At 37.2% G+C, this 72,089-nt stretch overlaps 2 protein-coding genes across 3 annotated transcripts; both read right to left on the reverse strand.

Annotated features, from left to right (window-relative positions):
• Nucleotides 1-887: 887 nt before the first annotated feature.
• BIRC2 (baculoviral IAP repeat containing 2) lies at nucleotides 888-20,999 on the reverse strand. 2 transcript variants are annotated; one of them, XM_059930511.1, is made up of 9 exons: nucleotides 20,511-20,999; nucleotides 17,107-19,269; nucleotides 16,912-17,011; nucleotides 12,004-12,082; nucleotides 11,378-11,426; nucleotides 5,510-5,752; nucleotides 2,469-2,723; nucleotides 1,681-1,722; nucleotides 888-1,600 (listed from the first exon to the last, which is right to left on the reverse strand). In XM_059930511.1, exons 2-9 carry the CDS (start codon nucleotides 18,005-18,007, stop codon nucleotides 1,407-1,409), a joined length of 1,863 nt encoding a protein of 620 aa, XP_059786494.1. In that variant the 5' UTR covers nucleotides 18,008-19,269; nucleotides 20,511-20,999; the 3' UTR covers nucleotides 888-1,406. The 2 variants fall into 2 exon arrangements, with proteins under 2 accessions (XP_059786494.1, XP_059786495.1); XM_059930512.1 differs by lacking the exon at nucleotides 5,510-5,752.
• An 18,627-nt stretch (nucleotides 21,000-39,626) lies between these two features.
• Nucleotides 39,627-56,221, reverse strand: BIRC3 (baculoviral IAP repeat containing 3). Its single transcript, XM_059930513.1, has 9 exons — nucleotides 56,102-56,221; nucleotides 48,713-51,858; nucleotides 48,506-48,605; nucleotides 46,763-46,841; nucleotides 45,924-45,972; nucleotides 44,095-44,337; nucleotides 40,723-40,977; nucleotides 40,413-40,454; nucleotides 39,627-40,296 (listed from the first exon to the last, which is right to left on the reverse strand). The coding sequence occupies exons 2-9, from the start codon at nucleotides 49,563-49,565 to the stop codon at nucleotides 40,103-40,105; spliced, it is 1,815 nt and encodes a 604-aa protein (XP_059786496.1). The 5' UTR covers nucleotides 49,566-51,858; nucleotides 56,102-56,221; the 3' UTR covers nucleotides 39,627-40,102.
• Between the last annotated feature and the right edge of the window lie 15,868 nt (nucleotides 56,222-72,089).

Consider the following 72,089-nt stretch of genomic DNA (forward strand, 5'->3'; position numbering starts at 1 on the left):
CCCTGACAGACACAGAGCCTCAGACTTCTTATAGGGCCAGGCCTGGGCCCATGGAAGTTTCGTGGAGCCTGCAGGGCAGCTCTCTGCCCAGCAGAGGGCTCAGGCTTTCTGGGGACCCAGGCCCAGGCCAAAAGTGGTGAGCGTCCCACAAGTCACCGAAGAAAGGGGCCATGCTGCGGCCAGGGTGGCACAGGACCCACCCCCATGGCCCTCGGGATGCACGCCAGGGCCTTGTAGACACTGTTTTCTACAGAACTCCTGCCTATTTTTATTTAACCATCATTAAAGAGCACCTACGCTCTGCGGCAAAAAAAAAAAAAAAGGATAGAGAAATTTTCCTTCTTCCTACTATATTCTCTATTTAAAGGGATCTAAAGTAGTTTTGGGATAAGAAGAGTTTTTAATATTAGACCTCCTTTCCACCTGGCCTCAGAAGTCTGCCATAGACCCAGACCTGGGAAAGGTCAAATATGACTGGACCCAAAAAAAGATACTTACCATTGCCTATATTCTACCTCCTCATCCCACCAACACCTATTCAACGACAAAATGATTCAACTATTTTTTAAAATTCCAATGGAGATTTACATAATTCTATTTGTTAATAATTTTTGATATGGATTTTTAATTCAAATAATATCTATAATATACAAAGCAACTAGACAGATATTACCATCTAAAGGAAATTCTCATAAATCTCATTACTATTAAAAAAAACACTTCTTGGTAATTTGTTTCATGAATTCAATTTTTTAATTTAATAACTAGCATCTGAAGTGCTTACAATATGACAGATACTATGCTTACGTACATTATCTCATCCTTATATAACCCTGTGAAGGCTTACGGAAATTACTTTTTAAATCAGAAGAAAAAAATCGATGATGTAGTCTTTTCAAAGACCTTTATTAAGATGTTTCTCACAAATTAGGGAAAAGCTTTTTTACCTGTAAGAGAAAAATCCTTATTTTACAACACAACTGAAAAAACACCAATGAGAATTTGGCAATATAACTATGATAAACTCCAGAGCTCCTGGTTTCCATTTCTTTCAACTACACTCTAAAGTAGTACTCAAAGCTTTCAGAAAGAATACCAAACCTAGTCACTCCTAAAATGATACATAATAGCATTAACATTGCTCCTTTAATTCCTCCTGTGTTCATACATGTACACTAATATAGCTCAAACATAAATCTTACCTTTCATATAAACAGAGGTTGAGATTAAATATTATAAATGATATTCTTTTGGAAACAAGATTACTAGTACCAAAGAAAGCAGAGTAGAACAAAAATGTTACTAATTAAAGAATCAATAATTCCTTTTTTACTTCAGATAGCTTCAAATGTTCAAATAATATTTTAAAATTTTTATATATAGGCAACATATAGACTATTTTTCTTTTATGAGAGAAATGTACGAACAGTACCCTTAATTATACCCCTGCAAATAGGGCATTTTCTTAAAGAAGGGGCACATTCCTGGCATACTACCAGGTGACCACAAGGAATGAATACAATAGAAACTTCTTTGTCCATACACACTTTACAAGTTCTTTCTTCTTGCAACCTTCTCAGTTGTTCTTCCAGTGACAGACCTAGTAACAACAGAAACTTCCATTAAAAAAAATGAAAGGGTAATATTTCATGTTGGTCCTAAGTCTTAATTTTGTTTTACCTGAAACATCTTCTGTTGGAATATACTTCATATTCTTTTCCACTGAGGAAAGAAAAACATACAAAAAACATCACTCTAATAACTCATTTAAAAAAAATTTTTTTTTCATAAAAAAATGAAATTTTGTCATGTGCAACAACACGGATGGACCTGGAGTGTATTGTGTTTAGTGAAATAAGTCAGAGAAAGACACATACTCTATTTTATCATTGTATGTGGAATCTAAAAAATAAAACTAGTGAATATAACAAAAAAGATAAAGACAAAGATATAAAGAACAAACTAGTGGTTACAAGTGGGGAGAGGGAAGTTGAGGGGAAGACAAGGATAGGGGGACTAAGGAGTACAAACTACTATGTATAAAATAAACAAGCTACAAGGATTTATGGTACAGCACAGGGAATATAGCCAATATTTTATAATGACTACAAACAGAGTAAAATCTACAAAAATTTTGAATCATTGTGCTGTACACCTGGAACTAATATAATATTGTAAATCAACTACACCTCAATTAAAAAAAAAAATTTTTAAGGCATCACTCTACCAAATACAAGACTGCTTCGTCTACTACCTATTATTTTTCATGTACTATATCCTGAACAACACAGATTCTAGCTATATATCATCAGAAATTATTTAGCCATGCTACTTGGGTAATAAAAGACTTCACTTTTTTAGAACAAGCTAAATGTATATAGTTTGCTAATTGGATTCGTTTTGTTTGTCAAACACAAAGATGAACATAATCCCAAGAATTTCTAAAATAACTTTACCAACAAACTCACCAAATAAGTTCTTATATAATGTAGAGTCAATTTCTTTAAGACAGTTCTTGAAGATGTTGGCAGCACCATTTCCTTTAACTAAAACGGTATCAATCAGTTCTCTTGCTTGCAAAGGTATCTGTGTTTTTTGTTTAATAATATCATGTTCTTGTTTATTAATTACATTGGCCTTTAAAAGATTGTCCAGGATAGGAAGCACACACGTCAACTGTTGAAAGAGAGCCATTCTATTCCTCCGAATCAAGGACAAATCATCTTCATGTTAAAAAAAAGAAAGAAAGAAAGAAATCCATTAGATTATAAACTGTTCCAACTACACTCATATACTAACAACCAACCCTATGAACAATTCAGACGCTAATAGGAGCTGGAAAAAGAAGAACAAAATTACTCCTTTGCAGTTTAATGTCTGTCACTTGGAAAACTTTCAGAAGATTTAGCTAAGGCATATTATATATAAGTACACACGTGGTCTCTGTTTTTTGTAACTTATTAAAGTCTATATATTTACCTGTCTTAGAACCCTGCTTTATCCTGATGAAAGTAAGCAGAGAATTTTAGAGGGCAGTATAAATTTGCCACCTCTGTACTTTGCCCCCATGGAATTAATACTGACTTCTCTTTGCATTATATCACTTTACTTTTATAAGCATTTTCATATGAATTGTCTCCTTTGATAAAAAGATCCTATCAATTAAACAAGGCAGGTATGACTGCTTCTCATTTTCAGATAGGGAGAGAAAGACTCACAATATCATTAACTGTGACCTATCCAAGGTCACAGAAAGAATCAGTTATAGAATCAGGTCTCCTAGATTAGTGTCTTCAACTCCATGCTTAAGAAGCAGTAAAAGCAGTGTTGAAGAGTTTGAGCTGTAGAGTTAGGACAGACCTAGAGCCCCACACTGGCTTAGCCACTTACTAGCTATGTGCCCTTACCTCCATACACCTCAGTTTCCTCATCTGTAAAATGTAGATCAAAGAGTTGTAAGGATTAAATGAGATACATGTGAAGTATTTATCACAATATCTGGCACATAATTAGCTACCAATATTGTCTTACAAAGGTCTAGGTTTATAGCAATTTAAAAAGACTGCATATGAATCAAGCCTAATCTTTTTTAAAAAGCACAAAATCCATTGTTAAATTTCCTACATTTATGGAATATGGGCATAAATTCCTAAAGTATTTTTCAAAAAGTTCCTCTTCCAATGCCCGCAATCACCATAATATTTAATTGCCTGCTTTCAACCTTAAAAAAAAAAAAAAGTACATTTCTATATTTACAAGTTTAATGAGAAATAAAAAAGAAGTCTATTGTAGAGTTGTGGGGGAAAAAAAGACCATTTCCTTCCCCTTTTACTTCTTTCTAGAAGTCAAATGCTCTATTCATCTCAAAATTATGAAATTCCCTTCTCTGACCACAACTTAGATCCTTCTACCTTAATAATTCACCTCACTACTAACATTTGTTCTTCAATCTCCATGTCATTCCCAACTACTAACACAAGAGTTGTCTCCTGGCTTTGCTTACTTCCCATTCTAGTCTAGATGTAGTCAGGTGTCTCAATGATCTTCTCTTATTAGCATCCTAAATTCGTCCTCCCTATTCCTTTTCTGACTTGTTTGCTTATTAAGAAACAATTTCAAATCCGTAATTCAAGGGACTTCGCTGGCAGTCCAGTGGTTAAGATTCTGCAGTCCCACTGCAGGGTGAGTGGTTCGATCCCTGGTCAGGAAACTAAGATCCCACATGCCACTCGGCCAAAAACAAAACAAAGCAAACAACGACAAAAAATCCATAATTCAAGACTATTCACTGAACCTTACAAAGAACAAGAAAGTCACAAAACTATGGTGACCAGTTTTATTAGAGTGATTTCATTTAACCCGTGTTTTATTACTGGTTAACAATGTTTAAATCTTTTCACTCTCCTCAGGCCCTTTCTTTCACGAAGCCCTTCCCATTTCCCAAATAAATCTACTTAAAAATTTTTTTTGATGTCCTAGGCATTGTGCTAAACTGTTTTACTTGTAACATCTCATTTAATTCCTACAGCTGCCCCATGCAATTTGTACTGTTATCATCCCCATTTTACAGAGGAGAAAAACTGAGGTCTGGTTAAATTAATTGCCAACCTGGTAACTGACAGAGCCAGGGTTTAAACACAAACCTGTCTCAACTAGAAATCAGACTTCAAACACTGTGCTACATGACCAAACAATGAGGTTCTCAAACTATTCCTATCATTACTTAAAAGCTTAAACCGAGAAAGTGTCTTCCAACCCAAATGCCCCAATTTACACTATAAATGCAACCTTCACCTCTGCTGGCCCTTTAACCCTATCTTCTGCAAACTAGTTTCCACAGCTAGTCTATAAGCTCCTTGAAAGTAAGCACCACGAATAGCACAGTATTTGGCACAGGTGCTCATCCTCAATTAACATTTATTAAAGGAATGATTACTCAAAAGATTTGTTTTGGGAGTCTGAGGCTTAACATAATCTGGATGAATACCAAAATCAGTTCTCTACTATCTTTGGACTGGGCAGGTGCTTCTCATCAAAGCCTAGGATTTCATCATGGGTTCTATTTTTTGTATAAGGATCACTAAGCAAGGATTAGACAGTCAAATACCACGTTAAGGATATGATTTGAAGGAACATAAAAAAAAAAAAAAGTAGAAATAAGACAGGTACCCAACTATAAAATCTTGCTTTTTCAAAATAGTTTGAATTTGTTAATGTATGAGGAAGAAATACAATATAGCTCAAGAAAGGAATTATGCTAAAATCCTCTGATTAGCATAAATCGCAATCTTCTTGGAAAATAAACATTCAAAAAAAAAACTGTAGTCAGTGCTTCTCGACTAGGGTGATACATTGCCCACAGTGGAGAAGGGGATGTGAGGTTGGAAATGACTGGTGGCTGCCACCAGCAGTTAGTGGACACAGGGGGATGCTCACTGTCCTGCAACATGTGAGACAGTCCTATGAGCCCTCAAAGGAAGTAATGCAGGTGACTAACATTCCCAAATACCTGATGCTGTTTCTTCAGTTTGTCTTTCCTTCTCTTCTTCTCTATTTTCATCTTCAGCATTAAGAAGTGCTGACACAATATCATTAACTGTTCTGTAATTCTCTCCAGTTGTTAGGATTTTACTCTGAATTGTCTGCTTTACCAGGCTTCTACTAAAGCCCATTTCCAAGGCAGCTTTAACCACAGGTGTATTCATCATGACTGCATCATCTGAATAACTTTCTCCAGGTCCAAAATGAACAACTAGTTTAAAAGACATGTATTTGTATAAATTCCATAAATATAAAAATACAGAGAACAATAGTGACTATGATACAGTCTTTAGTGCGGATTATATCCTGGTAAGGGAGATGAGCTATATGCACCAATTACCTATAACTCCAACAAACGTTTGAACCTGATAAGCATCAAATGAGAGTGTAGTAATAGGCTGTACTTTTAAAAAATACCACTTCCCACATCCTAGACCTACTTAATTAGAGACTCTCAGGGATGGGGCATAGGAATATTCTAAATATTCCTCAAATGATTCTGATGTACAGTCAATTTTGGAAACTGAGATGCTACACAAATTTAAAAGTGAAAAATTATCTCAACTCAGCTAGAAAAGTGGGGGAAATCAACAAAAACTTCATGGAAAAGATGGCATTAGAGTTTGAACTTACAGGATGGACAAGACCTAGAGAGGTGGATAGATGAAACAGAGAATAAAATAAACAAAGATGGGAAGAACAGTAAAGCGGAAGACTAAATTCACACAAAATACGTCTAAAAATGGGTAACAAATGTGATTAAAGAAGTAATATGATTTCAGATAGTGACAGATGTTCTGAAAAAAATAAAGCAGTATAAGGTGATTAAAACAAACTAGGAAGCAGAAGGACAATTAGGATAGGGTGATGAGAGAAGCATTTTCTGAGAACAGGGTCAATGCTAGCCAATATGGCACTTCAGTGAAAATTACAAAATGACATCATTCTTCAAGACACTTTACTGCCATCTGCTGGAAAACTGTTTTATAATAAAAATAAATACACAATGTGTATGTGCTCCCTTGCTTGAACATATGTGGAAACACTGTCTGAAAAGAGAACACGCCAGAACAAACACCTGAAAGATAAGGAGCTATGGGAATATCTGAAAGAAGTCTTTCAGGCAAAGAGAACAGCAAGTATAAAAGCCTCAAGTCAAGAGAAAAGCTTGATATATTCAAGAAACAGAAAGGTGGTGCAAAGTCAGAGACGAGGGTGATACCTAGATCATGTAGAGCCTTTTGAGGAGTTTATATTTTATTCTAAGTTTGCTACAATATTCTAGGAGGGTTTTAAGTAGGGTACTGATAAAACCTGATTTGTTTTTTCAAAAGATGATTCTGGCAGCTCTGTGATAAACTTTAATGAGGTAAAATGGAATCAGGAAGACCTGTTAGGATTTTATGACAAAAAGTCATAAAATGACTTTATGGCATTCATGGCAGCTTGAATCGGGTTAATAGTGGTAGAGATGGAGAGAAGTGATAAGATTTGGGACATATTATAAAGGCAGAGATGAAATGACTTCTAACAGATTAAATATACAAAGTAAAAGGAGGAATCAGGGATGATGTCTAACTTAAGTCGACTTTTGACCTTAGGAAGTGAGTGCCATTAACTGAGTTGGGAAGACCAGAGAAAGAGCAAATTTGAGGGATGAAGGATGGGGAGAAAATGTTTGCTTTGGTTATATTAACTCTGAAATACCCAGTATAACCAAGTAGAAATTTAAACAGGTAGTTGAACATGCTAGTCTGCAGCTCAGGAAATGGAGAAATACACTTGGGTTGAATGTTGAGAGGTACTCCATCATTTAGAGGTTTGAAAAAGGAGTAACCACCAAAGGAAATTGTTCATGATCAACCAGGGAAATAGGGGAAAACCAAGAATGTGGTGTCCAGGAAGCCAAGTGAGGAACATACCTTAAGAAGGATGCAGGAAACTAATGATAGCAAGATTGCCGGTTAAGATGCCCCCAACTTGTATCCCCACTCAACAACATTTTGGAATCCATCCAAGGACAGAAGTGCCTTTGTGGGAGGCTCTGGGATTTAGGTATAAGATTATGAAACCCCAGTGTATTCCAAGACCAAGGAGAGCCATTTTGAGAAGACTGGCCTGTACCAGGCACCTGAATCCCTGACCATGGTCCCAGCTACAAACCCAAAAACAGCTCCGTATCCATCAAGACTGAAAGGAGAAGGTCTTTACCTGCCAAAACCAGTCAATAAAGACTGCAAGCAGTGTTTGCTCCCTCAAATGCACAGACACCAAGGCAAGGCTACATAAGAATATCACACAAATCAGGCACATGTGACACCATCACAAGAAACCAATAAAGATCCAGAACTGACCCCAAAGAAATGGAGATCTATGATTTGCCTGACAATGAGTCACCTTAAAAAAACTCAACAAAACTCAAGAGAACAAAGATAAACAACTAAATGAAATAAAGATAACAATGCATGAACAAAATCAGAAGTTTAATCAACAAATAGAAACCACAAAAAAGAATCAAACAGAAAACCTGGAGCTGAAGAATACAAGGACAGAACTGAAAAAAATCAATAGAGAACTTCAACAACAGACTTGCTCATGCAGAAGAAAGAATCAGAGAACTCAAATGGAGATGATTTGAAATTAGCCAGTTATAGGAACAAAAAGAAAAGAGAATGAAAGAGTGAAGGAAGCCTACATGAATTATAGAACACCACCAAACGAATGAACAGTCAAATCATGGGAATCCCAGAAGACAGAAAAAAGGGAAGAAAGCTTAAAGAAATAATAGCTGAAAACTTCAGCTCCCAAATCTTGGGAGAGATATGGATATCCACAAACAGTAAGCTCAAAGAACCTCAAGCAAGATCAGCCCAAAGATTACTCCAAGACACATTATAGTCAAAATATTAAAAGCGAAAAGACAAAGAAAGCATTTTGAAAGCAGCAAGAAAAAAATGACTCCTCACATACAAAGGAACCCCCTAAGGCTATCAGCACATTTCTCTGCAGAAACCTTGAAGGCCAGCAGACAATGACTTAATATATCAAAGTGTTAAGAGAAAAAAAAAAAATGCCAACCAAGAACACTGGCAAAACTGTCCTTCAGAAACGAAGGAGAGATAAAAACATTCCAGACAAACAAAAGTTGAGGGAGTTCATCAACACTAAACCTGCCTTACAAGAAATGCTAAAGTGATTTCTTCAAGTTAAAATGAAGAGACGCTAAGTAACAACATGAAATAAAACTTACTGGTAAAGGTAAATATGTAGTCAAATTCATAACACCCTATACTGTATCTCTAGCATAAGTTAAAAAACAACAATATATTTTGCACAGCAAAAGAAACCATAAACTAAATGAAAAGACAACCCACAGAATGGGAGAAAATATTTGCAAATGATGCGACCGATAAGAGCTTAATCCCCAAAATATACAAACAGCACATGCAGCTCTATGTCAAAAAAAAACAAACAACTCAATCAAAAAATGTGCAGAAGATCTAAATAGACATTTCTCCAAAGACGACATACAGATGGCCAAAAAGCACATAAAAAGATGCTCATCATCACTAATTATCAGAGAAATGTAAATAAAAACTACAGTGAGGTATCACCTCACACCAGTCAGAATGGCCATTATCAAAGTCTACAAACAATAAACGCTGGAGAGGGTGCAGAGAAAAGGGGACCCTCCTACACTGTTGGTGGGAATGTACATTGGTATAACCACTATGGAGAACAGTATGGAGGTTCCTTAAAAAATTAGAAAACAAAAAAAACAAAAAACAAAACAAAAAAAAAACTAGAAAACAGAACTACCATATGATCCAGCAATCCCACTCCCGGGCATATATCTGGAGAAAAGCATAATTTGAAGAGAAACATGCACCCCAATGTTCACTGCAGCGCTGTTTACAATAGCCAAGACATGGAAGCAACCCAAACGTCCACTGATAGAGGAATGGATAAAGAAGATGTGGTACATATATACAATGAAATATTAGTCATAAAAAAGGATGAAATAATGCCATTTGCAGCAACATGGATAGACCTAGAGATTATCATACTAAGAGAAGTCAGAGAAAGACAAATATCATATGATATCACTCATATATGGAATCTAATTTTTTTAAAAATGATTTAATGAACTTATTTACAAAATGGAAACAGACTCACAGATTTCAGAAACAAACATGGTTATTACCAAAAGGGAAATGTGGGGGGGGGGGGGAGGGGTAAATTATGAACTTGGGATTAACATACACACATTACTATATATAAAATAGATAACCAACAAGGACTTACAGAGGGAACTCTACTCAATATTCTACAATAAACTATATGGGAAAAGAATCTGAAAAAGAATGAATATATGTATATGTATAACTAAATCACTATGCTGTACACCTGAAACTAACACAACATTGTAAACCAACTATACTCCAATAAAAGTTAAAAGAAAAAAGAAATATTTATAGAAGAAAACATAAAAATACAAAATATAAAACAATATTATTAACTATAATAACTTGTTACTGGCTGCAGAATATAAAAAGATAAAAAGTATGACATCAATAGTGTAAAACATGGGGTGAGGAGAAGTAAAACTGTAGAGTTTTTGTAAATGATTGAAGGTAAGTTGTGATCAGCTTAAAACAGACTACTGTATCTAAGATATTTTACATAAGCTTCATGGTAAACACAAAGAAAAAACCTATAGTGCATACAGAAAATACAATAGAGAAATTAAAGCACACTACTACAGGAAATAAGTCAGAAAGGAAGAGAGCAGAAGAGGAAGAAATGAATGAAGGAACTAAAAAAACAGTCAGAAAACAATCAATTAAATCATAATAAAAAGTCCTTATATATCAATAATTACAATACCAATAATTATTTTAAATGTAAATGGACTAAATTCTCTAATCAAAAGACACAGAATGGCTGAATGGATTAAAAAACCCCCACAAGATCCAACAGTATGCTGCCTACAAAAGAATCACTTCAGCTTTAAGGACACAGAAAGGTTGAAAATAAAAAGATATAAAAGGTGTTCTTTGCAAATGGTAATCAAAAGTAATGAGGAGTGGTTATACTTACATAAAATAAAATAGACTTTCAGTCAAAATCAGTGACAAGAGACAAAGAAGATCACTGTATGTAGTGATGAAGGGGTCAACTCATTAAGAGTACATAAAACAATTATAAATTTATATGCAACAAACACTGAAGCATCTAAATATTTAAAGCAAATATTAACATAACTAAAGGAAGAAATAGAGAGCAATACAATAATAGTAGGGGACTTCAATATCCCACTTTCAACACTGGCTAGATCATCCAGACAGAAAGTTAATAAGGAAAAAGGAGACCTGAATAACAGTATACGCTAAATGCCAGATGTGGCTAAAATTAAATTATAACCAGAAGATATATTTCCTATCCTTGCACTAAACTACTACATACCTGGCAAATACCTAATATCTAGCCCAATTTTCAAATCATGTGAACTGGGCCTTTCCAAACATGCTAGCTTATACAAACATCTCCTCTTTGGAGGGCTTATTATTTGCTCTTCTCATTTGGTATTCCTTGAAGTTGTTTTTCTTTTGCACTTGTCTTGTCTCTCCAGTGAGAATGTCAGCACTTTAGGAACAAAAACTAGAATACTTCCAAGAATCCTCTAAAAATGTCATGAATCTTAGTAGATACATAATATTTATTAACTTTCTAGCACTTTTTTCTATGATGTCAGAAATCCTTTGTTTACATACTTTCATTCTTAATATTCTTACAAAAAAATCCTATTCTATATTTGGAATATTTTCATACATACTTGGTGGATCAGCATTTTCATCTCCAGGAGTATCTGAAGTTGACAATAGCTATGAAACAGGAGAAAAAAATAATAGGTAAAATCAGAAATCTCAAACAACCTGAACATAGCAACATTAAGATAAGTTTATCTTAAGCACTGTACACACACTTTTGAAAACATACTTCAATTTGCTATGTTTTACTTTAATCATCATAAAACATTTCCTTAAACATCACCCAATTCCAAATTAGAATTCAAGTATTTCTCTAGTTTCAAGAAAACAGGAAAAAGTATTAATGGTTTCTCATTCCACTTAAAAAGTCATATTTCAGCTGAATCACTCTCAGAGATTCCAAACTGCTAACAAGTTATTTTGTTTGTTTTTCTCAAAAAGATGGAGGAGACACTAAAGACTCTTCTCCAACTCCACCACAAATTTGTACAGTGGCAGGTTGAGTGATTTTTCAAATAAAAGGAAAAAACATTCTTTTTTTAAAAGCCCCTGAACAAACATGTCCATTAAGATGGACACAAAACATGTAACTATAATTAATGAGAAAACAGATGTAATTGTCACTTCTAATCATACTTTGTAATTATTATTTAGGAGAATTCAATGTTGCCAATTATAAAAACATATTTACCTGTTCAAGAAGATGAGGATACCTAGCTTGAATCTCATCAACAAACTCCTGCCCTTTCATGCGTATCAAGAACTCACACCTAAAACATAAGAGGAAAACTTTTAAAATTCTTTTATACCAAAAATATAATCTGATTATTCTAGAAAAGTGGCTTTCAAATTCTTTGATTGTACCCCAGAGTACAAACATTTTACATCACAACCTAGTACACATACACATCTAACAGGAACAAAAATTCTCATACAATATTACAAATTCTTACTATGCACTGATGCACTGTGATATTTTGTTTGATTACATTAATATAATCACAACAATAAAAAGGTCTGGACCTCAAAGGAGCACAAGCTAAGGCTTGAAAAATGCTATTCTAGACAATTTACTTTGGGGACTTAACATAGTTTCAGAAACTGTAATTTGCTATTCCTAAAATGTGATCTTTCACAAAATATCTGCTAATCTTTCTCCATTGTCCACTCTACCATTATACTTAAAGCACAAACCCTCCCTCCAAAAAAAAGAGAATCAAGTATTTTCATCTATACATAATGTGACAGTGTTTCCCAAATACCTGTTTTCAAACTACTAGAATTTCTCAATGGTGTTCCAGGAAGTTCATATAACGTTTCTGTTTCTTCCCTTTTGTTTTTTCAACAAACGGTGCTAGACAACTCGATATAATATGCAAAAAACAAGCCTTGATCTATGTCCATAGTATACACAAAAACAAACTAAAAATGAATCATATGCCTAAATACAAAACCTGTCAATGTAACTTCTAGAAGGAGACACAGGAGAAAATCTTTTTTTTTTAATTTTTTAAATTTTTATTTATTTTTCGCTGTGCTGGGTCTTCGCTGCTGCACACGGGCTTTCTCTAGTTGCAGTGAGCAGGGGCTCCTCTTCATTGCGGTGCACGAGCTTCTCATTGCGGTGGCTTCTCTTGTTGCGGAGCACGGGCTCTAGGCACAAGGCTTCAGTAGTTGTGGCTCACGGGCTCTAGAGCACAGGCTCAGTAGTTGTGGCGCACGGGCTTAGCTGCTCGTGCATGTGGGATCTTCCCGGACCAGGGATTGAACCTATGTTCCCTGCACTGGCAGGCAGATTCTTATCCACTGCACCACCAGGGAAACCCTAGGAGAAAATCTTTTTGTCCTTAGCTTAGGTAAAGATTTCTTAGCTATGAGACCAACAGCACAATCAATAAAAGATAAAATTGATAAACTGACATCATCAAAATTAAAAACTTCTGCTCATCAAATACACTAATAAAAAAAAGGAAAGACAAGCCATAGACTGAAATGCTGCAAAACACATCTAATACAGGACTTGTATCCAGAACCTATTGAGAAGTCTCGGAACTTAGTAATCAAAAAAAAAAAAATTTAAAACAGACACTTCATCAAAGAAAATACAGTTCCGAGGATGAAGAACCCACAGATACAGAGGGCTGACTGTACTATGTCATATGAGGGACTTGAGCATCCATGAATTTTGGTTTCTTTTTTTTTTTTTTTAATTTCTGCTTATTTTTATAGTAATCTTTTATTTATTTATTTATTTATATATTTTATTTTTGGCTGTGTTGGGTCTTCGTTTCTGTGCGAGGGCTTTCTCCAGTTGCGGCAAGCGGGGGCCACTCTTCATCGCGGTGCGCGGGCCTCTTCACTATCGCAGCCTCTCTTGCTGCGGAGCACAGGCTCCAGACGTGCAGGCTCAGTAGTTGCGGCTCATGGGACTCGTTGCTCCACGGCATGTGGGATCTTCCCAGACCAGGGCTCAAACCTGTGTCCCCTGCATTGGCAGGCAGATTCTCAACCACTGCGCCACCAGGGAAGCCCGAATTTTGGCTTCTTGAGGGGAATCCCTGGGAGTGTCCTAGAACCAATCCCCCACTGATACTGAGGGACAACTGTATACAGATGGCAAATAAGAAGCTCACCATCATTAATCATTAAGGAAATGCTAATTAAAATCACAGTGAAATACCACTACACATCTATTAGAAAGGTTCAAATCAAAAAGACTGACAATACCATGTGTCATTAAGAATCTGGAACTCTTAGAGGTATCATACATTCCTGGTGGGAATTTAAAATGGTACAGCCACTTCAGAAAACGATTTGGCAGCTTCTTCTGAAGTCACAATAGTAAACAAAACTTGCCATCCAACCCACTAATCCCACTCCTAAGTATAACATTTACCTAAGCAAAACAAAAACATATGTTCACAAAGGTTTATTAATGTTTAGAGTGGCTTTATTCATTATTGCTCCAAACTGGAAACAACCCAAATGTCCTTCAACTGGTAAATGGGTAGATTTAGTAGAGATCATGTAAGCATGCTCAAGACTCACATTCATCATGCAGAGAACACAGCTTGTCATTGTTCATGATCTTAATATAGTTCTAAATTATTTTTATTCTGGGACTAACTTATATTCATAACGACTAAAGACAGGAGGTATAATGAACATTGGCTGCCCCATATTTCCCCCTTCTCCAATAAATTCTATGAGGACAGATAAATAAAATAGTTATCAGGGGGATATAGGGAAATAGGTGAAAGGGATTAACAGGTACACACTTGAGTTATAAAATAAATAAGCCATGGGGATGTAATATACAGCATAAAGAATATGGTCATAACATTGCAATAACTCTGTATGGGGACAGATGGTTACTAGGCTTATCATGGTAACAATTTCATAATGTATGCAAATATCAAATCACCATGTAGTACACCTGAAACTAACATAATATTGTATGTCACATATTTCAATTAAAAAAAAAGATATTAGAAGGGAAAAAAAGATCCTCATGATGATGTTTGATTTCCCATCACTACTTACAACTACTTATTTCTAGGACTCTTGCCTTCAGACAATGCTGTTACTGTCATGAATTATCATGCTCAATCGAAATGAATCCCAGTATTCTTCCTGGTGTGCTGCAAAATCTGCATTTGTCTGCCTATTAATTTCATTTTCAACCTCAGACGTAATGGTACCACAATTTTTGCCTTTCACTTTAATTTGGTTCTTCTTTCTTTTGCTTTGGCTTGATTTTTTATTTGATTCCACACTGTCATGTAAATACCAATACTGATGAAAATAGGAAATTCCTTTTGTATATAGAAATGTAAACCCTATTATCTCTTCTTTTGAATGATTATTACTAAAAATGTTAAGAGGGAAAAAATAAAATAAAACAGTATCCAGTAGGCATACAAATATTTAATAAATGAATAAATAAACTGTGTTAAAATACAGTGATACTAAAAAAAAAAAATACAGTGATAATGATTATCCACTTTGGTTTTTCATTTTCTGAGATTAAAGATTATCCACAATTGAAATTTGTTGCTTACAAAAAGCACCGCTGGCCTTTTCCCTTACTTAACCATCGAAAACAAAACATAAATTACAGAAGTAAACCAAGATTTTGTTTGGTTTTGTTTTTATAAAGGACAAAATGCAGCAACTGAAACACTGTAATTGGAAAACCGTTTCTGTCTTTTTAATACAGTATTAAATTTCAAATTATATGTACATACTCTCAGAGAGCCAAGCACAATCAAATCATTTAAAATTCTGAAAATCAGGAATTCCCTGGTGGTCCAATGGTTAGGACTCGGCCCTTTCACTGCTGTGGCCTGGGTTCCAACCCTGGTCGGGGAACTAAGATCCCGCAAGCCGTGTGGTGTATTTTATAAAATAAAATACAATTCTGACAATGGAACATGCTTTTTTCCTACAAAAATAATTTAAAGTAAACAAAATATGTATCACTTTTGAGAATTAAAAAGTAACAATTTATCTTGATACATTATGAATATTAAAGAGGTTCAAGAGATTCCTCATTATTGTGAAAGGCACTCACCAGTCAAAACATTACCTACATGATATGATTACACTTTTATATAAAGTACCTAGAATAGTCGAATTCATAGAGACAGAAAGCAGAATGGTGGTTGCTAGGGGCTGCGGGGAGGGAGGGATGAGGAATTAATGAAATGAGTACAAGATTCAGTCTGGGAAGATTAAAAAAAAATTCTGGAAATGGATGGTGGTAATGAATGAGGAATAATGTGAATGTACTTAATGTCACAGAACTGTATACTTAAAAATGGTTAAAATGGCAAATTTTATGTTAGGTACATTTTACAATTTTTTTAAAAGACCATATTATCTATTTCAACTCCCTCATTTTACAGATGAGGAAAGGCTCAAATGTGTCACATGACTTGTCCAAGTTCACACAGCTACTCAGTAACAAAGACAGAATTAATTTCTAATTCTATTTCCATCAATAGCACTGCCTCTAAATTCTTTCTAGGCTATAGTAAAAAACAGGACATAGTGGTAGAAACAGTGACTAAAGGGAGATATTTGACATATCATGACAAGATAAAATTGTACAGAGAAAAAATAATTTACAATTATAATCAGACTTAATACTGATTGTACGATCAGCTTTTATTATATGAATTTTTGTATTTGTCCTATTCCTAGATCATTTCACGTCCCTTCTTATTTTCCTTTTTCCTTTTTATCTTTTTCTTACTTATCTCCTTTTTGTTCTATTTTACATATTTTTATAATACTTAAGTTTTCTTTAAAGCAAAGTGGAAAACATAAATGAAACATATGGCCATAATTGTAAGTGAGTCATCAAGAATAAGTTAAATTACATCCTGAACACATGGCTTACAAAAGAAGAAATCATACAACATTCTACAACATTTTGTACCAAAACAATTAATGTTACAATTTGGTGTTTTTAAAAGGCTAATTCCCTAATGGTATAAAGAAGCTTTGTTATATTGAAATGTAAACTTAATCATGCAAGCATGCCTACTTCTTTTAAGCACAGAATTTGTGTAGAAATACCTTTCAAAACAATTACCTTGGAAACCACTTGGCGTGTTCAACCCATGGGTCATCTCCAGATTCCCAACACCTTAAGCCACCATCACAACAAAAGCATTTGACATCATCACTGCGACCTAAAGTAAACACAGTAATAAAACTGAATACATACGTGTCCTAATATATAAATCAAAATGAACTAGATAAAATGTATAGCTATACATTTTCTTACCCACATAATAGAAACCAGCACTTGCAAGCTGCTCAGGCTGAACTGGTACAGTTGAAGGCCAGTACATAAATGTTCTCAGTCGAGCTGCATGTGTCTGCATGCTCAAATTTGAAATGTTAAACCTCAGCGTTTCCAGAGAATTTTCCAAAAATGGACAGTTGGGGAAATGTCTCCGGTGTTCTGACATAGCATCATCCTTTGGTTCCCAGTTACTTAGAGTCCCACCACAGGCAAAGCAGGCTACTCTATCTCCAGGTCCTATATAATAAAAGCCAGCTCTTGCCAATTCTGATGGTGACAAAAAGGTTAATGGCCACATCTGGTAAGTAAGAAATCTCGCTTCTTCAGTACTCATGGCATAACTGTAGGGGTTAGTCCTCATTGGGGAAAAGTCTTCAACTGCTCTAGAATTAACAGGGTTTGGTGAAAGGTTGTAATAAGAACCACTGAATGAGCTACTATGTTCCAAAGTAGGTAATAATGAATGTGTAAAACTGTTTCTCACTGGAGAAGAAACATTCTTAGAGGTGGATTCCAGACTAGTAACAGAAACTAGATTCTGAATAAAGCTACAGCTAGGATATAGTTGTTTATGCTTTTCAATAGGATTGTCTCCTTGTTTCCAGTTATCCAGCATCAGGCCACAACAAAAGCATTTGACCTTGTCATTCACACCAGTGTAATAAAAACCAGCACGAGCAAGACTCCTTTCTGAGACAGGAACACCAACGGGGAAAGTTGAATATGTAGACATTCTGTAGAGTTCACATGAAAAGTCATATTTCATTTTTTGTTTGTTGACGATTGTCCAATTTGACAAGATCGTGCTATCTTCCATCGTACTCTTAATTTTTTGATACGAGAGATCTGGGAAAAGTCTTTGGGAGGTAGTTTTGTGCATGAGTCATTTTACTTTTTGACTCTAAAATCCTTCACAAGGCAATTCTCTTCCTTTCACATTAGATTTTTGCCATAAAAAAGAATCAAATGATAGGCCCCTACTTATGTAAAATTCACTACACCTTCTTTACTGGATTTATACCTGAGTTGATACTCAGGTAGGATGAATATCTCTCCTAAATTACCAAGATACTATTTAATACTCTCTGGGATTATATTAACTCAAATGCTATTTGTTCGTTATTTGGTGTAATACTGACCTAATAGCCTGGAAGAAGTTGACACACTTCCAAAAATATGCTAAGACTCCTTGACTTTTCAAGGAGGTTTATATTCCAAAAATTCTAAACAAGGATAGAATACCTAAATTATGCCTTTAATTTGCTTTCAGTTACAAGCTACAAAGCCGGGATATCAAGCCAATTAACGACTATGCTACAAGGGGAAAAAACTATATGCAGGCTTCTTTCCCTATGAGCACTTTAACATATTTTTTAAAAATCTTCTTTTATTCTAGTAAACAAAAAGAATTAAAGTCTTCATATGGTCACATTATCTAAAGGCCAATTTCACAAAGTTTATCATCATAGTATTTACTTAAGAAGGTTAAACTAGCTTCAGCTAACAACTTTTGGAGATGTCAACACCTACAAGCGTTGTTGAACCTAAACCTGTTATACTGTGTACAATGTCAAATGAAATGAATTTTGCTTAAAACTCACAAACTGCTAACTCTTCTGCCTTTGTTAAATATTGTCTGTATTTGTTTCCATTTCCTGCAGCATCATTATTATGTTGTCCTTCTTCCTAACTTTGTATACCACTTTAGTATACTTGATCAAATGAAGGTATTTTCTTCATAAACTAGTTAACCATAAAATTTCCACGGCTGAAACTTCTTACAAAAATATTAAATAACTTGTCTTTCATTTAAGAATCATGCATCTATAATATCATTCATTTTGTAATTAAAGGTAAATCAATTTATCAAGATACAGCTTGTCCTTTCTAGTGTTATCACAAATGCCTAAGGTACTGTATTACCAACAAAATTACTACTCATGCACAATAAACCAGTAATTAACTCTACTAGTCTTCTTTCTGAAAACCCTTCATATCTTAAAAGTATAATTCATACACAAAGTTACACTCCACAGAATTCAAACTATATCCCTTTATAAAGTTTCTGAGTCTCCATAATGGGATTTATTACTGCAGGGGGAAAAATGAGGGGGAAAAAGTAGACTCTTCAGGGCTGTAAATCTGAAAAGAAAAAACAAACGCTATTTTAGAAAACTGTATTTTCACGATGAATACAATTTATATTCTTTTCAATTTATTCAGTAAATTCTAAAAGTGATTTACTCTTTAGATAATACATCTTCATTCCAGCTATTTGTCAACAAAACTAATTAGAAAAGCTTTTAATCAAAATAAATACAATATACTCCCCGTAGCACTAAGAATACTTTTTTTAATGCACAACTTTGAAGACAGATGGACATAGAAACATATGTTGGCCTTGGTCTCCTCCCCTCTTCTGGTGACAACTTTTAATAGTTTAAGGATAATATCTCTGGCAGTTTGCTGGAGGCAAAGGGGGACTAGTGGTGAAAAAGAGACTGCACCCATCAGCAACAGTGCAGCAGTTATTTAGATGGCATAATAGACTGTAACGTTATTTTTTAATGTCAAGTCTCTCCAGGACTAGGCAAACTGACCAGTGAGAGTAAATGCATCAGGAACCCACCAAAAAAACCCTACAACTCTACAATGCCCTCACAATTCCAAAGCGACAACCACAGAAAGCAACTTTAAAACAATATACAGTACAATGGCTTGTGAAACACTGGCCTTGGGAATGTGACGACTTGCATGAATACTTTCGTTACACCAGAACTTGGTGTCCTATCTTTACAGATTTTTACCTACAAGCACCGTACGGTGGATTTGCCCTCTTTAGGCAAACTGTGGCTTTGGGGGTTGAAGGCGGGAGACAGACTGCAAGGGAAGATAAGAGAAACTATGGAATTTACCCATTAATTTCCCGGAGCTATTTCTCACAATACACAACAGACCACTAAAGTGGCAGAGCGCGGTTGGAACTATCTGATATAGGAAATCTCGCCGCCACACAACTGTCTCTGTTTGAACATACTAAACAAAGGAACACCGAGGGTTAAGTTTAAAACCCTGCAAGAACTTGACCAACATCTTGGTCAGAGTCCAAGGGCCGGAGAAGTGGGCGGCGCCCAAAGATGACTTGCAAACAGATCAATTGAAAAAAAATTATTTTCGACCCCAAGTCTTGGAGCTGGAGCTTCCGAATTAAACAGCCTCGGCGAGAGTGAAGAGTAGAGAGCAGAGAGCTCACTGCGACCCCCAGCCTCGGCCCGCGGCCCTGTCTTCCCTCACCCAGCTTCAGCCTCAGGGAAGCGGGCCCCCGCGGCCCGCGCGCCCCTACCCGCCTCGCGCGGCCGGGGCCCGGAAGGAGCTGCACTCACCGCTGGGCCGGTGGAGCAAACGCGGAAACGGCGCGGCAGTCTGGATCCTCCACAGCCCCGAGAGCTGCTACGCCGACAGAATAGGGAGCCGGGCGGCTCGGCTCCTGTGCTCCCAAACCCCCCGCCCGCGCAGGGCCCACGCCGACGCACAGTGACGACAGCGCGCCGGCCGGGATCACGTCATGCCGCGCGAGGGCGCCGGGGAGTCTGCAGGCGGAGAGCGGCCCGAAGCGCGCGCTAGGCCGTGCGCAGTCGGTCAGCCCGCGGGGGCGGCGGGGCTGGGCGTCCCCTCGGCGTTCCAACCTTTAATTTCGCCGCGTGAGCACTTTTGACGTTTCCTTCCCTCGCCGTCCCTGACATTCTCCTGAGGGGGACGTGGCGAAGCGTGAGCCGTAGATTTTGAATCGCGGGAAGCCCTGCGGAAACGCCCCAGCGCGGGCGGTGAGCGTCTCCCCCGCGTCACCCGGCTGGGGTCTAGCCCCAGCCGGATTTCTCTAGTGGGGCCTCCCCTCGCCGTGGGTGACCGCGTCCGGGGGTGGAGTCAATCCGGCGGCGTTTCGGCTTCGATTAAGTGTACAGTTGTAACCGTTTTCCTCAGCAGCTCTGTGATGTCAACCTTCAACAGCTGGCCGTGTAAATGAAAAAAGACGAGTGTTGGAAAGCAGAACAGCATCAGAGGATTAATTTTGAAGCTTTGATTTTATAGTCTTTTGGGGAGTATATCTATTTTATAATCAACCACTGTATCTTTTGTTTTTAAACTTTTGTTTTTCTGTTCTGGAGGCGAATGCACTGACGAAAGTGTCCTAATTTCAGAAGCCCATCACTAGCAACGGGAACGGTGCTTCAGGCCAGGCTTCACTCCCCGTTTTTTTCCCTGAATGTGACTAGGATGGAGTGTATACATTCATATACGTGTGTATATATAAATCATACGTGAACCACAGAGGAGCCCTGTATCAATTACATGTTTAAATAGTTAACTGATAGAAAAATTGTAAATACAAAATCTTGGTTTTCCTAGTCAGGGACGTTTTTCTCCCCCCTCTCTAGCAGTGCGGTGAACACAGTAAATATTTGCTGCATTGCAGCGAGAGAATTTTTTTAGTTTATGTTCTGTGAAGACACTCTTCGTCAATGAAATCAGATTTTCTTCTTTCAGGGGAACTCCAGGGGGCAAATATTTCAAAAACTTCCAAATAACAAGCCACTTAATTAGGCAGCCGGGGGAATTCCAAGACCCTGAACCATTTCCCATTTCCTGTCCCTGTCATTTCTGCTTGCCAATCAGTCACAGAATAGGAGGGCTTCTGTTCCAGTGTTAATAGTAAAAAGAAAGTATTTGTAACAGTTTGTGATACAGAGAAACGAAATGCCATGGCTCCCAATGACTAAAAACTTCCAAATATGCACATGAATTTTGATAGTAGTTCAGTATGTAGTTCAAGTTACAATTTCTGGGAAAGTTACAGGACTTTCTTTTTATGTGCGGGAAAATATACATTAGCAAGAATTGTTCATTCTGGATTCAAGATTATTCAAGATTATTTCTCTTTTTCAGTTCTTGTCCTGACCAAAAAAGTATAGGGGAAAATTCATATTTCAAAAACTCAAAGTCCGGGGCTTCCCTGGTGGCGCAGTGGTTGAGAATCTGCCTGCCAATGCAGGGGACGCGGGTTCGAGCCCTGGTCTGGGAAGATCCCACATGCCGCGGAGCAACTAGGCCCGTGAGCCACAACTACTGAGCCTGCGCGTCTGGAGCCTGTGCTCCTCAGCAAGAGAGGCCGCGACAGTGAGAGGCCCGCGCACCGCGATGAAGAGTGGCCCTCACTTGCCACAACTAGAGAAAGCCCTCGCACAGAAACGAAGACTCAACACAGCCAAAAATAAGTAAAATAAATAAATGAATTTAAAAACAAAAAACAAAAAACTCGAAGTCCTTATATATTTTCCCCAAGAACCCACGTAATAACATTCAGGTGTAATAAATACTACTTTGTAACTTTTAATCCTATATAACCTTGTAGTTGAGTGTTAAATTTATTCAGTTACCCACTTATTCAGTTAATCTTTTTCATATTTCCAGTGTAGAATTGCTGGTGATTTTTAAAAATAAGTTGTGTTTTTCTGCTGAGGTTGCTATACTAATATTTTTCACATTTATGTAGAAAAATATTTACAGGATCCAAGACAATTTGAGGAGGAATATAAGACTGAAGGGGCTTGTCCACTGGATAATGAGTTATATAGTAAAGTCATAGTAATTCAGATAGTATTGTATTAACACAAGGATGGACAAATAAAGGAACAAGATAAATAGCCCAGAAAAGATATATATGTATATGTGAATTTGATACATGACATTGGTATTACATATCAGTGAGAAAAGGATTAACTGGTCAATAAGTAATACTGAATGAATGGTTATTCTAATGAAAAATAAAATTAGATAATCACCTAACTGTTAAAAAAAATGCCTGATGGATAAAAACCCTAAAAGTGAACAGCTATGATTGAGAATCCAGGGTTTTAAACATTTTTTGAGTTATAATCCATTGCAGTTATTGTCAGTAGGCCAATGGGAGCTTATTCACGTTGGCTCCTGAGTCCTTTTGACATGGCCATAGTAGTCTTTGATTGCTTTGGAGTCTGGCTTTGTACATTTCTTACCCAATACCTATAATTAGCCATTTATTCAAAGTGCTCTGGTTCCTTTAGTGGGAAATGGTATTTAAAGACCATAATCTGAATGTTTGTGGTACTAATTGTTATTAAGTTGTATTGTTTTTATAACCTGTTCTGTGGACACAGTTGGGTAAATACGGCCTTCTGGTTTTTTTAATAAAAAGCATCATGAACTCTAACTTCCAATTCAAATTCAGGAATTCAAGGTTTTATTTATCCTCATTGATTGTACAACTCCCTTTCTTCACACTGAAAAATCCTTATTGTCACCTGTACTCCCTTCCTGCCCTGTAGGCAATGATTTAAACATTTTGTTAATTTTTTTTATTCTAAAAATATAGTTTATGTACATTTATCCATATCTCCCTTTTTCTTAGATAACTGGTAGCATACTTTTTTCCATCTTTTTTTTACTTACTAATAAATTATGGAGATCACTCAATACTAGTATATATAGAGAGAGATTCCTCATTTCTGCACAGTACTCCAGTGTAGCACAGTGCTACTCTGCACAGTGTAGATGTAGCACAATATATTCAACTAGTCCCTGTTGATGAAAAGATCAGTTGATGGAAGAAAGAAATGGAAATTTTACTTGAGCCAAATTTTTTTTTAATAAATTTATTTATTTATTTTTGGCTGCACTGGGTCTACATTGCTGCGTGCAGGCTTTCTCTGGTTGTGGTGAGTGGTGGGGGGGCTACTCTTCGTTGCGGTGCACGGGCTTCTCATTGCGGTGGCTTCTCGTTGCGGAGCACGGGCTCTGGGCACGCGGGCTTCAGTAGTTTTGGCACGTGGACACTAGAGCACAGGCTCAGTAGTTGCGGCGCACGGGCTTAGTTGCTCCGTGGAATGTGGGATCTTCCCAGACTAGGGCTCGAACCCGTGTCCCCTGCATTGGCAGGCAGACTCTTAACCACTGCGCCACCAGGGAAGCCCACTTGTGCCAAATTGAGGGTTATAACCCAGGAACAGTCTCTCAGAAAGCTCCAAGAACGGTTCTGCCTTTTACAGGTCAAAGCACAGTTATATGTTTTTGAGGCAGAGGGCTGTATGTTAAATGATGTATTATTGACAGTTAATGTAATCTAGCGTGTAGTGGGTCATGGGTCATTGTGGCCCCATACAAGATTAAGAAGGACTGTTATCTTGTAAGGAGTTGGCTTGGTGCTAGGAGAATGTTGCTCTTTATTGTTGAGCAGGTATTCCTGCCAATGGAGAGGTTTGGTCGATGCATAATGCAGATACACAATGCACAGTAGAGGTGGGAAGAGGGGACAAAAGAGCAGAGAAAATTTTTTTATGTTTAAATTTTTCTTGTCTTGCCATAAAATGTAATTTTATTTCATATACCATAATGTATTCAACTACTTCCCTATTGATGGACATCTGGGTGGTTTCCAATCTTTTGCTATTACAAATAATGCTGTAATGAATAGTTATGGGTATCTTGTTTTAGGATATGTTCCAGAAGTTGGGTTCTTAGGTCAAATAGCAAATTCATACGTAATTTTGCTAAGTATGATCAAATACCCCTCCCCCTCCATTGAACTGTTGGCATTTTGCAACCCAGTCAGCAATGTATGTAAATTCCTTTTTTCTACACAGCTTCATCAGGGGAATATGTTGTCAAACTTTTGGATTTTTGCCAGTCTGTTAAATAGAATCTCAGTGTGGTTTTAATTTCATTGCTGTGTTATGAATAAGATCGATAATCTTTTTAGTGTATCAATTGCATATGTAATGGTTTATCTTTTTAAAAGTATAAAGGAATGTTAGGATTGATTATGTGGTATTATTAAAGAAAAATTATTCTGACACTTGTTAAAACATTAACAAGTAAGGAACTACAAGTAAGGAAGACTTTATTCAAGACTATTGCAATAAGAGCATTGCAATGGGGGAGAGAGATCAGGCTCAACTCTGAATACAGCAAAGATAGCTGAGGATTTGTAGCCAAACAATGGAATGAAGGGGTCAGTGGAAGAAAAATTACTTAGTGGAGACATCAGGGCAGGTGGATTCTTGCTGAAGATTGGCCAAGGGCTGATACATCAAAAGTGGAAGATAAAGAATTTAGTCAGATATCAAGGGTGGGAGCATTCTCACTAACCTGACTTAGCAGGATTCTTGCTAAGACTGGGCTAGACAGGCCAAAGATGGGGTGGGGGGTGACAAATGGAGAAGGCACTGACTTAAATCTACATAACAAACTTTACCCTGGTTTACCATGCCTTTCCTGGTAACTTCCGCATAACTGGCTTCCTCACACCCTTCTTTCTCTCTTTTGTCTTGAGCTGAAAATGGTATTTAAGCCTGTGGCTTAGTCCACCTCAGGGAGTTACTCATTTTTCCCTGGGTATCTCCCATGTATACATGAGGTATATACATCAAACTTCTGTTTGTCTCTCTTGTTAATCAGTCTTTTATTACAGGGGTGTCAGCCAAGAACTCAGAAAGGTAGAAGGAAAATTATTTTTTTCTCCCCTACATTAGTATATACCGTAGGAAAGGAAAAATCTCTTCCTATGCCCAACTTAGGTTCTCCAGCTGGGGTCCTGTAAACTAGACTGGCCAAAAATAGATTAGCAAGAGAAAAACAAGCTAATTAACATGTGCATTGCACATGTATGAATAAGAACCCTCAGTGATGAGTAACCTTAAAGAGAGGGTTAGAACTTGGGTTTTAATACCAACAAAGGAAAAGAGGTTTGGAGCTTCTGGGTGAGCGAAGCAAGTTACAGGAAGGTGACCAAGAAAAGCATGGTAAAGGAGCTGTTTAGTAAGGTTTGTTATGCAGATTTGAGTCCTTGCCTTCTCCTTTGATAAGAGTTTTAATAGTACTTCTCTTCCAGATACTGAAGAGGGAGACACCTCTACAAATGAAAATTTACTTTAGAGCTTTTCATGATAGATCTCAATACCCTTTAGCTCAAAATAATCCATTTGCCAAAAGTACATTTTGGGGTGGCATACTCTGTTACCCCTCAGTACATGAATGAAATGTATACTTTCCTGAATTTTTGAAGTATTTTATTTAAAAAATTCAATAAACAAAACCCAACACATAAAGAACTTGGAAATTTTGGCCACATCACAATTTTCTTCCCCATCGTCTAGTTACTTAAAACATCCCAAGCATTACCTTTCTATCTGTTGAAAAAAAATCACTATATATCTGTCTTAATCATGACAGCTTTAAAATTTTGTTGTCTGTAGCAAAAGTCAAAATTTTTAAATATCAGAAATATTTAAAAGCTTAATTAGTGAACTTTATTTAATATAAAGTAGAATCTCAGCAGCTCTAATTGCAAAAAATCAATGAGTTAAAAGTTAGGATGATAAAGGTTTACATAAATGGATTAAAAATGGCCCCTGCACATTGGCCCTATATTGTTTACTTCATAGCAGATTGGGACCACTAGCTCAAAAGCTTGCCTCTGCCAAACTCAAATTTTTACACATCGAATTGCTTTGACTATATCCTAAATAACCATATTTTAAGCCATTTAGAGCCTGCCTGTTTTGCATGCCCAGCATCCGCAAGACAAACCTCAGCCTAAGAACCCAAGTCACTGCTACCCTTCCGAGATCCATGACTAAGCTGTCTGCAACATCACCTAGCTATGTAAGCCTCCTCTCTGGTTCCCCTCTTGCCTGGGAGTTCCCTTGTCCTCTTCCCCTTCTGGTGGTGGGCCCCCACCTGACTCTGGAAGGTCGCCTGCTGTGAGGGATTTCCCCTTGCCTGAACCTGCCAAGCACACCAAAATAAAGCTTGTTGTGTGCTACTGCCACCTGGTGGTCTTTTCTTTAATTAAAGTCCCGAAATCCTCGAACTCATAACAAAAGGAAAAGCCTTAACGATTGGAGAAAAAATAGTCACAAGAAGTCATGTTGGCAAACACAAGGCATAGAGGACCTTGTTCTTTCTATGCGTATTTCCTGTCAAGGGAGGAGAAGATAAAAGACTTCTAAGATCCAGAAAGCTGATGCAGATCTAGGGAAAGTTTTTCCTGTGGTTTTCCTGAAAATAATCATGTGAGAGAAACTGAGAAGGTGAATCTGTAGTAGAATTATTTGAAAGCCTTAGTAAAGTGCGATAAATAAATACAACTTTAGGTGACTTAGAAATTTGAGCTCTCTTCATAACATAGGTAAACTATGTTAGTGAAAACATACCCTTTTATAGATGACAGTGCAAAATCATTCTAATCTTTGAAATATGTGCAATATGTCACAAAAACTTGGGCATTACAGTGAAACAGATTTTGCTTTAATCTCTGCTGTTTCTCCTTGAGTTACATGCCTTTGAACAAATTATTTAACTCTTTCATTCATTTAAGAATCATGGAGGTGAGTGGCCAAGATAACAGAGTAGGAAGACCCTGAGCTCATCTCGTCCCACGGGCAAACCAAAATTACAGCTATTTACAGAGCAACTATTGATAAGAAAGACTGGAATCTAGAAGAAAAGATTGTCTACAACTAAAGCGATAAAGAAGGAACCACAATGAGATGGGTAGGATGGGAGGAGACACAGTATAGTCATGACCCATACCCCCTGGTGGGTGATCCACAAATGGGAGGATGATTACAATTACAGAGGTTCTCCCCAAGGAACAAGGGGTCTGAACCCCACATAGGGCTCCCCATCCCAGGGGTCCTATACCTGGAAGATGGACCTCCAGAATATTTGGCTTTGAAGGCTAGTGGGGCTTACTTTGGGGAGAGCCAGAGGGTTGTGGGAAATAGAGACTCCACACTCAAAAGGCACATACAAAATCTTACATGTTCCAGGACCCAGGGCAGAAGCAGTAATTTGAAAGGAGCCTGGGTCAGAGCCACCTGATGATCTTGGAGAGCCTCCTGGAGAGGCAGGAGGCAAATGGAGCTCACCCTTGAGACATAGACAACCACTTTTGGCAGCTCATTCTACCCCTAGGACACTGGTGCTGGCAAGTGCCATTTTGGAATCCTCGCTCTAGCTTCTTAGCATCAGGACTAATAAGGCAGGCTGCCTTAAGACCCACTGAGCCCACAGACATCCTGAGATATGGTCATATCCAACAGAGGGCCCAGGACCTGGCTCCACACACCAGTGAGCCAGCACTAGCCCCGAGAACCCCAGGACCCTGCAGCTAGAGACCGCGGGACACAGCTCCACCCACCAGTGGGCCTGTACTAGCCTTGGGACCAGCCTCACCCACCAGTGGGCAGGCACCAGTCCCAGGACCCCCTGGGACCCGGCTCCACCCATCAGTGGGTCAATACACCAACTTCAGAACCCCAGTGCCCTGCAGCCAGAGATGTCAGGACCAAGCTCCATCTACCAGGCCAGAACCAGCCCCAGGAACCCCTTGGCCTTGGCCTTACCCACGAGTAGGTGGGCACAAGCCCCAGGACCACTGCAGCCCCACAGCCTGGTGTAGCAGGACCCAGCCCATCCACCAACAAGCCAACACCAGCTCTGAGACACATTGGGCCAATTAGCCAGCTGCCCCAGGATCTGGCCCCATCCACCAGTGGGCTGACACAAGCCTTCAGGGCACCCCAGACCCCACAGGCAGCACCCACCCACCAGCAGACCAAACAAGCTCCAGAACCCTTAGGGTCCTACAGCCAATAATCCCAGGACACTGTTCTGCCCACCAGTTAGCCAGCACTAGTCCAAGGAACACAACAACATGCATACTGTCTTGTCAGCACCCAGCCAACCCACCAGCAGACCTGCCCCAGCCCCAGGACCCCATGTGCCCTGGCCCTGCCCACCATTAGGTCAACACCAATCTTGGAACCTTGGGCCAATCAGCCAGTGGGCCCAGGATCTGGCCCCCGCTACCAGGGGGCTGACACTAGTTTCAGGACCCCAGGGTTTTGCACCCAGAGAACCCAGGACATGGCTCTGACTAAGAGTGACCAGCACAAGCCCCAGGACATCCTGAGCCCAGGCTCTGCCCACCAGCAGGCCAACACCAGCTCCAAGAGACTTTGAACCCCTCAGCCAGCCACCCTGGGATCCAGTCCCACTCACAGGTGGGCCAGCAGCCCACAGAACTCGCAGCAAACCACGTCAGGAACTGGCCTCACCCACCAGCAGGCTGACACTAGATCTAGGAACCCTGGCCCTGTAACCTGGTTCTACCCACCAGTGAGCCTGTATTAGCCCTGGGAACCCCATGAGGCTCTGCAGCCAGCCGCCCCATGACCCAGCCCCACCAACCAGTGGCCAGCAGTCTACACACTGGGAAGAACTTGGCAACCAACCAAACTGGGGGCCAGCCACACCTACTAGACCACACAAAGTAGTCAGCCCACCACAACAGAGGACGAATGCAGCCCACATTGGGGGCACCCCTAGAGCGAATAGCTCTCGTGACCAGAGAGGAGTGTGCTGCTGGGATGTGTAAGATGACTCCTACAAAAGGCCACTTCTCCAAGGTTAGGAAACATAACCAACCTATCAGATACACAGAAATAAAAATAGCAAATTAGGCAAAATGAGGTGACAGAGGAACATAAAGATGATCAAAGAACTCAGGAGAAGATAGAATGGACGGAGTGAGATGTTAGATGTTTTTAACAAAGAGTTAGTTAGAAAATATAAAGAAGAACCAGAGATGAATACAAAAACTGAAATGAAAAATATAGTAGAAGGAATCAAGAGTAGATTAGATGCAATAGAGGAACAAATCAGTGAGCTGGAAGACAGAATAATGGAAATCACTGATGCTGAAAAGAAAAAAGAAAACAATAAAAAGAAATGAGGACAGTTTAAGAGATCTCTGAGACAACATCAAGTGCACTAATATTCACATTACAGGGGTCCCAGAAGGAAAAGAGAGAGAAAGGGGCAGAAAACATATTTGAAGACATAATAGCTGAAAAATTCCCCAACCTGGGAAAGGAAACAGGTACACAGATCCAAGAAGCACAGATAGTCACAAACAGGATTAACCCAAAGAGGACCACACCAAGACATAATTAAAATGTCAAAAATTAAAGAGAGAATATTAAAAGTAGCAAGGGAAAAGCAACAAATACAAAGGAATTCCCCTAAGGCTATCAGCTGACTTTTCAACAGAAACCCTGCAGGCCAGAATGAAGTGGCATGATTTATTTATTTATTCATTCATTTATTTATTTGGTTGTGCTGCACAGCTTGTGTGATCTTAGTTTCCCAACCAGGGATCAAACCCATGCCCCCTGCATTGGAAGCATGGATTCTTAAGCAATGGACCATCAGGGAAGTCCCTGGCATGATATATTTAAAGTGATGAAAGGGAGAAACCTACAACCAAGAATACTCTACCCCTCAAGGCTCTCATTCAGATTTGATGGTGAGATCAAAATCTTTACAGACAAGCAAAAGCTAAGAGTTCAGCACCACCAAACCAGCTGTACGAGAAATGTTAAAAGAACTTCTCTAAGTGAAAAAGAAGAGGCCACACCTAGAAACATGAAAATTATGAAAGAAAAAATCTCATTGGTAAAGGCAAATATACAGTAAAGGTAGGAAATCAACCATGTATAAAGCTAGTAGGAAGGCTAAAAGACAAAAGTAGTAAAGTCATCTATATCTGTAATAAGTGGTTACGGGATACACAAAATAAAAATATATAAAATATGATGTCAAAAAGAGTAAATGGGGGAAAGAGGAGTAAAAATGCAGGGTTGTTAAAATGCATTTGAAATTAAGAGATCACAACTTAATATAATCACATATATGATTATATATATATACATATGTATAGATAGATGATAGATAGATAGATAGATTGCTACATATAAACCTCATGGTAACCACAAACCAAAAATCTATAATAGATACACACACACAAAAGAAAGGAATCCAAACATAGCACTAAAGATAGTCATCAAATCACAAAGAAAGAGAACAAAAGAAGAAGAAAGAACAACAACAAAAACTACAAAAACAACCCCCCAAAATTAACAAAATGGCAAGAAGTACATACCTATCAATAATTATGTTAAATGTAAATGGACTAAATACTTCAATCAAAAGACATAGAGTGGCTGAATAGACACAAAAACAAAACCTATATTTATGTGGTCTACAAGAGACACATTTCAGATCTAAAGGCACACACAGACTGAAAATGAGAGCATGGAAAAAGGTATTCCATGCAAATGGAAATGAAAAGAAAGCTGGGGTAGCAATATTTATGTCAGACAAAGTGGACTTTAAAATAAAGAGTGTAACAAGAGACAAAGAAGGACATTACATAATGTTCAAGGGACCAATACAAGAAGAAGATATAACAATTGTAAATATATATGTATCCAACATAGGAGCACCTAAATACATAAAGAAAATATTAACAGACATAAAGAGAGAAACTGACAGTAACACAATATTAGTAAGGGACTTTAACACCCCATTTACATCAATCAACAGATCATCCAGACACAAAATCAATAAGGAAACACTGGCCTTAAATGACACATTAGACCAAATTGACTTAATAGATAGATATAGAACATTCTAGCCAACAATGGCAGAATATACATTCTTTTCAAGTACAGATGGGACATTCTCCAGGATAGATCACATGCCAGGCCACAAAACAAGTCTCAGTAAATTTTAAAAAACTGAAATTATACCAAGCATCTTTTCCAACCACAATGCTATAAGACTAGAAATCAACTACAAGACAAAAAACTGCAAAAAAACCACAAATATGTGGAGATTAAACAGCATGCTACTAAACAAAAAAAGGATAAGAGAAAAAAAATTTTAAAATACCAGGAGACAAATGAAAAAAACATGATGATCCAAAATCTATGGCATGTAGGAAAAACATTTCTAAGAGGGAAGTTTACAGCGATAAAAGCCTACCTCAGGAAACAAGAAAAATCTAATAAACTACCTAACCTTACACCTAAAAGAACTAGAAAAAGAAGAACAAACAAAATCCAAAGTTAATATAAGGAAAGAAATCATAAAGATCAGAGCATAAATAAAGTAAATAGAGATGGAAAAAACAATAGAAAAGATCAGTAAAACTAAGAGTTGGTTCCTTGAAAAGATAAACAAAATTGATAAACTGTTAGCCAGACTTGCAAGAAACAAAGAGAGGACCCAAATCAATAAAATCAGGAAAAAAAGAGATGTTACAAATGATACCACAGAAATCACAAAAGATTGTAAGAGATTACTATGAAGAATTATACACCAATAAAATGGATAACCTAGAAGAAATGGACAAATTCCTAGAAACGCACAATCTCCCAAGACTGAATCAGGAAAAAGTAGAAAATAAGGACAGACCAATTACTAGTAATGAAATTGAATCAGTATTAAAGAAAAAAAAAGCTCCCAACAAACAAAAGTCCAGGACCAGGTGACTTCATATGTGAATTCTACCAAACGTTTAAAGAAGAATTAACACCTATCCTTCTCAAACTATTCCAAAAACTTACAGAGGCAGGGACACTTCCCAACTAATTTATGAGGCCAGCATCACCCTGATATCAAACCAGACAAAGATATTACAAAAAAAGAAAATTACAGGCCAATATCACTGATGAACATAGGTGCAAAAATCCTCAACAAAATACTAGCAAACCAAATCTAACAATACATTAAAAGGATCATTATCAAGTGGGATTTATACCACAGATGCAAGGATGATTCAATATCCACAAATCAATGTGACAGATCACATTAACAAACTGAAGAATAAAAAATCATATTATCATCTCAATAGATGCAGAAAAAGCTTTTGACAAAGTTCAACATCCATTTACAAAAAAAACTCTCCAGAAAGTGGGTATAGATGGAACATACCTCAACATAATAAAGGCCATATATAACAAACTGACAGCTAACATCATACTCAATGGTGAAAAGCTGAAAGCATTTCCTCTAAGAACAGGAACATGACAAGGATGCCCACTCTCACCACTTTTATTCAACATAGTATTATCAATAGAAGTCCTAGCCACAGCAATCAGAGAAGAAAAATAAATAAAAGGAGTCCAATTTGAAAGGAAGAAGTGAAACTGTCACTGTTTGCAGATGATATGATACTAAACATAGAAAATTCTAAAGACACCCCCCAAAAACTACTTGAGCTCATCAACAATTTGGTGAAATTGTAGGATACAAAATCAACAAATAGAAATCTGTTGCATTTCTTTACACTAACAATGAACAAGAGGAATTAAGAAAACAATCCCATTTACCATCACATTAAAAAGAATAAAATACCTAGGAATAAGTCTAACTAATCTAACTAAGGAAATAAAAGACCTGTGCTTGGAAAACTATAAGACACTGATGAGAGAAATTGAAAATGACACCAAATGGAAAGATATACTATGTTCATGGATTGGAAGAATTAATATTGTTAAAATGCCCGTACTATTCAAGGCAATCTACAGATTCAATGCAATCATTATCAAAATACCAATGGCATTTTCACAGAACTATAACAAATAAATCTAAAATTTGTATGAAAACACAAAAGACTTCGAATAGCTAAAACAATCTTAAGAAAGAAGAACAAAGCTACAGGTATCAAGCTCCCGGATTTCAAACTACACTACAAAGCTACAGTTATCAAAACAGTATGGCACTAGCACAAAAACAGACACATAGCTCAATGGAACAAAATAGAGAGCTCAGAAATGAACCCAAACTTATATGGGCAATTAATGTATGACAAAGGAGGCAAGAATATACAATGGGGAAAAGACAGCCTCTTCAATACATTTGTGAAAACGGGACTGCTACATGCAAAAGAATCAAACTGGACTACTCTCTCACTCCTTACACAAAAATAAATTCAAAATGGACTAAAGACTTAAATGTAAGACTTGAAATCGTAAAACTTCTAGAAGAAAACATAGGCAGTACACTCTTTGACAGCAGTCTTTGTAATATTTTTTGGATCTGTCTCCTTGGGCAAAAGAAACAAAGGCAAAAATAAACAAATGGCACTACATCAAATTAAAAAGCCTTTGCACAGCAAAGGAAACAATCAAGAAAACAAAAAGGCCACTTACTGAATGGGAGAAAATATTTGCAAATGATATACTGATAAGGAGTTACTATGCAAAATATGCAAATAACTCATACAACTAAACATCAAAAAAAAAAAAAAACCACAAACAATCCATTTAAAAATGGGCAGAGGATCTGAATAAACATTTTTCCAAGGAAGATATACAGATGGCCAACAAGCATATGAAAAAATGTTCAACATTGCCAATTATTAGTGAAATGTAAATCAAAACAACAATGAAATATCACCTCACACCTGTCAGAATGGCTATCATCAAAATAACCACAAATAGGGACTTCCCTGGTTGCACAGTGGTTAAGAATCTGCCTGCCAATGCGGGAGACACGGGTTCAAGCCCTGGCCTGGGAGGATCCCACATGCTGTGGAGCAGCTAAGCCCCTGCACCACAACTGCTGAGCAACCCCCACTCCCCACAACTAGAGAAGAGCCCGCGCACAGCAACAAAGACCCAATGCAGCCAAAAATAAATAAATAAAAATAAATTTATAAAAAAAAAAACCACAAATAAATGTTGGTGAGAATTTGGAGAAAAAGGAATCCTGTACACTGTTGGTGGCAATGTAAATTGGTACAGCTACTATAGAAAACAGTATGGAGATTCCTCAAAAAATTAAGACTAGAACTACCATATGATCCAGCAACAGCACTTCTGGACATTTATCCGAAGAAAACAAAAACACTAGAGTATATATGCACTCCTATGTTCATTGCAGCATTACTTACAGTAGTTGAGATATGGAAGCAACCTAAGTGTCCATCAAGAGATGACTGGATAAAGAAGATGTACTATATATACATACAATGGAATACTACTAAGCTATAAAAAAGAAGGAAATCTTGTTATTTGTGACATGGATGGACCTAGAGGGTATTATGCTAAGTGAAAAAATTCAGACAGACAAAGACAAATACCATATGATTTCACTTATATGTGTAATCTAAAAACACAAAACAAATGAACAAACATAACAAAACATAAACAGAGTTATAGTACAGAGAACAAGGAGGTATATGCCAGAGGGGAGGAGGGCAGGGGGAGGAAAGAACTAGGCGAGGGAAGTTGAGAAACACAAATTTCTAGTTGCAAAATAAATGAGTCATGGTATTAAATGTATTAAATGTATTATACCTAAGTACTAGGGATGTAACATGCAACATGGTAAATATAATCAACACTGTTGTATGTTATATATGAAAGTTAGAGTAAATTCCTGGAGTTCTCATCACAAGAAGAAATTTTTTTTCTATTTCTTTAATTTTGCACCTATGGGAGATGATGGATGTTTATTAAAGTTGTCATAGTCACTTCATGATGTATGTAAAGCAAATCATTATGCTGGATATCTTAAACTTATATAGTACTGTATGTCAATTATATCTCAATAAACCTGGAAAAAAAAAAGAATCGTGGAGTACATACCATGTGCACAAAGTCTAAGGACAGTGCAAATAAAAAACAGTCCCTTCCCAAGAGCTCACAAACTAGCAAAAGAGACCAATAAATGAACCCTGTACAATGTGATAAGCACTAGCATAAAGTCAAGTACAGGGGCAATAAACGATCGTGAAGGAAAATCAACTATACTTCAATAAAATTAAAAATTTAAAAATATGGAGCATGAAGAAAACTTTTAACTCAGCCCAGAGGAAAGGGGGTGGATGGTGGATGGAGAGAGTAGCTTTCTAGAGAAGATATTTTTATAGTTACATATTACCTTTTAATAATTTCTGATGAGTCTCTAATGTCTTGAAATGATAAAATTAAGAGCAATTATATTATCTAGATCAGTACTGTCCAACAGAAATGTAATGTGATATACATAATTAATTTAAAATTTTCTAGTAACCATATTAAGAGAGTAAAAAGAAACAAGTGAAATTTATTTTAATAATATATTTATATAACCCAACATACCTAAATATCTAAAATATTATCATTTCAACATGTAATCAATATAAATTATTGAGATATTTTATATTATTCTAGGTTTTCTAAATTTATTTTGTATTTTATACTTACCACACATCTCAATTCAAACTAAGCCACATTTCAAGTGCTCAATGGCCTGACATGGGACTAACATATCAGCTAACACAGATATATTTTGAACTAACAGTTCCCAATATCTTAAAGTATGAAGACCTCTCAAAATACTTTGAGGATATCCACATTATAGTTTGACACTTTTAATATCCATCAATTGATAAATCATATTGAAAAAGCTCTTTTGAGCAAATTTAACAATGCTTTTCCATGTATGCTGATTTTGTATAACAGTGTCTACATGTGTTTGAAAAATGGTACCCTAAGATATGGTATTATATATCATCCCATATCATAGTATGATATCACATAATGTGCTTAAGCTAATTTGAATTGGATTTTGGCCTGACAAAACATGTAGATCACTATTTTTAGGCATCACCTAAGTTCTATTGTATCCACCCCTATTACAGTAACATCAATAAAGCTGATAGATGAGCACTTTTTGAGAGGTTCCTTATAGATATGATTCAAATACCCTGGTAGCAAGATGATTGTTAAAGAATTCTTAAGGTCTCTTCCAGTTGATGGTAGTATTTAATATGGGTTCTTCTCCCAACTCTCTTACTTACCAGCTGTAAGACCTTAGGCAATATACTAAACCTTTCTAAACCTTTGTTTTTTCATCCTTAAAAAACAAGAACAGTATCTACTTAATATTTGTTGAGCACTCTAGGCATCTTACATGCATCAGCTCTTTAAATCCTCACTGCAATCCCATGAGATGTTGCTATATTATCCCCATTCCACACAGATGCACTCAGAGGCACAGAGATGTTAAATAATTTGTCCAAGATTACTCAGCTGTAATTTGAACCCAAAACTTGCAATTTTAATCCCCGTGCTATATACTGTCTTTAAGTTACAGTGATTCTCAAATGAGATAATACACACAGACACTTAGTACATGCAAGTTCAGTGTCAGTTTATTATTGTTAAGATTCTAATGCCCATATTTGTACCTTTTTAAAATGCTCTTCCCTAACTGGAAATGCCTTGCTTCATCATTCTGAAAATAATTCCAAGTCCCACCTCCTACATATATCTTTTTTTAACTAAGTTGATCGCTCTTCGCCAGAAATTCCCTTTGATATCTAAAGAAGTGCAGAATTTGGCCCATGATTCTCCACCAATGATTATGCCTTATTACTTTAACAACAGTGGTAATTAAGGAGGAAGAAATTCCCTCTCACATCCCACCCCCACTCATAGAAAGTCATTTATTCACTCATTTTTTTCAGTAAGGGCCTATTCTATGTCAGGCTTTGAGCTAGATGCTAGACACGTACTGGTGAACAAAACACATGGCTCCTTTTCTCATGGAAATTTTGACAATAGAACATGACATTAAACAAATAAATGTATAAATACAAATTGTGATAAATGTCATGAAGAAAAAGAACAAATAGGCCATCAGAAAGACGGTCTAAGGGGTATAATTTAGATGGAGGAAGTCAGAGAAGGCCTCTCTGAAGAAGTAACATCTAAGCCAAGTAAGACCTGAAGAATGAGCCGAAATTTGTCAGGGAAAGAGTGAATGAAAGAACAGTCCAGTCAAAGACCCTGAAGCAAAAGAGCTTGCCATATTTATTTAGACACTGAAGAAAGCCAAGGTAGCTGAGATATAGTGAACAAGAGGAAAGTAGTAGAAAATGAGGTTGAAAACTATACAGGGCCATGTCAGAACCTGATAAAGAGCAAAATACCTATTATTGTATTTGCACGGTACAAACTCCAGAGATTGGACCTTGCCTATCTCTTCTTTACTAGAAGAGTAGGGGTCGGCACAGTTTTCAAAAGAATGAGTAATCCTGACCTACTAATACTCTTTGTTTCAAGGGTACTAGTGTTGCTTCTAAAATAGTGAATCTCTTAAACATCCCATCTGATAGTCTTGACTGGAACTTACATGGTAACATCCACAGTCTACTATGATGTGCAAGACGTCAAAAAGAGGTAAAGATGGTTGAATGACATTGCCTGTGACTGCAAAGGAATTTAATGGCTAATAGTATCAAGTAATATAAGGAAATGGATAAAAAGAATGGATGGAAGTTATAAGGAGCATAACCTAAGTATGAAATTAAGCCCATTGCAAAGTTCTGAATTATAACGCTTATTATATATTTTATATTGAGGTTTGAATTATCCACCCAATTCTGGGGACTGAAGTCCAGGTTGGATGGTGGGTGAAGTTGGGAGAGAATCAAATGAATGAATGCATGTCAAGCACCTAAAAGCATGCCTAATGTCAAGCACCTAAAAACATGCCATCAGCAAGTGAAGCTACCATTATTATCTACAGTGACTTTTTTTTTCCAAAACAAAATTTCAATTTAACTAACACTTAGGCAGATAACAAAATATTTGGATAAATAAGTTGGTTATGTTAGCTATACATATATTACCAAAATGAGAAATGAGCAAGAGTTTCACAGTGGAGATGGCAAAGTTCAAATATTAAATGTAGTATGAACTAAAAACCAGATAAAAAATAGCTGCTGCAAGAAGGGTATATACTATCTAAATATTTATCTTCAAGCTGAGTTACAAATCACCTAAGCAATAATACAATGGATTCAGCCTTGCACTCCAGCAGGACACTGTGGTTAGCGTGAGGCTAGCCAACTGAATCTTCTAACAAAGAGGCAAAATCAGTTGCATCCTAAGTAGTCTCCCAGCATCAGAATGAAGAGATGGAATCTCCCCCTCTTGCTTGGTTCCTAATCTTTCTGTAGAACTCCAGCAGACATCTAGAACTGGTTTAGATGATTGGCCTTTGCTTGTCTCTCCAGACTATTGCCAACTATAGTGTCACTTCTGGTTTTAAAGCCCTAAAAACTCTACAGGAAGCAAAGGATAGAGAATTATGAATTGGACATGTTGAGTACCAAAAAGTAATGCAAAGAAGGAAATTTTTCTGCACTGGCAGTACAGAACAAATTGTTTTATGAGAACAAGCTGTTTGTTCCAAACACTGCTAACCAGTGTACTTTTCATGTCCCAGAATTAATACCAAAGTGGAGAAAATAAAACTAGGGGCTTTTCCCAATGGGTAGGGCAGGCATGAGACTTCCTTGAATGAATCAACAGACAAATGAATAAAGAAATTTACTGGGAAGATTATTTGATTTTGACTCAGACATCGTATAAAATCCTATAGATTAAAGCCAGGTGTGGTTGACCCCTGTGCTCTACAAGTATAAATGAAGAAGCATCTTACAGAAAGGGATCTAAACTGTAGTTCAATATTCAAGAGGTCTTAGGGAGGGATGGAAGGAGGCTGGGAGTCAGTAAACTATCCGATTATCATAGAAATGAAGGTATTAAGAACAAGCGTAATTTTGATTGCTTTATTAAAATGTTCCTCACAGAATTCTTTATAAAAACATCATGTCCTGAAAAAGTCATTCAACAAACATCAAGACCTTCTATGTATAGGACATTGATGGAAAAAGCAAGAGAATCCATGTTCCTGATCCTTAATACAGCTCCAAAATATTTAAAATTCTGAAAGTTCAGTTCAAAATCTTAAATTTTACTTCACTTACAATTTCAATAGTGCTGAAATTTTCCTTTAGTATTGTGCTTATAGTGCTATCCCTGTTTTTTGTTCACGAAAACAAAAGCCTATCATTCCCTTGCTACATAAAATATGTATGTTCATGTTTTACATAAATATTTATATAAAACAAAATTGTTGTAAATAAATAAGAAATCTTAAAGAAACCAAATCAGTATCAAAGTTAAAATTACAATACATGTAAACATGTAATCTACTAATTCTAAAGTTTAGACAAAGTTTTAGATCTTCTTCATGAAAGAAATGTACGAACTGTACCCTTGATTGTACCTCTACAAATAGGGCATTTTCTTAGAGAAGGGGCACAATCTTTGCAAACTACTAGGTGACCGCAAGGAATAAACACTATGGACACTTCTTTGTCCATACACACTTTACATGTTCTTTCTTCTTGTAGTCTCCTCAATTGTTCTTCCATTGGTAAATCTAAGAAGAGAAAAAAAATTTTAATAAAAGGCAATTTGCTGCTTCTCCTCCAATGAAAAGCCAAGAAAATAAAAAACAATGTTTTCTACTGATTTAAATTATTAATACTATTTTACCTGAAACATTTTCTGTGGGAATGTATTTTATGTCTTGTTGCACTAAGGGAGAAAAAGCAAAAGTATTACTATGACAAATAAGATTAACAATATTTAGTCACAGAATATATATTTTTAAACTAACAGTTTAGACTCTGGCCAAATACTATAGATAATTTTCATAATGTCAAGGCAATGAAAGCCTTCAATCTTTTTGTACAATTAATAGTTTATAAATTAGGTTGAATTATTTTCAATAATCACAAATCATTAATAAAAGCGTATTTTCAATTGACCTAGGAAGTTCCAAAAGTAATTTTCCAGCACTCACCAAATAAATGCTGGTATAACATGGGGTCAATTTCTTGTAGAGAGTTTTTGAATATGGTGGCTGCAAAATTTCCTTTTACTAAGATAGTATCAATCAGTTCTCTTGCTTGTAAGGATGTCTGTGTTTTTTGTTTAATAACATCACGTTCTTGCTCGCTAATCACTCTGGCAGTTAGTAGACTATCCAGGATTGGAAGCGCACAAGTCAAATGTTGAAAAAGTGCCATTCTATTCTTCCGGATTAATGATAGGTCATCTTTATAGAAAAAAACACAAACACAATCACGTTCAAACTCTGTCCACAAACTTCCTTCCACATATACACATATAACTGAATGAAAAAACCATAATTCATAATCAGTTGGCACTGAAGTTGATTGCTAGCTTTGGGGGTACCTGATGCCCCGTGCTTGATAATAACTCTAATTATAATAAGAACTAACACTGAGCACTGTGGTAGGCACTTTCCATGTATTAACTCATTTCATCTTCACAACAGCCCTTTGAGGTAGGTACTAGTACCCTTATTTAGCAGATAAGAAAATAGAGGTACAGTGAGGCAAGTAAATTGCTAAAGGATGCACAACTAGCAAAAGTCAAACTGAGGCAATTTGGTTTCATAATCTATGCTCTCTACCATTCTGCAATACTGCCAATCCTTTAACCAAATAAAACTTAGAACCAAATAAAACTGAAATTTTAATCCAATCTAGTCAAAGTGGGGAAAGGCAAAATCAAGGGAATTAAAATGATAGAACATTTTTTTCTTAAATTATCAGTCACCCATAAAACTTCTTTAAAGTTCTATTTTAAGATGAAATTATTAATTAATTATTATTTCCCAAATTTAGACATGATATTGCTATTACCTCAATGTTTTATAGTAAGGGGGGAAAGGCACTAACAGCATTTTGAAAAATAAATCCTACTTGTCAATACCTTCCTGTCCTATACGATCTCTGTATTCTTCTTCCAAATCTAGATTTTGTATCTAGTGGTAAAATATTTTACATTTGAAACTCTGCAATTTTATTATCTCTTTGGAATATGACTTATGATTCCAAGTTTATTAATTAACTATCATATAGTTTTACCATGATCCATAAAGCTTTTCTATAAAATAAAAAGAGAAGTTGGGCTGTCTAAAGAAGAATTATTTGAGGGGAGATGATCATTAGATTTTAGAAACTCTCACTTTGTCAAATAATAGGACATATAAATAGAACTGTTTAGTAAGGAATAAAAAACAGTGCTTAGTCAGAAAGTCCAGCCTCGAGATATACATTCTGAAGAGAATTGAAGCTCTGAGAATAAATGAGAAAAGGATCAGGACCTAGAACAGTGTCTGGCACAAAGTCAATGTTCCACAAATACCTGTTGAACAAATGAACCATCAGGCCTTGGCAATTTCAACAGTAGTAGGAACAAAGAAATAACAGCCAGAGGGATGGAAGAATTAGAACTTAACATATTGTTAAGTAACCTATGGTTAAGAAGTAGTGATATTTTAGAAAATTAAAATATAATTTATACTTGATGTTAAAGTACATTAATTTTTTAATTACATTTTACTTGAACTAATGTAAGAAGTTCTCTGAAATTCTTAAGATTTCTAAAATTGGATTGCTAGTAGCTGCAGAAAATAGTCTCACTTCAAAGTCATAGACTGTATTCTGGTTTATAAGAGGTGAAGACTTGAATAAACCTTTGAAGCATATTATTCTTTTATCTTGGAAAAAATATCCTAAGTTGCCTCTTTATTTACTCATCTGTCAAGAAATCACTCACTTACTGTTCTGGGAAACTATAATCAGTAACGTAAACGTAAGTATTTTCATTGTCATTCAAAAAAATATTTCTTGAGCACAGACTATATACAGATACTGTGCTAGGTAGTATGGATATAACAGTGAGCTGAGAAGCTAACGGGTATTTTTGATAATCCAAGTTATTGTATACTGTTGACTTGGAGTCATCTCTGGAAACTGTTGATTTTTTTTTTGGAAGAAAAATAAGTATTTTATAGCTGGATGGCTTTAGACTTCTAAGGGTCTATAAACAATTGTGGAAATGGGTGTTCTCTTCTTTGAGCAGGTGTTCACTGACAACCAGTGGTAAGACTGAGAGGACTACAGGAAGGACATGCAGCCCTATCTTCACTTCACAATGAAAAGGAGAACTTGGCTGGGCAAAGATGAACTTGGACTACGTTGCTGCTATACTGGTGACATGTAGAACTGAATAATTCACACTTTGGTAAATAGAGGATGCTGTATTCCTATGATCTGATATGTTTGTCTGGGTTGGCCAGGGGTAGATTTTTCCGGGAATGGAGTGGACAATCTCACCGTCAACCATTCTGGGAAGAAAGAGGTCCCAGATGGCCTTGGACAAGGATATGGGGCAAACCTTTCTCATTCTGGGCTTTGTGGATATTTGGGGGCCTGAGCTTTGCTTGGGACTTTCCTAGTCATTTGTTAAAACTGGCCAGAGCTAGAGAGATGAATCAGGAGCTAGGCAAAGAGATTCATGAGGATGGGCTTAGGGGCACCAAGAGAGGCCACATACAATTATAGCTGTCAACTGCCATCTGTGATGTAATGCCCTTCTGTTATCCCTAAATCTCCAGTAAGAGCTTGTTAAAAGTTGTAGTCTGTTTTCAGCTGTGTTGAAAGGACTCTTGGATCTGGTCCATGCTTCGGAAGGAGTGGCAAAGGAGAGATCAACATTTCTCTTTGTCCAGGCCAGAGTGATGATGGCAGTGGAGCAACCAGATGAGAATGAACATGCTCATCCAGAGGAGGGGATGAGCCTCAACACAGTAGAGGCAACAGGGAGCAGACAAGGCTAGCATGGAAGGGCATGGATAACTTGTCTTGGGAGAATGGGAAACAGTGTCTTAGAGCTCCCCTAAATAACAGAGGGGCACTCCAAAGGGGAACTCGGTTCTTGTGTGGGCAAATAGGAAACTTAATCATAATCTGTACATTAATTTATAGTCACAGGCTGAGATACACTGTTATGCTAATATTAAAATTAGTAATTGTCCCTGATCCCACCCCAATTTATAGCAAAGAGGAGTGAGCAACTAGTCTGGGATCAAAAATGTGCCATGAATAATTACATACACAGTCAATTACCCAGAATAAAAATAGAAATTAAGAAAAAGCAGGAAACAATGCTTTCACTCAATATATTTACTTATATTTTCAATTTACTAATAAGCAACTCAAATATATTTTAATGTAAAAAAAGTTTTCAGAATTCAAATGCAGAATATTGAACTTAAAATCCACTGGATTGACTATATTTTCAATAACTTATGTACAGTGACATCCTTACAGAAATGGAGACTGTAAGTAAATATGTGTACCTGATTCTTTTTCCTCAGTTGCTCTTTCTTTCTCCTCTTCCCTTATTTCATCTTCTGCATTAAGTAAATCTAATACAAGATCACTGACAGTTTTGTAATTCTCTCCAGTTGTTAGGATTTTACTCTGAACTGTCTGCTTTACCAGCCTTCTACTAAAGCCCATTTCCAAAGCAGCTTTAACAACAGGTGTATTCATCATGACTGCATCTTCTGAATGGTTTTCTCCAGGTCCAAAATGAATAACTATACGGAATAAAGAATTTAAAACATATTGGGATAGTCTGTATATTTTCTAAATTGCGAGTTATTACAATATCAAAAACATAAGGCCCAGAAAATGTGTAGGTACTATTTTGTATTACCTTTCTTAAATTTAAAATAATGATATACATGTTCAGTCACTAAAATAGGAATATGGAATATTGCATTCAGATTCAAAATATGCATTATCTGGCATAAATATGAGTGGGAGAAAGAAACAGAATGTTGGGATCATCCCCACCAGCACTGAGATTCCTTTTTCCCCATGTTGAATGAACAAATGAGCTTTCTAAATCAAATATGTTTAACATAATTTTGAAAGAGGCCAAGTGTAATCACTCATATCTATTACTGCAATGGCCTCCTAAAATATTGCTCCTGTCTAATTCATTCTCAACATTGTAACCAGAATGACTTTTTAAAAACACAAATCTGAATGTGTCACATTCCTTCTTAAATTCCAACAACAATTCCTTTGCTTTTAGGATAACATTCAACTGTGCCTTACAATATCTTATGCAATCTGGACCCTGTTTACCCCTTCAGCCTCATCTCTTGCCACTTACTCATTCGCCTTCTATCCCAGAAGCCACAAACTGACGGCTCTTGGGTCAAATTCTGCCTACAGTGCTGACCACTCTTAAGCTAGCCTGCTTCATTCATTTATCTGTTCACAAATCCTACTTCTAGCCATACAGAATTTTGTTCAGTTCTTCAAGTGTGCCTGTTCTCTTTTGTCACTTAAGTCTTTCATGTGCTGTTCTCTCTGTCAAGAATATTCTTTTCCTCCCGTTGTTATTTGGTTAACTACTATTCTTCCCTTTGATTCTGTGCTAAGACAAATACTTCCTCTGGAAAGCCTTTTCTGATCTTCCAAGTCTGGGCTAATTGTCCTGCATGTGCTCTCAGAGCACACTTTACTTTCCATACTGTTCTCCTATCTGTGTATTTGCCTGTATTCCTTAGACCACTAGCTCATGAGAGCAGGTGTTATGTTTATCCTGTTCTCTCTTTCCCCAGAATAGCAGAAGCACAACAAATATTTATTGAATTGAATTTAACACTAGATAAGGGAAAAGAGCTTGTTCAAATATTGGCTCTATCACCTTTCAAGTTTAAGGTGGTGGACAAGTCACTTAACATCTCTGAGCCTCTGAGTAACTATTGAAAAATGAGAATATTATTTTCTACTCTCTCCGTTTCATAGAAAGAATATGTATGCAATCTAATGTCATAGTGCACCCGTTCCCACACTGGTCTGAGAACAAGGGTTAGGCTGGATGTCTGAAGCTTGTTAAAACTATAGATGCTCAAGCCCCACCTTCAGATACTATGATTCAACTTAGTAGGGTTAAAGTGGAGACTAGAAATCTGTAATATTTTTTAGAGTTCCTCAGGCAATTATGATATGCACTAAAATTTGAAAAATACCAATAATGTATTTGAAAATTCATTGTAAATTATAAATCATAATATAAATGTACATTATTATAAGTATCAACTTTCAATCTTAACAGTATCAAATGGTTTTAATATTTAAATGTAGTAATTAGTATTAGTATACATACTTGGTGACTCTGCATTTTCATCTTCTGGATTGTCTGAAGTAGATAACAGCTACAAAAAAATGTATATAAATTAAAATGTAAATCTTGTTCATTGCAACAAAAATTAATCAAGAGACCTAATTTATTCAATTTATTGCAAACTGACTTGTTTACTGGCAACATAATTTTTTATGTCAAAAGCAGAATTTCATTTACATTCAACAGCATTTCTGTAGGCCATAAACCAATAGAGTTTCTTCATGTGTGCGTGTGTATGTGTGTATTAACAAATAAAATCCATTTTCATTAAGGCAGGAAAAGGGCTACACCTTTTCACTGACCTGTAAGACAATCACTGTTTGCCTATCATCCCAAAGATCTTCCATTTTCTGGGTGCTCCTTTGGGATAAGCTGGACCCTTTATTTCCATTGACTGTGGCTAGGAAGTGTTTGACCCTCAAACTATTCTCTAAGTTCTTACTTGCTTTTCTGGGAAGATTAGAAAGAGCAATACAATTATCTTCCTCAAATCCTTTTAAGAAAAATTTATATAGTAAAACTATTAAATGTTACTATCCAGTCAATTTTTTTCCTCAAATAATTTAATTTATTGCAACTTAGTTGAAGAAATACTCAGAAACATAACTTAAATATTATTTTTCAGAAGGTTTCTAATTCTGGATCTGCTGTTATCCAAAGACTAGCACTCTCTAAGATCATGCTGAGTGTTGAAAAAAGAAAATGTATTTTTAAATTGACTTGTCTTTTCACTAAAATACTACTCTCTGTAATTATCAGAAAATAATTTATCAGAAAATCAATTTAATGAGTGATTTAAAAAACAAAAAAACTGTCCCTACCTGTTCAAGTAGATGAGGGTAACTGGCTTGAACTCGACTGATGAACTCTTGTCCTTTAATTCGTATCAAGTACTCACACCTAAAATGTAAGCGAAATTAAATCTGGGGGGTTATTTTAATCTGGTCATTTGTAGACTACTAAATATTTCAAATGAACATAAACATAATTATAACCACTTGACTATTCATTTAGCTTATAGGCAGTGATAAGAGATACTGCACTCAAAGGCAAGATGATGTAAGCAAGAGGAAGGCTGTAACTGGTAATCGGCCAAGGCTGATGTGGATAAGGGTTGTGAGGCTCCCAGTCCACTGAGATAAGTAAGGCTGTCTCCACTCCGAGGTCCTTGCTGCTCTCTTCAACTATTCTAAGATTCCTAAAAACATTCTGAACATTCATAACGAGCCAAGGAGACAGGTAGAAATTTCCCTAATAAATGATACTGTTCATACATAAGCTTTGTATGTTTAAAAGCTGAAAATATACATAGAAAGAATGAGGAAGCTGAACACATTTTCTAAGAAGTCAGACATTCACAAGTTTGGTAGTTTCTAGGTAATATACATCCATGGTCAAATTTAAGTACGAAATGAATTCATGACATTACCAAAGCAAATTTACTGTTCTTTTTATATATTCACAAAATTACCACAATAGAAAGCTAGCAGCATTTTTTAAAAATGTCTATGTAAGGTGTTCTTTTTAATCTTCATAATTTTTGAACTCTGAAATATTTGGGGAGTGCAAAGTTCCTATAAATGAAGACATAGTATATATAAAAAATTATATAATGCAAATGTTAGGATACTAAGTTTAGTAATCAACACTAAAAATACTAAAAGTGTTGACCATGAAAAATATAATTATAGGCTACCTGATTTTAGTAAAAAAGGGAGAGTGTAAACAAGTATAGAATAATCAGAAGTGTTGACAACAAAGTGCTATGTAGTGATCAAAACAGATGAGATGGGTCTATATTTACTCTGATGACCCTACTTAACATTGTAACCAGACTGGTGCCTCTGATCTCCCTTAGCGAGCTCCCTTTTTTCTTTTTATCCATAGCACATATTATCTTCCAACATGCTATATAACTTATTTATTAAGTTTTTATTCATTGTCTGTCCTCTACTGCTGTAAGTTTAGCATATGAGACCAGGAGTCTTGGTTTTGTTCAACTGAGTATATTAAGCATCTACAATAGTGCCTGATAATAGGTAATCAGTTAATATTATTGAGAGGTGAATAAATGAAAATATGTTCAAAGCATGTTGACTGAAAAAAGTTTCAAAACAGTAAATATATCTAATTCATGTAAAATTGTATACATTTATCTATATATGTACATATGCATAAAGAGATGTCTCTGGAGGGATGTTCACTAAAATGGTGACTGTGGTCATTTTTAGGTGGTGAGATTTCTGGACATTTAAATTTTTTTTGTCTCTGTACTTTCCTACAATGTGTAACTTTGGTTTTATAATGAGTGTATGTTATTTTAATATACATGTATATATATTAATTACACACACAAAGAAACCCTAAATTATTTCCTCTTTATCTTAAATTTCCATCGAAACCTTTTAAGTAATTATTTTTCTAAGTAATCCCTCCTAAGTTTATTCATAAAAGTATTTTTGAAACAAAGACAGAATAAAGTAACAGTTGATTATAAGGTAAACACATATAACTCCTCTCACAATAATCACACACACTTGAAAAGAAAATTTCAAAACAATTACCTTGGAAACCACTTGGCATGTTCCACCCATGGATCATCTCCAGATTCCCAACACCTCAGCCCACCATCACAGCAAAAGCATTTCACATCATCACTGTGACCTAAAATTAATTTTGGACCAAAACTTATGAATACATATAATTTGACCACTAAAATGTATGAGATAACACATGTTGAATATTTGTTTTTTATTATCAGATTTTCTTACCCATATAATAAAAACCTGCACTTGCAAGCTGCTCAGGATGAACTGGAACACTAGAGGGCCAGTTACAGAATGTTTTGAAGCGGGCTGCATATGTCTGCATGCTCAGATTAGAAACAGTGTATCTTGAAGTGCCTTGAAGCTGATTTCCTAAAAATGGGCAGTTGGGGAAATGTCTCAGGTGTTCTGACACAGCATCATCCTTCGGTTCCCAGTTGCTCAATTTTCCACCACAGGCAAAGCAGGCCACTCTATCTCCAGGTCCTATGTAGTAAAAGCCTGCTTTTGCCAGATCTGTTGGTGACAGAAAAGTCAATGGCCACATCTGGAAAGTAAGTAATCTGGCTTTTTCGGTATTCATTGCACAACGGTAGGGACTTATCCTCAAGGCAGAAAAATCTTGATTTGGTCCAGAGTTCAAAAGACTTGATGGAAAGCTTGAATAAGAGCCACTGAAATAGCCACTGTTTTCCAAACTTGGAAGTAATGAGTGCGTGGAATTTGTTACTGAAGAAGGAAAAGTAGGCTGAGAAGTGGCTCCCGAGATGTTAGCTGAATTCAGATTTTGAACAAAGCTACAGCTAGGATACAACTTTTTATGCTTTTCAATAGGATTATCTCCTTGTTTCCAGTTATCCAGCATCAGGCCGCAACAGAAGCATTTGACCTTGTCATTCACACCAGTATAATAAAAACCAGCACGAGCGAGACTCCTTTCTGAGACAGGAACACCGGCGGGGAAAGCCGAATAGGTAGACATTCGGTACAGCTCACATGAAAAGTCATACTTCAATTCAAACATGTTGGCACTTTTCATCAAATTTGATAAGAATATGCTATTTTCTACTATGTTCATAATGAAATGGATGGGGAGGAAAAGGGACTAGCCTTTCTCTGGGGAGGTAGTTTTGTGCATGGGTTTTGATTTTTATTAATTTTAGTACTAGATTGAACACTAAGAACAGGAAATCTTTCATTCTTTTTTCTTCTATGCATTTAGGGTTACAGAATGGCAAGATTCTAAATCCTATATTGATACATTCTAAGGGCCAATTAAGTACCTGCACCTTTGTATACTCTTGCATACAATGTAAACATGATGCTACACAGTACCTTGTGATGAAAATTAAAACCCTTCATAAAAGTGTAGAGTGCTTTAGGTTATCAAGATGCCATTTAGTGTCAGGTATCTCCACAGGTAGGTCACCCTCTCCACTAGTATGCTTCAGTGACATCCAGTCAGCCTGAAGGTAAAATGTCTCACATACCTAGTTTGTTTTGGTGGAAAGCTATGCTGTGTAAGTGTTCTATACACACAAAAATATTCAAACTATGTTTATTTTGCTTTTTTTAAATTGTGAAATTTGGTAGCCAGAAAAAAAAAAAGCATAAGACCTACCTCAAAAGAGGGAAAGAATGGACTATCATATTTCAGTGATTCTAAGATGCATGTTTTAATATCTCTGCTATGGAGAGGTATCTTACAATTAATGAATGGCATGTCACATTTTAATTAACAGCATTTTTATTTCTTAGAGGTACATAAAATAATGGTGTGCTTTACAAATGATGACATCTTAGATTCAATGAAATACAGTCTATCCAAAATCTTGCTCAAATTAATTTTTCTTCCTACAACCATCTTATTAGGGAGAACAAAACAATTCAAAATTTTCTTCCAAATAAAGAGCTTAAGTAGTATCAGAATTGGTTCATACATCTCAAGACCTGGTTTCAAGATTTATTAAATAATAATTACTTCCCATAGATAGGTACCAGATTGCTTAGTCATAGCAATACCACTAGATCTTAGCAAATTAAACATTGCATTTCAAATAAATTATCAGAGATGAATATATTTGCTCACTTGGTCTTTTAGACTCAGTTTCATGCTGTTGAGAACCAATATCAAATCTCCTGATAATGGATTTACTTTTAAAAACACTCAAAAGTCAGAGTGCTGAGTCTGCAAGCTAAGATAAATAATCAAAAAAAAAAAAAAGATGGATAAAAAAATCTGGCTTTCATCAGAAATTATTTCACAGGTAGCATACCTTGAACCAGAATTTATCATGACAAAAAATAATAGATTTATTTTGTCACAATCCACTTCTTTTGAACAGCAGAGATCTCAAAATTCAGAATTTCTCAATTATAAGTAGCTTTTAGTAAGTAGGTTCTGTGTCAATAATGTCAGTAATAACCAATAAACAAGTCACCATGGTTTTTTTTTCTAGAAGTGTTTTGCAAGCATGCTTCCTGGGTCCCACATATGTTGGGGCTTTTTACTGCAGACTTCAATGCTTTATTTCCAGGTGGGAGAAGAAACATATCTAAATACCAGTGAAAATTGCCCTCAAAGGTGAATTATTATGTCTAACTTCAGTATTCCTTTCATTCTTGGTGTTACTACTGTCTCTGTGTGAATTTTCTTTTGGAATAAGTTTGTTCATTTACCAAAATGTAACCATCGAGTCATCATTCTCATTCTAATTATTCTCAGAAATAACAGCCCATTTGAACAAACTAAAGTTTTGACTTTCAAAATATCAACAGTCTTATAAATGGTTAATTTCTTTACCAATCATCACGTTTATCTTTCATACTTGCTCTAAATTTGTTGCACCTATCAAAAAGTTTTGTTCTTGACATTTCTTTGTCATCGCAGAAATCTTTTAACATGCCAAAGGTTTTATATGCATGTTTCTCTAATTTAGCAGAGGGTTGAATATTAACCCTTTGTTCTAGATAACTGTCACTCATTTTTAAATCTTTACCAAACACAGGTACTTTTTTCTATTCTACACAGCAGCCAGTGGGAGACTGCCTGGCCAACTTTGAAAAAGTAGTTCAACAATATGTCCCAGCTACAATCATTTCTTTATATCCACAAATCATATTCAGAATCAAACTTATTATTACTTTATAGTTATACCTCTTATAACCAGATCATATTTTTAAAATTAACATTCTTTGGATACCAAAAACTCCTGTTAACTACTTTGTTTATTCATGCACAAAACTACCTCCCGGAGATTAGACTAAGTCCCTTTTAAGAGTTTTAGGCCTCCATTTTGAGATGTTTTGACTTATAGAAAAAACTGGAATAAACCTAGAAGAAGTAGAACAGTTCGTCTCTTTTGTAAAACCTGTTAAAAAAAAAAAAAAAAGACAGTTTTAAAAGTCAAATAATTCATAGATGTAACACCATGATCTCTTTTTAAACATTTTTTCCAAAGCAGAGCACTAGTATTTACTGAATGTCTGTGACATACAAGGTGCTGTATTAGGTACGGCAGAGGCCAAGAAATCCCACATGAAAACCAGAAGGCTCAAACTGGTGGCCAGCAGAGGTATTATGTTTGGCTTGTACAGAATTGGACTCCAGCATTTCACTAATTTTTTTAACTTTTTATTTTGCAATTAATTTATACATAGAGAAAACTTATAAAAATAAGAGTTCCCACATATCCTGCACTTACATATCCACGTATAACCATAGAAACCAGGAAAGTAACACTGATACAATGCTGTTAATTAATCTATAGGCCTTATTTGAATTTCACCAGTTTTCCAAGTAAGATTTTTCTTGGAAAAATACCACAGTACGTTTAAATGTTTTAGTTAATTACCAACATTTTTTAAAAATTTATTTTATTTTTATTTATTTGGTTGCATTGGGTCTTCGTTGCTGCACACGGGCTTTCTCTAGTTGCATCGAGCCGGGCTACTCTTCGTTGCGGTGAGCGGGCTTCTCATTGCAGTGGTTTCTCTTGTTGCGGAGCTCGGGCTTTAGGTGCTCGGGCTTCAGTAGTTGTGGCTCGTGGGCTCTAGAGCGCAGGCTCAGTAGTTGTGGCGCACAGGCTTAGTTGCTCCGCAGCATGTGGGATCTTCCCGGACCAGGGATCGAACCCATGTCCCCTGCACTGGCAGGCGGATTCTTAACACCTGTGCCACCAGGGAAGTCCCTTACCAACATTATTTAAAAGTAAGAGATTTCTGGGCTTCGCTGGTGGCTCAGTGGTTAAGAATCCGCCTGCCAATGCAGGGGACATGGGTTTGAGCCCTGGTCCGGGAAGGTCCCACATGCCGCGGAGCAACTAAGCCTGTGCGCCACAACTACTGAGCCTGTGCTCTAGAGCTCACGAGCCACAACTACTGAAGCCCGCGCGCCTAGAGCCCGTGCTCCGCAGCAAGAGAAGTCACTGCAAGGAGAAGCCCGCGCACTGCAACAAAGACCCAACGCAGCCAAAAATAAATAAAAATAAAATAAATAAATTTTTTAAAAAAGGGATTTCTGTTTAAAAAAAAGTAATAAATAAGAGATTTCTGGACTTCCCTGGTGGTCCAGTGGTTAAGACTCCGTGCTTCCACTGCAGGGGGCGAGGGTTCAATCCCTGGACAGTGAACTAAGATCCCACATGCCACACATGGAGGGGCCAAAAAAAAAAAAAAAGTAAGAGATTTCCCATGACATTCTAGATCCCAACCTTATCCTGAAAAGTCAGAAGATCTGGCTACCGCGGGCATATATTCCTGCATGGCAACAATCAGCTAGTGACGAGCAGCGGCTGCACCCTTTAGGGAAGGCACACGCTCTCCCCTCTGGCACTCTGATACAGAGACTGTCAGTTGCTTTTTGTCACTGAGCTGGCACTGTTGTTTTTCTCACAGTAGAAATATGAAGAAAATGGAATTGTTCTAATACCTGTGTCTATCAAAAGTAACAAAAATGAAAGGTAAACAAAAAGGGACATTTTTTGAGAAAAATGAGAGTGACATATTTCTTTGTGGAAAGGAAGACTATTCCTACATGTTAAATATGTAAGCAAAGTGTGCTTTTGTTTAAAAAAGACACCCCTAGTTTTGTTCATTTATATCACCTGCCTGGCCCCTATGCAGTTGGGATTTCAAACCCCTTACACAGATCTTACCCTAAAGAAGCTTTGATGTGGAAACAAGGCATGTCTGTGGACATTTAGGCAACAGTTATACAATAAATATACAAAAATATGCCAAGATGCCAACCCTGGATCCATTCAAACTCTGTCTTAACCATTTCCGACACCTAGAATTATAAATGCTGCTGGGGAAGATCTACAACCTTGTAGACAGAGACCGGCATGACGTCAGACTCCACCTTGGTTGGCCCTTCACTATCTCTCAGCAATTCTTCTTAAGCCTAGCCCACTGGCCTATGCAACTCTTCTAACCCTTCAATACCTTCCTCAAATTTCTCCTCCACAACTCCCCATCTCACTTTCAGTAGATTGTTTTGCCTTCGATTTCTCAAAGAAAAGAGACATCATTGAGTAGTACTCCTTTCACATTCTCAAATCCATGCCCTTTTTGCTCACAACCCACTTACTGCCTCACTTAAAAGAATCCCATCCTCCCCCACTGGCCTCAGAAACCTTGCTCTTAACCCCATCCTCTTCATTTCTTCAACTCTCTCTACTGGGTCTTTTCCTTCAATAGAACAAGCATGCTTAATTCTGTCTCAGCTTTCAAATGAAAACAAAACCAAAAAACCCTCTTTCAACCCTACTTTTCACTCTAGCAACTTACCCTGTATCTCACCTTCACTTCACAACCAAATGAAATGAACAACTGTCTACGGTGAAGGTCTCCCAATACAACTGGCTTTAGCCAGCACCACTTAAAACCACTCTCTCTTTTTCTTTTATTTATTTGAAGTATAGTTGATTTACAATGTTGTGTTAGCTTCAGGCGTACAGCACAATGATTCAATTTTATATATATATATATATATATTCTTTTTCAGATTCTTTTCCCTTATAGGTTATTATAAAATAGTGAGTATAGTTCCTGTGCTGTACAGTAGGTCCTTGTTTGTTAGCTATTTTATATATAGTAGTGTGTATATGTCAATCCCATTCTCCTAATTTATCCATCCCCCGCCTTTCCCTTTGGTAACCATGTTTGTTTTCTACGTCTGTGGAAAACCACTCCCAGTATGAGTATCACCAATCTTTTCTTTCCCAAAACCAGTGGAATTTTTCACACCTGACACTGGGGTCCACTTCCTCTAAGAAATGTTCTAGTCCCTTGGCTTCTGATACCACTCTCTTGGGATTCCTCTTTCCTTTCTTGTGGCTCCTTCTCAGATTGGCTCAAGTCCCCAACCTCATCTCTTCTTACTCATTTCTAGTGGGCAACCTCCCTGATGCCAGCGATGTTGGGTGTGTCTATCCTCTGGGGCACTTAGCACATCCATGTCTCAGACACTGGAGTTTAAGTGTGCCTTTTCTCTCTGCCTCCCCCTAGTCTGTGAGCTCCTTCACAGCAGAACCGTGTTTCAGCTCTGTACCAGCCCTCCCACTCCTACCGTCCATTCAGCCTGGCATATAATGTAGACACTAAGACTTTTTCCTGAGAAGTGAATTTCGCTAACTTGACTGAGCCCCCCAGGACTGCAGCACCCTCATTTGCATGGTGTTAAGGACATCAATTTTACATTAATGACTACAAAGTCTGCTCAGTGATGGTTTAATACCAGGCTTTGGAGTCAGACATCTTGAGTTTCCAATATCATTCAGTCTCCGCATACCAGGGGTGTGATCCTGGGCAAGTGCTTCTTAGGACTGTGAGAATTAAACCTGAAAACACATGTGAGGTCTTCTAAGGGAGTCGTTGAATATAGCGGGTATTAGAAACACCTAATGTTAGCAACAAATAATGGCAAACAAAGTTAATATTACTGTTAGTTTAGGATCGGGTAAATACCTCCAGCACTTTACTAACTAGATTAAGAGCACTACAGGGTTTCCATGCTGATCACCAGGAAAACCACTAAAAATCTGCTCTTTCTGCCACCACTTGGGAACACTCCTCCATCTGTCCATTAAAAAAAGATTTTACTGAGTCCTTACTATGCCCAAGCTCTGCTTTAGGCTCTGTGCTGAAGCTCATCTGGCACCGTCTAAGGCCCGGTGATATCTCTTGGCAATCGAGTTAAACCAACTGTCAAAGCTTCCCCATTCCACTGACTCGCTGCAAAAGGAAAACAGGAACTGCACACCCGGCAGGAAGGCGGACGTTAAGTGAGTGTCGGCGAGGCAGCGCCGGACCCGGCGGCCCCACGGGCTGGAGGGCAAGTCTGGGCGGAGGCGAGGACCGGCCGGACCAGAGCGGCCGCGCCGGGAAGGGCCGCCCGGGCTCCCACTCTCTTCCCGTCCCTGGTCGGCTCGAGAGCCGGCCTGGAGCCGACCTCTGAGCCCTGCAGCAGGTCTGATCACCGTGCGCCCCTAGGCGAGCGACAGACGTAGCCCCCGCCCGCGCGGGACGCAGTGCGGAGACGTTGGGGGTCGCGCGCACGGACACACGCACAGACACGAACGGTCGCGTGCACGCGCACGCTCGCTCACTCACCTCAGGTCTACCGGCCGGCCTGCCGCCCCCGGCCGGTGCGCGGCAGTGGGGTTGTGCCGGCCGAGTCTTGGCGGGTGACAGCCGTCGCCCCGCTGTTCGGTGCGGGCTGGAGTCTCACGCTGCCTTTTAAACGTCTCCCTCCCCCCCACCCCGCTCCTCCCCTTCCCCACCCCCACCCCGCTCCATTTGTCCCGCACTCCTCCCAGCGGTTTGCTTGTGCGCTGGTGCTTTCCTCTTAAGACTTAGGGGAACTCCAGCGGTAATAACCACACACACTTCCCCTTAATCAGTGGCCTGGCAGACCCACTCGGGGATTTCCATGACCCGAAAAGCGTGACTGTTTCTTAACCGGGGCGTATCGGCGTGGCATTTACTGAAATACCTTTGCTTCTTTGTTCGTGGGTCAGAGGAAATCTTGATAATCTGTGAGGGGGAAGATGAGCATTGGTCAGCCTGACTGGAAAAGGTCCGTCTCCCACATAATAAAAAAAAAAAACCGCGAAACTTTGTGAACTCTTTCTGATAATTTTTACTTTTTGTTCTAATTCTGTTATAATTGTAAAGCATGAATGGAAATGTAGGGGTTTGTAAAAAAAAAAAAATCACAAGATTCTCCTTTTCAGTTTATTTTTAGCGTTTTAAAAGATTGAGATTACCATCTTAGTTTGCTATATTGAAATCTTTTTTTTTTTTTTTTTTGGTTCGTTGGTTGTCTTTATAACCAGGGTGGAGTTGGCTATAAAACAAATTCCGCCTTTTAGCCTTTTGTCTCACAGGGGAGACGTCTAAATGACCATGACAGTCTCATAGAAACCTGAAGTCAGAGTCTAACTGCACTGCCATATTTTCCTCAACATTTCCTGCCTAAGCAGTAAATTTAAGCACATTTATCTAAAGACAGTGTAACATGCCAGGGTAACAGGTGGCTTGGGAGAGCTCACCTGACTTTCCTGCCTTCCAGTAAATCAAAGATGTCAAGCACTAAAGGCAGAACCCATAATATTACTCAGTACTTCAACATCCTATGGAAACAAGAATGCAGTACAGTCAGGATGAGCTGGCGTATCTTCTGGATTAGGTGGATTTGGCTGCCCATAGTAATTAGAGTTCCAGTTGGAAATATATCAAAAAGGTTAAGTTTACTTATGCGGAGATTTCAATTCATTTTGGAGCCTGCTTAGTTCAAAACCTTATAAGCCATTTGCAACTCACCCTTGAGATGGTGGAAAAAATTTTGTGATCCTTATATACTTATGATCATGTACCTACCAAAATAATTTTGAAAAACTATATTCCTCTGCATATTTTTAACTTAAGATTAAAACAAAAAAGTTGTAGTTGCTAAGGAACTACAAAATGTAGACATAGATGTTTTAGAATAAAATTGATCAGCAGTCTTTTAAATGTATTCAATGGACTACAAATACCATAGCCATTTGATACCCCCCGTCATTATATATCAGCTTATCTTTAATAATCGGAAATATTATATCAATGCTTTTTGTCCTTGAACATTCTACTTCTCCCACAGAATTTTAATATATGTTTATAATGGACATCTTTATGATCCCTCTGGCACATATTTCTGAAACAAACATATGTATAAATTGAAATTTAACTTTTTTCCTGTGATCATAAGGCTGTAACTTAAAGAAAAATTTCTCCTTGATTGCACTATCATATATTACTTTCAGTACGTATATTGAAAGTCAGTTGATCAAAACAATCTAAATATAAATGTTAATGATTACTCAAGATAGAAAGTAAAATTCTTTTACAAATGCAATCTCAGTGGGGCAGCTTATATTTGAACAATTTGTTCAAGTGTGTGTTCATGAATATTACCTATTACTAGAATATTATAGGGTTCAGCATAGATTCTCTTCCTTTTTTTTAGTTTCTAAAGATTGTAAGTGTTGAAAAATCTTTTTCACATAAATAAGTAGATAGGCCCAGAAGAAATGTTATTATATCGATTTTTTCACAATTTTTTAACATCTGTTTTATAGCCCAAAAATTCTTTAGTGATCTTTAATCCTAAAATGTAATTAGTTATCAGTAGACAACTCAATTTTGTTGAAATCAGTGACTTGGAAACCACAGGAATTTTACCCACATAGGGTAGCCAGAGTTAGCAATTAAAATACAGGATACCTAGTTAAATTTAAATTTTAGATAAACAACAAATAATTTTTTAGTATAAGTATGTTCCATGTAATATATTATTCATTGAATACATTAATCATTGATTAGCTAGAATTCAAATTTAACTGGGTGACCTATATTTTATCTGATAACTCTATACCCAGATATTAGAGTCATTCATTTTCTCAACATTAACACCAGTTATTTCTAATTGTCCAGGAATATTTTATATCCATGGTCAATACTATACCATTTGAAAACCCAAGATGCGTGAGAGGTGAGCCTGTCTTTTTTAAGAAGAAAGAACCATTGTGAAAAGGTTGGTGAGAAGACAGAACAAGCCTGGCAGCCGTGACAGCTCTTGTTTTCACTCAGATCAGTTTTAGGAAAAACTACATTGTAGAAATTGAGGATCAGGTTGTTAATTCCCTTAAAACTATTTGAGTTCCCGCTTAGCCAATGCTAAATTTTTGTAAATACTTGGTAAGTTTGCCCAAGGGATCACTTATCCCAATTTAAAGACCATGGCCTAAGAAACCCTGAACTAACTAGGATTCCCACATTCTTCAAACTAGTAATAAAAGTTGGGATCAGACCTGTCAGGACCTAAAGTGGATCAATATGTCTCCTCTGCAAAATTTTGCACTTTAATTATTGATTTTTTTTTTTTTTTTTTGGCTGCGTTGGGTTTTCATTGCTGCTCCCGGGCTTTCTCTAGTTGCCGTGAGTGAGGGCTACTCTTCGTTGCGGTGCACTGGCTTCTCATTGTGGTGGCTTCTCTTGTTGCGGAGCACGTGCTCTAGGCGCGCAGGCTTCAGTAGTTGTGGGGCACGGGCTTAGTTGCTCCACAGCGTGTGGGATCTTCACGGACGAGGGATTGAACCCGTGTCCCCTGCATCGGCAGGTAGATTATTAACCACTGCGCCACCAGGGAAGTCCCTGATTTTTTAAAAGTAATTGTTTTCCTGTAGTAATTCTGAGCTGCATATGATCAAGGACTGTATGTATTTCATTAACCGCATTATTCTAGCACTAGTGGGGAACCTGCAAACAGAAGGTGCTCAATAAATCTTTGTTGACCGACTGACAAAAATGCAGTCAGTCTAGCTGCTTGGGGCTTCTTTAGCCTAAACCTGCACCCAAATTTTTAATATTTTACTTTTTCCCTGTAACCCTTTGACTATCCCAAATATTTTATGTAAAAACTCCCCTTTTCCTCCCAACATCCAAGTTTCCTAAATATATTTTCTCTCCAAATACTCTTCAGAGACAGAAATAAGCAAGGAAATATTTGAGGAAAGTGACAAGGTAGACAGACATATGGCTATTACTATCTCTTGTCTGCCAGTTTTCTTCTATTTGCAATGTGCAAGCAAGGTATGAGAAGTGTGTGAAAGAGTTTTCCATCCCATTCCTGGTTTGGAACTTTATAATTCTTAACAGTGGTGTGTTCTCAATATCCTATTGTTAAATAATCAACTTTAAAGTATTTTTTCCTTGAGGTAATCATGATAAAAAACATTCTTTCTCTGGAAGGAATTCCACATAATACTATGGTTGTAACAACTTCAGTTCCAGCCTACTGCTATTGTAAGTTTTTACATTTTTAATTAAAGAAATACATAAAGCTTCTAACCAGGAACCTAGAACTGAAAGTAAAAGTGAAATCTAACAAAGGGAACATGCCATTCTAATTCCAAAGTAGATATGAGAGTCATTGTAAATTCTGGGAATTTCTTAGACTGTTGACAACTTCGTATCTTGCAAATAAAATACAATTAGATCAGCCTTGAACAAGTCCTGATGAAGAAATTTACAATGAAATATCATTTAATATAGACAGGCCTGTTCTCAGTGTGATGAATTTTGCCCCTTTTTAAATGGTGGCTTACTTACCTATTTTTAGTTTCATCCACATTGTAGCGTGTACCAGTAATTTGTTCTTTTTATTGCCAAGTAGTATTCCACTGGCTGAATATACTATAGTTTGTTTATCCATTGTCCTGCTGATAAACATTTGGGTTATTTCCTGGTTTGATTCCTTATGAAGAGTGAAGTTATGAAGATTTCAGTTCAAGTCTTTTTGTGAACCTGTGGATTCATTTCTGTTGCATAAATATCTGGACGTGTAATTGCCATTGAGTAGGCGTATATTTATTTTTATTAGAAACTGCCAAAAACTTCTACAAAGTGTTTGCACCATTTTACACTCCCACCAGCAATATATAAGAATTCTAGGGGGCATCGCTGGTGGCGCAGTGGTTGAGAATCTGCCTGCCAATGCAGGGGACACGGGTTTGAGCCCTGGTCTGGGAAGATCCCACATGCCACGGAGCAACTGGGCCCGTGAGCCACAATTACTGAGCCTGCGCGTCTGGAGCCTGTGCTCCGCAACAAGAGAGGCCGCGATAGTGAGAGGCCCGCGCACCGCGATGAAGAGGGGTCCCTGCTCGCCACAACTAGAGAAAGCCCTCGCACAGAAACGAAGACCCAACACAGCCACAAATAAATAAATTAATTAATTAAAAAAAAAAATTCTAGTTGCTGAACATCCTTTCTAAGACTTACTATTGCCAACCTTTTAAATTTGACCTCTTCTTTGTGTATGTAGCGGTATCTCACTCTACTTTCAATTTTCATTTCCCTGGTGATTAATGATTTTGAATATATTTTCATATGTTTTTGATGATTTAGACATCATCATCTGTGAAATGCCTGTTCAAATCTTCTGTATATTTTTAAATTGAATCAATTGACTTTATTATTGATTTAAAGGAGTACTTTATATATTCTGAATATGAGTCCTTTGATATGTGCATTGTGCATATTTTCTCCAAGCTGGTGGCTTGCTTTTTGCCATTTTTTTACCAGTTTCTTTTAATGAGTAGAGTATTTTAAGTCTGATGAAATCTAATTTAACATTTTTTCTTTTATATATAGTGCATTTTATATCCCATTTAAGAAATCTTTACCTACCCCAAGATCATAAAGATTTTCTTCTGTGTTTTCTTTTAGAAGCTTTGTGATACTAGCTTTTACACTTGGGAGTATGATTTATCTCGAGTTAGTTTTTGCATGTGGTGTGAGCTGAGGGCAAGTTTCATTCTTTTCCTCTAAATATTGTCCCAACACAATTTATTGAAAAGACACTTTTCCTCATTGAATTGCTTTAATGTCTTTATCAAAAATCAATTGAGGAGATTAACCAAGATGGCGGAGTAGAAGGACGTGCTGTCACTCCCTCTTGCGAGAGCACCAGAATCACAACTGGCTGCTGGACAATCATTGACAGGAAGACCCTGGACTTCACCAAGGAGGATACCCCACGTCCAAGGACAGAGGAGAAGCCACAGTGAGACGGTAGGAGGGGCGCAATCAGAGTAAAATCAAACCCCATAACTGCTGGGTGGGTGACTCACAGACTGGCGAACACTTATACCACAGAAGTCCACCCACTGGAGTAAAGGTTCTGAGCCCCACGTCAGGCTTCCCAACCTGGGGGTCAGGCAACGGGAGGAGGAATTCCTAGAGAATCAGACTTTGAAGCCTAGTGGGAATTGGATTGCAGGACTTTGACGGGACTGGGGGAAACAGAGATCCCACTCTTGGAGGGCACACACAAAGTAATGTGTGCATCAGGACCCAGGGGAAGGAGCAGTGAGCCTGGGGGAGACTGAACCAGACCTACCTGCTGGTGTTGGGGGGTCTCCTGCAGAGGCGAGTGGTGGCTCTGTTTCACCGTGGGGATAAGGACACTGGCAGCAGAGGTTCTGGGAAGTTCTCCTTGGCGTGAGCCCTCCCAGAGTCTGCCATTAACCCCACCAAAGAGCACGGGTAGGCTCCAGTGTTGGGTTGCCTCAGGCAAAACAGCCAACAGGGAGGGAACCCAGCCCCACCCATCAACAGTCAAGTGGATTAAGGTTTTACTGAGCTCTGACCGCCACAGCAACAGGGAGGGAACCCAGCCCCACCCATCAACAGTCAAGTGGATTAAGGTTTTACTGAGCTCTGACCGCCACAGCAACAGTCAGCTCTACCCACCACCAGAGCCTCCCATCAAGCCTCTTAGATAGCCTCAACCACCAGAGGGCAGACAACAGAAGCAAGGAAAACTATAATCCTGCAGCCTGTGGACCAAAAACCACAGTTACAGAAAGATAGAGAAGATGAAAAGGCAGAGGGCTATGTCCCAGATGAAGGAACAAGATAAAACCCCAGAAAAACAACTAAATGAAGTGGAGATAGGCAACCTTCCAGAAAAAGAATTCAGAATAATGATAGTGAAGATGATCCAGGACCTCGGAATAAGAATGGAGGCAAAGATTGAGAAGATGCAAGAAATGATTAACAAAGACCTAGAAGAATTAAAGAACAAACAAACAGAGATGACCAATACAATAACTGAAATGAAAACTACACTAGAAGGAATCAATAGCAGAATAACTGAGGCAGAAGAACGGATAAGTGACCTGGAAGACAGAATGATGGAATTCACTGCTGCAGAACAGAATAAAGAAAAAAGAATGAAAAGAAATGAAGACAGCCTAAGAGACCTCTGGGACAACATTAAACGCAACAACATTCGCATTATAGGGGTCCCAGAAGGAGAAGAGAGAGAGAAAGGACCAGAGAAAATATTTGAAGAGATTATAGTCGAAAACTTCCCTAACATGGGAAAGGAAATAGCCACCCAGGTCCAGGAAGCGCAGAGAGTCCCATACAGGATAAACCCAAGGAGAAACACGCCGAGACACATAGTAATCAAAGTGGCAAAAATTAAAGACAAAGAAAAATTATTGAAAGCAGCAAGGGAAAAACGACAAATAACATACAAGGGAACTCCCATAAGGTTAACAGCTGATTTCTCAGCAGAAACTCTGCAAGCCAGAAGGGAGTGGCAGGATATACTTAAAGTGATGAAAGGGAAGAACCTACAACCAAGATTACTCTACCCGGCAAGGATCTCATTTAGATTTGATGGAGAAATCAAAAGCTTTACAGACAAGCAAAAGCTAAGAGAATTCAGCACCACCAAACCAGCTCTACAACAAATGCTAAAGGAACTTCTCTAAGTGGGAAACACAAGAGAAGAAAAGGACCTACAAAAACAAACCCAAAACAATTAAGAAAATGGTCATAGGAACATACATATCGATTATTACCTTAAACGTGAATGGATTAAATGCCCCAACCAAAAGACATAGACTGGCTGAATGGATACAAAAACAAGACCCATATATATGCTGTCTACAAGAGACCCACTTTAGACCTAGGGACACATACAGACTGAAAGTGAGGGGATGGAAAAAGATATTCCATGCAAATGGAAATCAAAAGAAAGCTGGAGTAGCTATACTCATATCAGATAAAATAGACTTTAAAATAAAGAATGTTACAAGAGACAAGGAAGGACACTACATAATGATCCAGGGATCAATCCAAGAAGAAGATATAACAATTATAAATATATATGCACCCAACATAGGAGCACCTCAATACATAAGGCAACTGCTAACAGCTATAAAAGAGGAAATCGACAGTAACACAATAATAGTGGGGGACTTTAACACCTCACTTACACCAATGGACAGATCATCCAAAATGAAAATAAATAAGGAAACAGAAGCTTTAAATGACACAATAGACCAGATAGATTTAATTGATATATATCGGACATTCCATCCAAAAACAGCAGATTACACGTTCTTCTCAAGTGCGCACGGAACATTCTCCAAGATAGATCACATCTTGGGTCACAAATCAAGCCTCAGTAAATTTAAGAAAATTGAAATCATATCAAGCATCTTTTCTGACCACAACGCTATGAGATTAGAAATGAATTACAGGGAAAAAAACGTAAAAAGGACAAACACATGGAGGCTAAACAATACGTTACTAAATAACCAAGAGATCACTGAAGAAATCAAAGAGGAAATCAAAAAATACCTAGAGACAAATGACAATGAAAACACAACGACCCAAAACCTATGGGATGCAGCAAAAGCAGTTCTAAGAGGGAAGTTTATAGCTATACAAGCCTACCTAAAGAAACAAGAAAAAGCTCAAGTAAACAATCTAACCTTACACTTAAAGAAACTAGAGAAAGAAGAACAAACAAAACCCAAAGTTAGCAGAAGGAAAGAAATCATAAAGATCAGAGCAGAAATAAATGAAATAGAAACAAAGAAAACAATAGCAAAGATCAATAAAACTAAAAGTTGGTTCTTTGAGAAGATAAACAAAATTGATAAGCCATTAGCCAGACTCATCAAGAAAAAGAGGGAGAGGACTCAAATCAATAAAATCAGAAATGAAAAAGGAGAAGTTACAACAGACACTGCAGAAATACAAAGCATCCTAAGAGACTACTACAAGCAACTTTATGCCAATAAAATGGACAACCTGGAAGAAATGGACAAATTCTTAGAAAGGTATAACCTTCCAAGACTGAACCAGGAAGAAATAGAAAATATGAACAGACCAATCACAAGTAATGAAATTGAAACTGTGATTAAAAATCTTCCAACAAACAAAAGTCCAGGACCAGACGGCTTCACAGGTGAATTCTATCAAACATTTAGAGAAGAGCTAACACCCATCCTTCTCAAACTCTTCCAAAAAATTGCAGAGGAAGGAACACTCCCAAACTCATTCTATGAGGCCACCATCACCCTGATACCAAAACCAGACAAAGACACTACAAAAAAAGAAAATTACAGACCAATATCACTGATGAATATAGATGCAAAAATCCTCAACAAAATACTAGCAAAGAGAATCCAACAACACATTAAAAGGATCATACACCACGATCAAGTGGGATTTATCCCAGGGATGCAAGGATTCTTCAATATACGCAAATCAATCAATGTGATACACCATATTAACAAATTGAAGAATAAAAACCATATGATCATCTCAATAGATGCAGAAAAAGCTTTTGACAAAATTCAACACCCATTTCTGATAAAAACTCTCCAGAAAGTGGGCATAGAGGGAACCTACCTCAACATAATAAAGGCCATATATGACAAACCCACGGCAAACATCATTCTCAATGGTGAAAAACTGAAAGCATTTCCTCTAAGATCAGGAACGAGACAAGGATGTCCACTCTCACCACTATTATTCAACATAGTTTTGGAAGTCCTAGCCACGGCAATCAGAGAAGAAAAAGAAATAAAAGGAATACAAATTGGAAAAGAAGAAGTAAAACTGTCACTGTTTGTGGATGACATGATACTATACATAGAGAATCCTAAAACTGCCACCAGAAAACTGCTAGAGCTAATTAATGAATATGGTAAAGTTGCAGGATACAAAATTAATGCACAGAAATCTCTTGCATTCCTATACACTAATGATGAAAAATCTGAAAGAGAAATTATGGAAACACTCCCATTTACCATTGCAACAAAAAGAATAAAATACCTAGGAATAAACCTACCTAGGGAGACAAAAGACCTGTATGCAGAAAACTATAAGACACTGATGAAAGAAATTAAAGATGATACCAACAGATGGAGAGATATACCATGTTCTTGGATTGGAAGAATCAACATTGTGAAAATGAGTATACTACCCAAAGCAATCTACAGATTCAATGCAATCCCTATCAAATTACCAATGGCATTTTTTACTGAGCTAGAACAAATCATCTTAAAATTTGTATGGAGACACAAAAGACCCCGAATAGGCAAAGCAGTCTTGAGGCAAAAAAATGGAGCTGGAGGAATCAGACTCCCTGACTTCAGACTATACTACAAAGCTACAGTAATCAAGACAATATGGTACTGGCACAAAAACAGAAACATAGATCAATGGAACAAGATAGAAAGCCCAGACATTAACCCACGCACCTATGGTCAACTAATCTATGACAAAGGAGGCAAAGATATACAATGGAGAAAAGACAGTCTCTTCAATAAGTGGTGCTGGGAAAACTGGACAGCTACATGTAAAAGAATGAAATTAGAATACTCCCTAACACCATACACAAAAATAAACTCAAAATGGATTAGAGACCTAAATATAAGACTGGACACTATAAAACTCTTAGAGGAAAACATAGGAAGAACACTCTTTGACATAAATCACAGCAAGATCTTTTTTGATCCACCTCCTAGAGTAATGGAAATAAAAACAAAAATAAACAAGTGGGACCTAATGAAACTTCAAAGCTTTTGCACAGCAAAGGAAACCATAAACAAGACGAAAAGACAACGCTCAGAATGGGAGAAAATATTTGCAAATGAATCAACGGACAAAGGATTAATCTCCAAAATATATAAACAGCTCATTCAGCTCAATATCAAAGAAACAAACACCCCAATCCAAAAATGGGCAGAAGACCTAAATAGACATTTCTCCAAAGAAGACATACAGATGGCCACGAAGCACATGAAAAGATGCTCAACATCACTAATTATTAGAGAAATGCAAATCAAAACTACAATGAGGTATCACCTCACTCCTGTTAGAATGGGCATCATCAGAAAATCTACAAACAACAAATGCTGGAGAGGGTGTGGTGAAAAGGGAACCCTCTTGCACTGTTGGTGGGAATGTAAATTGATACAGCCACTATGGAGAACAATATGGAGGTTCCTTAAAAAACTAAAAATAGAATTACCATATGACCCAGCAATCCCACTACTGGGCATATACCCAGAGAAAACCGTAATTCAAAAAGACACATGCACCCGAATGTTCATTGCAGCACTATTTACAATAGCCAGGTCATGGAAGCAACCTAAATGCCCATCAACAGACGAATGGATAAAGAAGATGTGGTACATATATACAATGGAATATTACTCAGCCATAAAAAGGAACGAAATTGAGTCATTTGTTGAGACGTGGATGGATCTAGAGACTGTCATAAAGAGTGAAGTAAGTCAGAAAGAGAAAAACAAATATCGTATATTAATGCATGTATGCGGAACCTAGAAAAATGGTACAGATGAGCCAGTTTGCAGGGCAGAAGTTGAGACACAGATGTAGAGAATGGACATATGGACACCAAGGGGGGAAAACTGCGGTGGGGTGGGGATGGTGGTGTGCTGAATTGGGCGATTGGGATTGACATGTATACACTGATGTGTATAAAACTGATGCCTAATAAGAACCTGCAGTATAAAAAAACAAACAAAACAACTAATACTAAACTTTCATTGGGTTATTTGTATGGAAATATGTTAATATAAATGTTTCAGACATTACATGAAATTTCTAAAAATCTTATATTTGTATTTGTATGGAAATATGTATGGAAATATGTTAATATAAATGTTTCAGACATTAAAAAAAAAAAAAAAAAAAAATCAATTGAACTTACATGTGGAGGTTTCTTTCTGGACTCTCTATTCTGGTCTATTAATCCATCTGTCCTTATGCTAATAACATACTGTATTGATTACTGTATCTTTATAGTAAACATTGATATCAGATAGAATAAGTCCTCTAACTTTGTTCTTCAAAATTGTCTTGGCTATTCTAAGTCCTTTAAATTTTCGTATAATTTTTAGAATTATTTTGTGAATATCTTTTTTAAAGTTCCTGGGAATTTGATTAGCATTATATTTAATCTATAGATCAGTTTGAGAATTAGTGACATTTTAATGTTATTGAGTCTTCTAATCCATGAGCATGGTATATCCCTCCATCTGGTCTTCTTTAATTTTTTGTTTTGTTTTGTTTTCAGTACAAAGGTCCTTCTCATCTTTTGTTGTTTATTCCTAAGTGTTTCATATTTTTGATGTTATTTTAAATACTATTTTTTAAATTTAGATTTTTAATTGTTAATAATATTTTGAAATTCCATGTTCAGTTATTTGTTGTCAGTATGGAGAAATAAAATTGATTTTAGTATCAGGATCTACCTTGCTTAATTCATATACTGTAGTCATTTCTTAGATTCTTCTATATTTTCTTCAGTAAATTATAATGTCATCTATAGAAACAATCATATTTCTTCCTTTCCTATTTTCATTCCTTTTATTTTTTTTTTCTTGCTTTATTGTACAAGTTGAGACCTCTAGTACAACGGAGAATAGGCTTGATTAGAGTCAACCTCCTTGCCTTATTCCTGATCTTAGGGAAAAAGTGATGTTAACCATAGATTTCTCATAGATAAGTATTTTTCTATTCTTAGTTTACTAGGAGTCTTTTAAAATCATAAATGGAAGCTGTATCTATAGATATGACCATATATTTTTGTCCTTTATTCCATTCATATGGAGAAATACATTAATTTATAAGTATTATATAAGCCTTACCCTGCTGAGATAAACTCCACTTGACCATGGTGTTATATCCTTATTATATATTCCTGGATTTAATTTCCTAGTATTTTGTTTAGGATTTTTGAGTTGAGGCTGGAAAAGAAGAGCAATGAGGGGGAAAAAATGGAAATAAGATAATTGAGATACCAAGAGAACATAGGCTATAACTACAACAAAATATTTAAATTTGGTAGAGAAGATAAGAACTAATTAAAAGTCAACAATTTATTTTAATTACTATTACTGTGTAGCTGAATGAAGAGAAACACATGATAATATATACTTATTACATTTGATCCCATGAAGTAAATATTACTTACTAGCAGAGTTTTAGAGCCATAGCAGCTGTGGTAGTGGGCCCAGACTCACATCAGCCAAGCTCTGGAGTAGGTCACAGGTAAAAGCACTTCGCAGCTCTTATAGCATTTGGGGTTTGGTGCATGGAGAGATAAAGCAGGCCAATTCATGATCAAAGGCTGAAAACCACTAGGTGTCTGCCCTAGGACCTGACCAATTATTACAGGAGCCAAACCAGCTGAATGCGCGATCCCTCCGAGGGTGAAAATGTTGGGACGGACAGTTCCCTATGGTAGCTAGGAAATAGCACTCTCAGACCTGGGGGAGCTTGTTTAGTGCAAAGGAACCAGGCTAAGAAGACCAGAAGAGGTTGCAGGAGAGAGATAATATCCAAAGAGAGATAATATAGGAGGACTCTGGTTTTGCCTTGTTTCCCCATTCTCAGCTCTTTCCAGCCTTCCATGGCTGACTCCATACATATGTAAGTTTGAGTACGTTCCTAAGTCCCAGAAGCTTTAAAAACTGAAGTGATCAGGATGCCTACCTCCCTCATTCTACCATTTTCCCCACGGATAAAGTATAGGAAGGGAACATAGGGAAGTACCAGGATACTTAGGGTCAAGTAGACTCTGTTGTCTGAAGAGAGGGTGTAGGATCATAGCTCCTCTCTCAATGGCACTGGGGCAAGCCAAGAGAGGCACGTAGGACACAAAATTTCAGGAGGCACTCCTCTCAGGTTTGTGTACCCTAGTCCTGGCCCTGGGCAAGTGCAAAATGTGCATTTAATAGGCCTTTCTGAATTGGGAGCAATGGAAACAAGACAGTTCTTGTTGAATTGGTCTTGAAACCTCTGAATTAAATGGGCACAAAATTTTCTCCAGTCAAAAAGCTCTTATCTGTCTAGGAAATTGGAGGCAGTGCTTGGCTTGGCAAGTCAGGGGCTTCTTGGTAGACAGTGCTGAGGTGTTTGAAGGCAGCAGAAGCAGAGTTTTCAGGAGGCCCTGTAGCGGCAATAGTGCAAAACTGGAGCCAAATGATCTGGCTTTGAACCCCACTTTCCCCTTCCCAGCTATGTGACTGCAGCAGACACTGCTGGTACTCAACCCAGATCCCCCTTATGTCCCTCTGCACCTAAACCCCAGATGGTTCAGAGCTGCTAACAGCTTACACCTGCGTCCCAGTTTAGACAATTACCCTTGGTTGACGTGACTCTGAGACCACTACCACAGCTGCTACCATTACCATCCCCTGCCCTTCGCCTGTGGGTCAGGCTTAGACTCAGCTCATTCCCCCTGCCCGCATTTGCTGCAGGCTTTCTTGAAGAGTGGTAAGTACACTCTCAGGAGACTATGTTCCTGAATCCCTGTGCTAGCTTCTGCTTCCGGAAAGCCTAACACAGTAGTGTCTAGAGCAAATTACCCATTACAACTCAGCTGTAAAATTGGGATAATAGTACACACTTTTTAAGAGTGTTGTGAAGATTAAATGATTTGATACTTATGGGTACTTCAAAAAGTTTCTGACACATAGAGTCAGTAAGTTTAGCTCTTATGAGAGGTTGATGCTGTCTGATATACAGATATGACAGTTCTTTACATTTTCAGAATGGGTAATTAGTACAGTTGTTTGGGGAATGATGCTTCTCAGGCTAAGATAGTATCTTACATCATTAGTCACAAGAATGTGTTAGGTTGTATCAGTGTTTCACAGTTATCTAACACTTCAACTGAGGAAAAAAAAACCTCAAAATGTAATCCATACTAAGAAGAAGAAATACACAGTACTTTTGTGCCCCACCCCATGATCTCTGCCAGTAGAGAAGTGATGAATAAATTATATGTCAAGACCATGAAACATTACATATCTATTTTTAAAACAATAAATTGCAAAGCAGGAGCAAACTCAGTTTCTCTCTGGAGGAATGCATCCTCATAGTAGGTCTCACAAAACCATTGATGGAGCCCCAACGAATATGAGCTTACACGTAAAAGTCACAAGACATATTAGAATCACCAAATATAAAAGAAGTACATCTAAGATGTTTAAAGAAATAAAAGAGGGAATTGAAAACATGGGTAAGGAGCAAGAGATTATAAAAAAACAAACAGGAAGATTTGTAAAAGAACAAAATAGAACTTCTAGAAGCTGAAAAATAATCATTGAAATTAAAACCTTGATGAAATACTCAAACTGCTAATGAAGAAATAATTAGTGAACTGGATAAGCAGCCTGTAGAAACTACTAGATTGTAGCATAGAGAGATGAAGAAGTGGAAAAATGAAAATGTTGTTAAACATGGAGGACAGGTCTTGTGTTTGTCTAATTCAAGGTCCAGAAAGAGATAATAAAGAGACAGGAAAATCCAATAGAGAGGTAGTGGCTGAGACTTTTCCAGAAATGTTGAAAGACACCTAGCCTCAGATTCAGTAATTTAAGGTGCCCATAACCAAATAGGAATCATCAGTGATTATTCAATAACAGATTATCCCTTAGACATACTTGAAAAGTCATTTACAACTACCAATAAAAATTTTGATTTCTCTAGAAGTATATTATGACAATGAGAATAAATGTTAGATGTGGAGCTATTGTGATGATAAAGTGAGTTTATGAAGAACATTTTGACATATTTTACTAGACTGTATTTGCATATCAGGTACTATAGGAAAAAACCTTAAATAAGAGACTACTCCTCTGGATGTTTGGCAAATATGTTGACAAAATGATTTTTAAGTGTTTAGAAGGTAATATTCGTTTATGATTAATTAAGATCAGAAATTACAAGATAAAGCAAATTCTTATTATTTCATTTCATATAACTTGCTTTTGTTTTAGTCTGCAGATCAAATTAGGAAAACACAATTTAATCTAATATATGGCAAAAGGCATTGTTAAAGAAAAAAAATTCTGACTCATGCAATGGACTTCTCTAAAATGGTCTATAGAATTTTATTCAATAATTGAATAGAACTACCTGACTTTATGTTATTCTATTTTTATACTTGAAAAAACATGAATTTGGAAAGGAAAAAGTAGATAAATTTGCTTTTTGGGTAGATTGAGAAACATTTTCTCATAAAATGAAAAGCATTAAATTAAAGTACAATATGTTGGCTCAGAAACTGAGAATACTTGAGGTGTCAGGTTTTATCAGTAAAGGAGTTTTGAAAATAGCCCCCCTCTTATACGATTAGGAGTGCTTCAACCTTGGGCAATTTTTCCTGTTGTTCTGATAGGTGCAAAAATGCTGAATGGGGCTGAGG

This window comes from Balaenoptera ricei, chromosome 8 (assembly GCF_028023285.1).
Source record: "Balaenoptera ricei isolate mBalRic1 chromosome 8, mBalRic1.hap2, whole genome shotgun sequence".
NCBI lineage: Eukaryota > Metazoa > Chordata > Mammalia > Artiodactyla > Balaenopteridae > Balaenoptera > Balaenoptera ricei.

What these genes read in the sequence shown, in the direction of transcription:
- BIRC2 (XM_059930511.1), bottom strand. Translation starts at nt 18,007, where the DNA reads ATGCACAAAACTACCTCCCAAAGACTTTTCCCAGATCTCTCGTATCAA. An exon ending in ATCCTCATCTTCTTGAACAG is followed by an intron (nt 11,427 to 12,003) that starts GTAAATATGTTT and finishes CCTGTTTCATAG; the next exon opens with CTATTGTCAACTTCAGATAC. An exon ending in TGAAAATGCTGATCCACCAA is followed by an intron (nt 5,753 to 11,377) that starts GTATGTATGAAA and finishes CTTTTAAACTAG; the next exon opens with TTGTTCATTTTGGACCTGGA.
- BIRC3 (XM_059930513.1), bottom strand. Translation starts at nt 49,565, where the DNA reads ATGAACATAGTAGAAAATAGCATATTCTTATCAAATTTGATGAAAAGT. An exon ending in TGAAAATGCAGAGTCACCAA is followed by an intron (nt 44,338 to 45,923) that starts GTATGTATACTA and finishes TATTCCGTATAG; the next exon opens with TTATTCATTTTGGACCTGGA. An exon ending in GTTATACCAGCATTTATTTG is followed by an intron (nt 40,455 to 40,722) that starts GTGAGTGCTGGA and finishes TTTCTCCCTTAG; the next exon opens with TGCAACAAGACATAAAATAC.